Genomic DNA, 67,132 nt, shown 5'->3' with positions numbered 1-67,132 from the left:
CGGCCTCTGATCTCCTTCCAGTGCAGCACTCCTTGGCCTGATCTACCCGAATGCCACGGTCCATAAATCCCCTCTTTGAGGTCCGGATCGTCCTTAGGGGTGCCAAATGCTTCCCGCAGCCTCCATCTCTGCCTCACGCCCTTATTCCTCAAAAGCAGCAGCACTGAGGGAGAGAAGAGAAAAGAGAGAGAGAGAGAGAGAGAGAAAGAGAGAGGAAGGAAGGAAGGAAGGAAGAGACGCCCCCTCCCCTTCTCGGGGCCAATGCTGCTGCCCCTGATCCGCAGCCAGAGCCCCCAGCAGCTCCATTCAGCAACGGAGACCGCCTCATTCACAACCAGAGAGGAGACCGGGAAGCGGTCGAGGGAGAGGAATCTGGCCAAGGCTGGGAGACAGAGAGGAATCCGGGAGAGGAAAACGCAGGGAAGCAAGGAAAGGAAGAAGGAGGGGGGCCGGGGGAAAGAGGGGATGCCAGGGACAAAGCTCCCGAGGGATGATGAAGCCAAGGAGTTGGGTAGAAGGGAGGAAGGGATAGGCAGTATTCCCAAGGGGTTCAGATCCCAGGTGGGAGAGCCTCCCTATGGGAGAGGAGGTGATGCATTTCCCCTTCAAGGTAGCTTCCCCCCCCACCCCCTTGTTTGTAGCGTTGGCAATGCCCAAGCCTTTGGCACCGCTCACCCCGGTTTCAATCTGAATAAGACAAGGCCGCCATAGACGGCAAGGACGCCGAGGTCCAAGGATGCAGCCCGTTTGATCATCGCCCCGCTTGGTGGCTAGCTGCATCCTGTAATCCATCACTCGACCTGCCTATTTTTAGTTCTGAGAAAAGAAAACATCCTACTCTGAAACTCATTCGGGAATCTCTCGGCCTTTCGGGCCCTTTGGATGTCAAGGGCCTCACAGCACCCCCAAACCGGGGGGAGCGTCTTGGATTGGACGGAGCTGGGGGGCCAACAATTCAGGATGAGTGAACCCCTGGGCTACCTCTCCCTTGGAGGGGAAGAGCGGGCTGTGCTGAGCTGGGCAATCAAACAAACAGGCTGGCCACTCCCTGAAAGACACCCCAGCCAAGACATTTGCTGCAGCCTCCCTCGCCTGTCCTCCAGACTGCAGTGACCGGCAGGAATTAAACCAGGACTGCAGTCTCAGGTCTTGGAAGCCCAGAGGATCGCAGAGGTGGGCCCTGCAGGAAGGGAGTCAGCAACACATGCGACGGATTCCATTGTAAAAAAACAATTTTTTTTTAATGATAGCATAAAAATTTTGAGTTCTGTCCCCGACTGTTGCTCCGTCTCTTGCTGTGTAATCTTGGAGAAATCACTTAGCCTCATCTCAGCACCTTAGTTTTCCATGAAACAGGGGCACCGGTAGTGGGGAAAAGGAAACCCTCCTTTCTGGGCTGAAGAGCCTCTGGAAAACATCTGTTTTTTTAGGAATATTGCGATCCATCAGGAGCATTTTAGAGGACCTAGGTTTTTTAAAAAATACTAATTATTATCATTATTATTATTGTATTTGTTCAGTGCTTACTATGCAGCAGGGATTGTACTAAGCGCTGGGCACTGTACTAAGGTTTGGGATTTAAGCACTTACTACGTGCCAGGCACTGGGGTAGATCCAAACTAATCAGGTTGAACGCTGACGATTTCCCACATAGGGCTCACAGTCTTAATTTTCATTTTCTAGTTGAAGAAACTGAGGCAGGGAGGAGTTAAGTGACTTAACCTAGATCACACAGCAGACAAGCTACAGAGCCAGAATTAGAACCCGGGACCTCTGACTCACAGTAGTATGTGCAGAGCACCGTACTGAGTCTTTAGGAGAATACAACAGCATCAGATGACATGATCCTCAACCTCAAGGATTTTACAATCTAGCCGGGGGAGCTAGTCACTTAAATAAATTACAGATATGAGGAAGTAATAGAGATAATAAAATCTGTCTATAAGTGCTCTGGGAAGGTTGTGAGCACTTAAGTGCTTAGGTGGCACAGAAGGGCTGACTGGGCAGTTGGTGGGCATATAAAATGGGGAGATTAGAGATTACTTAGGAAAGGCCTCCCGAAGGAGCTGTGATTTCGATCGATGATGTGTATTGGGCACTTACTCTACACAGGTCACTGCACTAAGCGTTTGGAAGTGTACAGTAATGTCAGTAGACCTGATCCCTGCCTCCAAGAAGCTTGCGATCTAGTAGGCTTTGGAGGTGGGGTGGGGGTTCCAGGCCAGGGTGAAGCCATGAGCAAGAAGTTGGTAATGGGAAGAAGGCACAGTGAATAGCTAAACTTGAGAGGAACGAAGAGGGTAAGCTGGAATTTAATGGGAGGGGAGAGTGATCTGAAGTTACCTCAAATCCAATGGTCAGCAACAGTCAGTGGCAGCCATTGGAGGTTTCAGAGCAGTGTACAGAATAGCAGTTTAGAAAAATGACCTTTAAATTGTTTATTTTCATTTTATGGTATGTGTTAGGCATTTACTATATGTCCAGCCCGGTTCCATGTGCTGGGGCACATACAGGTTAAATAGGCTGGATACAGTCCCTGACCCATAGAGTCTAAGTAGGAGGGAGAATGGGTAGTGAATCCCCATTTTGCAGCTGAGGAAACTGAGGTACAGAGAAGTAACTTGCCCCAAAATCATACAACAGCAGGGGGTGGAGCCGGATTCAGGACCCAAGTCTTCCAGTTCCTAGGCCCTGGCTCTTTCCCATGCTGTTTCTTGCCTTTGTTCTTGCTTAATCCAGTTTGCGACCACAGCTAACATGGGTACACTTAAATATGATGAAAATGGTATTTGTTAAGTATTTATTATGTGCCTAGTGCTGGGTTTGGTTCAAGATAACCAGATCAGACCCTGTCCTTATCCTTCCTCTGGCCTGGAACGCCCTCCCTCCTCAAATCTGACAGTTACTCTCCCCTCCCTTCAAAGCCTTATTGAAGGCCCATCTCCTCCATGAGGCCTTCCCAGACTACGCCCCACTTTTCCTCATCTCCCACTCCCTTCTGCGTCACCTTGACTTGCTCCCTTTGCTCTTCCCTCCCAACAGCACTTATGTATACACCTGTAATTCTATTTATTTGTATTGATGTTTGTCTCCCCACCTCTAGACTGCGAGCTCGTTGTGGGCAGGGAATGTATCTGTTTATTGTTGTATCATACTTTCCCAAACGCTTAGTACAGTGCTCAGCACACAGTAAACACTGAAGAAATATGTTTGAATGAATGAATGAATGAATGAAGCTAGGCCTCCTGATTCCCAGGCCTGTGCCCTTTCCACTATTCATTCATTCATTCATTCCATTGTATTTATTGAGCGCTTACTGTGTGCAGAGCACTGTACTAAGTGCTTGGGAAGTACAAGTTGGCAACATATAGAGATGGTCCCTACCCAACAGCAGGCTCACAGACTAGAAGGGGGAGACAGACAACAAAACAAAACATCTTAACAAAATAAAATAAATAGGCCATGCTGTCTAGGTAACTTGATGGCCTCCAGGCAAAACTCTTCCTGAGGATGACCTATCAATCAATCAATCAATGGTATTTATTGAACACTTGCTAGGAGAAGAACAGTTAATCCTATTTATTGAGTGCTTAAGGTATGCAGAGCACTGTTCTAAGCGCTCGGTAGCGTACGATATAACGGAAGACTGTGAACCTGTTGTTGGGTGGGGATTGTCTCTGTTGCTGAATTGTACTTTCCAAGCGCTTAGTATTCATTCATTCAAACGTATTTATTGAGCGCTTACTGTGTGCAGAGCACCGTACTAAGCGCTTGGGAATCAATCAATCAATCAGTCAATCGTATTTATTGAGCGCTTACTGTGTGCAGAGCACCATACTAAGTGCTTGGGAAGTACAAGTTGGCAACATATAGAGACGGTCCCTACCCAACAACGGGCTTGCAGTCTAGTACAGTGCTCTGCACACAGTAAGCGCTAGATAAATACCATTGAATGAATTAGTGGACATGCTCCCTGCCCATGACGAGCTTACCATCTAGATGGAGAAGTATTATTTAACAATTACCTTCTGCTGAGCATCTACAGTGTACCCCAACTGCATTCAAGGTTCAAAATCCAAATGGGACAATTCCCGGCAAACCTGAAGTGAGGTGGTTAAATCTCTGGTTTGTGAAAACGCTGCGGCTTTCCTTTTGAAAGTATAGGGAACTGAGGCTTCGTGGAAGGAGCCAGTATTCAAGAGGTATTTAAAGGAGGCCGAAGAGACCGTCCGAGTTGGCTGGGAGACAAGAGAGAGGCTGTTCGGAGATGGGGGCCCCCGCATGGAAAAATAGGCTCAGAGCCAAATGGAAGGAGGAAATAAAAGACAGTTTGCAACAGACTCAGACAGAGGATAATAATAACAACAGCTCGGATTTGTTTAGAGGCTTACTGCTAAAGAGCTCAAGGGACTACCACTATGAATAGGTGAAGATAAGCAATGAACTGTAGTTGAGAATGGAGGGAAGAGAATTGGTAAAGAACGGACCGTGAGGAAGTTTAATTTGCTGTAGCTAGTCAAAGAGGATACAGAGGAGGGAGGGAGGTATCCGAGGAAGGCAAAGGGGAAGGAAGGAAGGAAAGACATTCGGCATGTTTTTAGCGGGCCCAGCTGGGCTTGTGGAGGCGAAGGCGTGTAAAAGTTAACTGTCGGAGTTCTGGGTGGATGCTTTGGAACGTAAATTTGGTTCATTCCGGAGGAGGTTCTCCAAATCTGGCTCGCATGCCCTCATTCCGAGTGGAAGATGAGTCGGAAAAGCAAAAAGGCTCGACGAAATCTGCTTTTCCAAGATTTTTCTGTGGTCCTGTTCCCATCTGGACCAGAGAAGCAGCGTGGCTTAGCGGAAAGAGCCCGGGCTTGGGAGTCAGAGGTCCTGGCTCTGCCACTTATCAGCTGTGTGACCTTAACTTCTCTGGGCCTCAGTTACCGCATCTGTAAAATGGGGATTAAGCCCGTGAGCCCCACGTGGGACAGCCTGATTACCTTGTATCTATCCCAGCGCTTAGAACAGTGCTTGGCACATACCAAATGCTTAAAAAATAGTATTATTATTATTATCTTGCTGGAATAGCAGTTAACCTTTGCATTTAAAGAGTGGCACCCTCCTCCTGGAGGAACAATGGCTACAGCCCAAGGGCAGTGAGTGCACAACTGTTTCATCACCACTTTCCTGCCGTGTGACCTTGATCACGTCATTTAACTTCTCTGGGTCTCAGTTCCCTCATCTGTAAGACGGGGGTTTCAAAGCCTGTTCTCCCTCCTAATTAGAATGGGAGCCCCAGGTGGGACCTGATGACCTTTAGAAGCAGTTATCTGGTATCTATCCCAGTGCTTAGTACAGTGCTTGGTACCTGGTGAGCGCTTAAATTCCACAATTATTATTACTATTGTTATTATTATTGTTGTCATTATAATAATAAAAATGGCATTTGTTAAGCGCTTACTATGTGTGAAGCATTGTGTTACAGGGTTATCAAGTTGTCCCACGTGGGGCTCACAGTCTTAATCCCCATTTTACAGGTGAGGTAACTGAGGCCCAGAGAAGTGAAGTGACTTGCCCAAAGTCACACAGCTGACAAGTGGCAGACTGGGATTAGAACCCACAACCTCTGGCTCCCAAAGCCCGTGCTCTTTCCACTGAGCCACGCTGCTTCTCTATTAATCATCGTCATCTCCCAAATCACCCAGTTTGGTCTAACAGGCCCCAAAGGGGAATCTGTCTTGGGCACCAAAACCCAAAAGCCGCAATAAAGGGCTGTTCCAAAGGCAACAAATCTCAGCATAAGGTGCTCCTGGCTGTGGCGAACGCATAGGCGGCCTGCAGTTTGGGATTTAAGAGTCTCTGAGGATTGATTTTCCCCCTATTGAAATGAAAAAGGCAGACCCAGGCCAAACTACCTCAGCAAATCACACAGTGGGAGACATTCAGGTCGGTGGCATCAGATGAAAACCCACTAGCTCTCTGAGACGCCTGATGCATGCTAATGTCTCCGTTCATACCACTTGGATCCCCGTAGTTAGCGGCGTCCGGCCTGCTGTCACCTCTCCGACATCACAGCAGGGTCCTGTATATGTTCGTGGATGGACAGGATGAACAAATGAGGAGGTCGTCGGCACCGCGCACCAAAAGCGTCTTTCCCTATCCGCCAAGCACGCTGTCCTCTGCCCCATTAAATTCCTTTCCAGAATTCTTCTTCTTCTGGGAATACTATTCTGGACCGCTGAAATCTTTTAAATCTACACCTCCTCGTCTTCTTTCACATTTTCTCCCCCGCTGAAATCTTTTAAGGGAACCCTCTACACCTCCTTGTCTTCTTTCACACTTTTTCCCATTCTTTTCTATAAATAATAATGTAATAATAATTTGGGTATTTATTAAGCGCTTACTATGTGCAAAGCACTGATCTAAGCGCTGGGGAGGATACAAGGTGATCAGGTTGTCCCATGTGGGGCTCACAATCTTAATCCCCATTTTACAGATGAGGCAACTGAGGCCCAGAAGAGTGAAGTGACTGGCCCTAAGTCACACAGCTGACAAGCAGCGGAGCAGGGATTTGAACCCATGACCTCTGACTCCCAAGCCCGGGCACTTTCCGCTGAGCTATGCTGCTTCTCCTAATCTCAATCATCGGAGAATCAGGGTTTAATGCAGTGTAATAATTTATAACTATAGCTTTAATAATAATAATAATAAAGCAGCGTGGCTTGGTGGAAAGAGCCCGGGCTTTGGAGTCAGAGGTCACGGGTTCAAATCCCAGCTCCGCCAATTGCCTGCTGTGTGACCTTGGGCAAGTCACTTAACTTCTCTGTGCCTCAGCTGCTTCATCTGTAAAATGGGGGTTGACTGTGAGCCCCCCGTGGGATAACCTGATCACCTTGTAACCTCCCCAGTGCTTAGAACAGTGCTTTGCACATAGTAAGTGCTTTATATGTGCCATAATAATAATAATATAATTATAATTATATAATAACAATAATTATTATTATTATTAATGTTGGTATTTGTTAAGCGCTTACTATGTGCAAAGTACTGTTCTAAGCGCTGGGGTAGATTGTCCCACGTGGAGCTCACAGTCTTCATCCCCATTTTACAGATGAGGGAACTGAGGCCCAAGGAAGTCAGTCAAGTGTATTTATTGAGCGCTCCCTGTTTGCGGAGAACTGTACTAAGTACTTGGGGTAGTACAATATAACAGACACATTCCCTGCCCACTATGAGTTTACAGTGTAGAGGGACTGTAAGCAGATTTAATTAATCAGAGCTTTAATTCATTATGCTGATGGTCGGCATTAAGCGCTTCTTCTGGGCTAAACCCTGGAGTACGTCCAGGGTAATCTTATCGTTCCCCCTGTGGGACTCCCCATCCAACAAGGATGACAGCTGTAAAATTCCCATCCCACAGATGAGGAAACTGAGGCCCAGAGAGGTCAGCAGTGACACGCTCAAGGGTGCCCGGCGGGTCAACGGTGGAGCCGGGGATTGGGCCTGGACCTCCAGACTCCCAATGCTTTTTTCACTTTTCAAATCTGTCTAAACACACTTTCACATCGTGCTTTGGAGCTCTGTAGGTACGCAGAGAGCCAACATGGCGAGCGTGGCCACAGTATTCAAAAGTTCAGTGGGATTTTGCAAAGGAAGAGCAAGATGCAGCCCTTGCTCTTGAGAAGCTCACAGCCAAATGTCGTAAACTACCTGAGAACAGAAGGAGAAGCAGCACGGCCCAGTTGAAAAAGCACAAGCCTGGAAGTCAGAGGACCTGGGTTCTAATTCCGCTGCCATTTATCCACTGGATGACCTTGGGCAAGTCACTTCACAGGGCCCCAGTTCCCTCATCCGAAAAATGGAGATTAAATCCTCTTCTCTCCAATTTAGACTGGGAGCCCATGGGGGACAGAGGCTGTGCCCAACCTGATTATCTTGTATCTACCCCAGTGCTTAGGATCCTGTTAGACAATTAGCAAGTGCTTCACAAATGCCATTAAAAAAAAAAAAAGCAGGACACAGAAAGGTTGATGGATTGGCGGAGTCTTCCCATTGAGAATTATGGACCAGCCTCTAGAAGTTTCAGGGCCAAGAAGCTGCAGGAAAGAATTAATTAGAGCAAAAACTGCAGTAGTTACCAAGGCGACCGCCTCTGCAGTTACAGCATTATGGCACAACATTGGCCCTGGGCCCTGGTCGCTTTGGCCGTAAATGGGTCCTGGGCATAAGGGTGGCTCCTACTCACTGGTAGCACTGGCAGGGACCGATCAATCAATGGTATTTACTGAACGCTTACTGTGTGCAGAGCCCTGGACGATATGACCAAAGTATGCCAGTGGTACCGGGCAAACCATCCACACAGAAGGGGGGAATGCAATGTCTCAGGTCAGATAAGTCACAAGAAGCCAGGAAGATGACACTTTTTGACTCTTGGGACACTGTTGAAATTAATCACCTATTCGAGGTACACTGTGGAGAAAGACGGGAATCTGCAACTCTGTAGATACCGAAGAAAAGACACGATTCCCCTGTCATTTATTCTAGCATCTGTCTCTCCCTCTAGACTGTAAACTCCTTGCGGGCAGGGATCGAGACTACCAAGTATGCTCCCAAGAGCTTACTACGGTGCTCTGCACACAACGCTCAATAAATACTATTAATTAATCGATGGTTCCAGGCTTGTTCATCACCACAGGGCACTGAGAGGGCCATGAAGATTTCTCCAACCCCCCGAGGGGAGATCAGGTGGAGGCTTCTATCTCTGGGTGTGAATCATTCCATTATTTTTCCTGGGCCTTTTCCCAGGACAGTTCACAACCCACCCACCCCCGGCCTACCACTTTCGTCAATCCGTTCCACTGTTGCCAAGAGGTTCATGGTTTTTCAGTCAATTTTCTTGTTTATTAGTTTAACTTGGCCTGCATGCTTTGCTCCTCTAAAGCCTACTTACTCACCGTACCTCAATCTCATCACCTGTTGCCCCCCCCCTGGCCTGGAACTTTCTCCTCCTTAATATCCAACAGTCCAATCCCCCTTCCTGTTTTCAAAGCCCTAATAAAATCACATCTCCTCCAAAAAGCAGAGTGGCCTAATGGAACCAGCACAGACGGGTCTAAGGAGCTAGAGGACCTGGGTTCTAATTTCAGCTCTGCCACGGGTTTATGGTGTGACCCTGGGGAAGTCACTTACCTTCTCTATGCCTCGGTTATTTCATCTGTGGGGATTAAAGCTGTGAGCCCCATGAGGGACATGAACTGCGTCCAACTGATTATCTTGTATCTCCTCCAGTGTATCTACTATGTGCAGTGTCTGGCACATAGTAAGTGCTTTATCAATCAGTGGAATTGATTGAGCGCTTACTAGGTACAAAGTGCTGCTTAACAAATACCATAAAGATAAAGAATGAAGAATAACCCTCAGTTCTCCCTATTCTCCCTCCTTTCTGCATCACCTATTCATTCATTCAATCAATCGTATTAATTGAGCGCTTACTGTGTGCAGAGCACTGTACTAAGTGCTTGGGAAGTACAAGTGGGCAACATATAGAGACGGTCCCTACCCAACAATGGGCTCATTCATTCATTCAATTGTATTTATTGAGCACTTACTGTGTGCAGAGCACTGTACTAAGCGCTTGGGAAGTACAAGTTGGCAACATATAGAGACGGTCCCTACCCAACAACGGGCTCACAGTCTAGAAGGGGAGATAAAGCACTTACTATGTGCCAAGCACTGTTCGAAACGCTGGAGGGGGATACAAGGTGATCAAGGTTGTCCCACAGGGTGCTCACAGTCTTAATCCCCATTTTACAGATGAGGGAACTGAGGCCCAGAGAAGTTAAATGACTTGCCCAAGGTCACACAGCTAAGTGGCAGAGCCGGGATTCGAACCCATGACCTCTGACTCCCAAGCCGGGGCTCTTTCCACCGAGCCACGCTGCTTCTCTATGTACCTATGTACTTGGGTGCGGATTCTTAAGCACTCTGACAATCACCCCCCACCCCGCCCCACAGCACTTATGTCCACATCCTTAGGGTCTGCCGCTTCCCCTGTAACAATTGTGGAATTTGTGAAGTGCTTACTCTGTGCCACGCACTGTACAGCATTTTGTACAAAGTGCTGTGGTAGATACAAGATAATCGGGTTGGACAGAGTCCCCGTCCCACCTCACCTCGCTACAACCCGGCCGGCACAATTGACTCCTCTAACGCTAACCTTCTCCATCTCATCCCAGCACTTAGAAAAGTGTTTTGCACATAGTAAGCGCTTAATAAATGCCATTATTATTATTATTATCTCGTCGCCAACCTCTCGCCCATGCCCTGCCACTGGCTTGAAACGTCCTCCCTCCTCAAATCTGACAGACAATATTCCTCCCCTCCCTTCAAAGCCTTATTGAAGGCACATCTCCTCCAAGAAGCCTTCCCTTTCTAAGCTCTCCTTTCCTCTTCTCCCTTCTGCATCACCCTGACTTGCCCCCTTTATTCACCGCCACCCCCAGCCCCACAGCACTTATATACATATCTGTAATTTATTTGTTTATATTAATGTCCGTCTTCCCTGCTCTAGACTATAGCTTCGCTGGAGGCAAGGAATGTGTCTGTTTATTGTTATAGTGTACTCCCAAGAGCTTAGTACAGTGCTCTGCACACAGTAAGCACTCAATTAAAGGCTGACTCACCGTCTTAATCCCCATTTTACAGATGAGGAAACTGAGGCAAAGTAACGTTAAGTGACTTGCTCAAGTTCACCCAGCAGAAAATTGCTTGCTGATTACCCGACCTAATTCATCTGTACCTACCCCAGCATTTAGAACGGTGTCTGACACATAGTAAGTGCTAACAAATACCATAAAAAAATGGCAGTCAGGATTAGAACCCAGGTCCTCTGAGGTCTCTGTACTTTATTTTGTTGTCTGTCTCCCTTGATGGACTGTAGCGCCTTGTGGACAGGGATCATGTCTACCAGAAGCTCTGCACATAGCAAGCGCTCAATAAATACTATCAATCGATGGAGAGTGATTTGCACAGCCTCACCGGCACTCTCTATCTCCTGACATTCAGAATCCCTGCAAGGCCTACAACTTTATTAACCAAATCCAACAAGTGATCTTGTATGCAGGGCGCTGTACTAAGCGCTTGGGAGAGTATAACACAACAATATAACTATCTTCCCTGCTAGCTCCTTGAGGGAAGGCATCGTGTCTCCCAATCAATCAGTTGTATTTATTGAGCGCTATATGCAGGGCGCTTTACTAAGCGCTTGGGAGAGTATAACACAACACAATATAACAGTATCTTCCCTGCTAGCTCCTTGAGGGAAGGCATTGTGTCTCCCAATCAATCCATTGTATTGATTGAGCACCATATGCAGGGCGCTGTACTAAGCGCTTGGGAGCGTATAACACAATATAACAGTATCTTCCCGGCTAGCTCCTTGAGGGAAGGCATCGTGTCTCCCAGTCAATCCATTGTATTGATTGAGCGCCGTATGCAGGGTGCTGTACTAAGCGCTTGGGAGCGTATAACACAATATAACAGTATCTTCCCTGCTAGCTCCTTGAGGGAAGGCATCGTGTCTCCCAATCAATCAATTGTATTTATTGAGTCCCGTATGCAGGGTGCTGTACTAAGCGCTCAGGAGAGTATAACACAACAATATAACAGTATCTTCCCGGCTAGCTCCTTGAGGGAAGGCATCGTGTCTCCCAATCAATCCATTGTATTGATTGAGCGCCGTATGCAGGGCGCTGTACTAAGCGCTTGGGAGTGTAAAACACAATATAACAGACACATTCCCTGCCCACAATGAACTTAGAGTCTAGAGAGGGAGACAGACATTCAGTCAGTCATATCTGCCGAGCACTTACTGTGGGCAGACCACTGTATTAAATGCTTGGGAGAGTATAATACGACAAACACATTCCCTGCCCACAGTGAGGTTACAGTCTAAGGGGGAGACAGACATTAATATGACTAAATGAATGACAGATATGGACATAAGTGCTGCGGGGGGTGGGGATGGTGAATAAAGGGAGCAAAGTCAGGGAGACGCAGAAGAGTGGGAAAAGAGGAAATGAGAATTTTGTCAGGGAAGGCCTCTTGGAGATGTGCTTTCAATAAGGCTCTGAAGCTTGGGAGGGTAACTGCGTCGGATGTGGGAAGGGAGGGCGTTCCAAGCCAGCGGCAGGACGTGGGTGGGAGGCCAGCGGCGAGACAGACGAGATCGAGGTACGGTGCCAAGGTTGGCATTAGTGGAGCGAAGTATCTGAGCCGGATTGTCGTAGGAGAGTAGCGAGTGCGTGTCCCATTGTACTCTCCCCAGGGCTCAGACCAGTGCTCTGCACATAGTAAATGTTCACTAAAATACATTTTCTACAGTTTCAGGGCCACTCTTGGTACCTGGTTTTTAAAGCTATAAACTCCTTTCATCTCCTTTAGTTCTTAGAAGACGAAAGGACGAGCGTCTAACCGGTCTTCATTTGGGTTGAAATCTTAATGCTCTGGTCTGCTTCTCCCGTCCTACATAGAGAAGGAAATGAAAGCCAAGAACACGGTCTTTCAAATGGCTGGGTTTGGATGGTTTCCTTTTTACTGTTGAAGCTCGCCGCTTCTGTAAACCCCCTCCCGCCTTACGGTACTTATTTTTTCCTCTCCGCGGTGTTCTTGGGGGTAAAGAGAAAAGTATTTTTAGGCTTTTATCTTGCTTTCGTAATGCTAAAAATAAACCGGAGTTCCTAGAAATCTGCAGCGCAACGATCGCGTGCTTCGTTCACACCTCTGGGGCCACCCCACCAGGCCGCACTGCCATAGAAGCGGCCTGGCCCAGTGGAGAGAGCCCAGGCCTTGGAGTCGGTGGCCCTGGATTCTAATCCCAGCTCTGCCTGATGTGTGACCTTGGACAAGTCATTTCCCTTCCCTGGGCCTCAGTTTCCTCTCCTGCACAACAAGGGTTCAATACCTCTCCCTTAAGACTGTGGATTCCATGCAGGACGGGGACTGCATCTGACCTGATTATCTTGTACCTACCCCAGCGCTTAATACGGCGCTTGGCATGTAGTAAGCGCTTAACAGGTACCTCGGTGATGATTATTATTATTATTTATCTGGTGTGGGGGAGGAGAGGAGCTAACCTTTCCAAGATCCCTACCACAAATGCTATCCTCAGTCCAACTATTGCAGGGTTTTAAGCTCTAGCTCTAGCATCATGCTCTGCTCTTACCACAGCTTGTCAGGACCCGGTACTTTCTGAGAAGATGGGGTTATTTTCCTGTCAAGATCATTCCTGGGATGAAGGTATCTATGCCCACATGGCTTTTTCCAGGTCAAACATGGAACACAGCCAAGGAAAACCAGGTCGTGAAAGCTACAGCTGTATTTATGCTCAGCAGGGTCATTAACACTCTCAACTCATGAGAGCTGTTTGGCATTCCCAACTTAATCTGTTAGTCTTTTATTTTCGGCCTCTTGGTTACAGGAGAAATTTGGAGATGAATGTCATGGCCCAGAGTATGGTAAATGACTACAGACAGACACACACACACACTCTCCCCTCCCTTCCCCTCCTTTCTTTCTCTCTCATCTTACAAGATTTTGGTACCCAGGGGGGACCCAATGCAGACAATCCTTTCAAAATTTGAAAAGTAATAACACAAGAGCGATTGCTCATCAGTCAGGAGTCTTTGTGTTGCAGTCAGTGGCACAGTTGAAAAACAATTTCCTTCTCAGGTCTTACAGATTCATTTTCAGGATACTGTCTCTCTGTGTGCCAGAAACCCATCCTGCTTACCCTGGACACAAGGAATCTGGGCAGCCTTATTCCGCCTTCTCCCACTCCTTCACTCTCTTACATTCCCAGAGCTATTGTTTGGCTCAGAAGGAGTTTCATATTTTAAAAATCTTAAATTGTAAAAATCGGGCCCGATTCCCCCTTCAGCGATTCAGGTGTTATTCTGAACAGATAGAAGAGAATACAATCTGATGGGCCAGAGAGGGTCATAACAGAGTTCTGTTGGCTTTGCAGCAGAAAGCGGGGGTCAGCCCTCTGGGGAAGCTTCCGAAGAAGGCGAGGCAGATGGTCCCCAGCGCTCGCCGGCACGAAGAAGCCATTTGGTCAGAGTAGCTCACGTGTGAGTCAGCTCACCAGGCATCCTCCCTTCAACGACGTCGTCCCTGGAGAAGATTCTGCTCGCCTTCTCAAAAGAGGGAAATCAATTCAGATCCTGGAAACGGCAGCGATTCTAACGGGATGCTCCCCAACCTGGCCGGAAATCCATTTTCTGTCGCTCAGCTCGGTCTGTCTAAAGCGACCCGGAGAGCACTTCGGACCAGAGGTTCTGAAAACCAATTTCGAGGGCTGGTGGGGCGGGGAGGTACCTGGCCATCTAGAGCTTTGAGAATCACATACAGCCGCTATCTTAAGAATTGCATATATTTTTCCAGTCGGGCTGAGATCCCCCCTTACCGGTAACAGTTGTTCAATCCACCCTGAACCCCATCCAAACTGGGAACGTTCCAGGGGCGGATCTCAAACGGGGAAGACCCAGAGCGCCCTGCTTGGATCCTCCCCTGGAGTGGAGCTGCCGGGAAGCCTCCGGGGAGGAGCGGCTTAGGAGACAGAGCAGCCACACGTGGTGATTATTATGTCTTTCCTCCTGGCGAAAGACCATAACAATCCCCTGGAAGTGCCGAGGCTGGAGCAGGAGGATTGGCGGGTGGTGGTTTGGGAGGGATGTGGGGGGGATGACTTCTCCTGTCCCAGACAGCAGCTCTTCCCAAATGCCTTCAACAGCCCTCCATCTGGCCCCCGGCCTCGTCCTGGCCGACCGGAGGATCCGCCGGCCTGGGGGTGGACAGGTACTCCAGCTCGTAGCGTCCGTTCTCGGCGGCGGAAGCCGTCTTGCCGCTTGCCTCCTTCTTCCCTCTCTTGTGCTCGATGATCTGCTGGAGCTGCTGCCGGGCGTACTCGGGTTTGGCGGTCAGGGGGCCGGCCGGCACGGCCACGCCGAGCACGTCGGACACCATGTAGGGCCGGAGCCAGCCCACCAGCGGTGTGCTGCCGGGGCTGTAATGGGCTTGCTTGTGGTAGAAGAGAAGCCCGTCCACCTAGTCAGGGAAGACCCGGGAAGCGGAGGAGTCAGGGGGGCTACTGGATCGGGTCTCCCAGCCCAGAAGCTTTCCCAAAGTCGACGGGCATGGGGACAGGTCAAGGGTCACTAATAATAACAGTAATAATGATGACATTTATTAAGCGCTTACTACATGCAAAGCACTGTTGTAAGCGCTGGGGAGGTTACAAGGTGATCGGGTGGTCCCTCATGGGGCCCACAGTCTTCATCCCCGCTACACAGATGAGGTACCTGAGACTCAGAGAAGTTAAGTGACTTGCCCAAAGTCACACAGCTGACAACTGGCGGAGCCGGGATTTGAACCCACGACCTCTGACTCCCAAGCCCGTGCTCTTTCCACTGAGCCACGCTGCTTCCCGCTGGTACCGCTACTACCAATAGTATACGTTAAAGCACTTACTCTGAGCCCTAGGATAGATACCCAATAATCAGGTCAGACACAGTCCCTAAGGGGAAGAGAGAATGGGTATCAAATCCCCAGCGTAACAGATGAGGAAACTGAGGCCCAGAGGAGGGAAGGGAGTCGTCCACAGTCCCACAGCCGGGAAGCGGCCGAGCCGGCGCCAGCCCCCGGGTCGCCCGAGCTCCTTCCCCGAGGTTTTCCGCAAGGCCCTCAATGCCGAGAAGAGATTTGGACTCTTTCCCTCCTCACGTACCGCTCCGCTCTCTCCAGTTTCTCAAAAGAAAACATTGGCTTTGGCCGTTTCGAGTCCAGAGTAAACATCGGCTGCGCAGAGGAGGAGGTGAGGTGGGCTCCCCGACAAGTGCCAGGCTGCAGGTGGGAAGAGGAAAAGGGTGCCCGTCTGGGTGGCCAGCTGGCCAGGGCAGCCCCGGCATCCCACAGGGGCCAAACCATGCCTGTCGCTTCTCCGGGCCTCGGCTTTCTCATCTGTAAAATGGGGATGGGAAACCTGTTCTCCTTCCCCTTAGACCGTAAGCGTCAGGTGGGACGGGGACTGTGTCCGATCGGATTACTCTGTATCTACCCCAGCGCTTAGCACAGTGCTGGGAACTGTGAGAACTGTGGGAACGTCTCCCCCTTTTAGACTGTGAGCCCACTGTTGGGTAAGGACTGTCTCTGTATGTTGCCAACTTGGACTTCCCAAGCGCTTAGTACAGTGCTCTGCACACAGTAAGCGCTCAATAAATACGATTGATTGATTGGGAACATAAAAGCCATGTGGACTACTCTGTTGTGTGACCTTGGGCAAGTCACTTCACTTCTCTGTGTCTCAGTTCCCTCATCTGCAAAATGGAGGCTCAATACCTGTCTTCCCTTCTACTTAGACTGTGAGCCCCATATAATAATAATAATGATGATGGCATTTATTAAGCGCTTACTATGTGCAAAGCACTGTTCTAAGCGCTGGGGAGGTTACAAGGTGATCGGGTTGTCCCACAGGGGCTCACGGTTTTCACCCCCATTTTACAGATGAGGTCACTGGCACAGAGAAGTGAAGTGACTTGCGGACCTCATTTATCTTGTATCTACCCCAGGGCTTAGTACAGTGCTTGGCACATAGTAAGAGCTTAACAAATACCCCAGTAGTAAGAATAATAATGACGATGATAGAGAAGCAGTACGGCCTAGGGACGAGCACAGGGGTCAGAGGACCTGATTTCCAATCCCGACTGCCGCTTGCCTGCTCCGCGATCTGGAGTAAAACGCTTCGCTTCTCTGTGCCTCGGTTTCCTCATTTGTAAAACAGGGATTGTAAGCACCCATTCTCTCTCCTGCTTACATAGTGAGCCCGGTAAGGGACAGGGACTGTGTCTAACTTGATGACCTTGTATCTACGCCAGTGCTTGGCACATAGTCAGCATTTAATGGATCCCATTATGATGATGATGATGGTATTTGTCAAGTGCTTACTATGTGCAAAGCACTGTTCTTATGAATTATTAATGTATCGTGGGACCCCCTAGTGCCTTACTGTGGCCATCCTCTAGACCGTAAGCTCACTGTGGGAGGGGAACATGTCTGCAAATTTGGTTGTATCGTACTCTCCCAAGCGCTTAGTACAGTGCTCTGCCTATAGCAAGCGCTCAATAATTACCATCGATCGACTGATCCCCTGCACCATGGCAGGGTCTCAGCTGCTTGCTACGACCTACAGTCGGGTTTCTCCCAGCCCCACGTGACATTGCATTTCAGGGACAGAAGCAGTGTGGCCCAGTGGAAAGAGCTTGGGCCTGGGAATCAGAAGACCCGGGTTTTAATCGCGACTCCGCCACTTGTCCGTTGCCCGGCCTTGGGCGAAACGGGGATTCAATCCCTGTTCTCCCTCCTGGCCGGACTGTCACCCCCATGTGGGATCTGATGATCTTGTATGTACCCCAATGCTTAGTACAGCGTTTGCCACGTAGCAAACCACATGATTATTATTACTTATCTTTGCAAGACATTCACCGGCAGGGAAGGCACAGACTCTTTGGGAGAGCCGTGGCCTTCTCTAACTAAAGGACCGCTTTTCCCAACTTTCCAAGGGGCCTGGAGACCGTTCACTTTGGAAGCTGGCGTTCGGTCAGTAGGATTCTATCTTCTTCCGATTCACCCAGTACTGCTGTCCGACCCACTGGGGTAGAAGGCAAACCGGGACTGGGAATGGGAAAGGGTCTGCTTTGACTAAGCCCCCTCTTCTCCCACTCCTTTCTGCGTCGCCCTGACTTTCTCCCTTTGTTCTTCCCCCTCCCAGTCCCACAGAACTTGGTGATATCTGTAATTTATTTATTTCTATTAATGTCTGTCTCCCCCCCACCAGACTGTAAGCTCGTTGGGGGCTGGGGATGTGGTGTTTCGTACTCTCCCAGGTACTTAGAATGGTGCTCTGCACCCGGTAAGCGCTCAATAAATACGACTGAGTGACTGAACGGGGGATCTTTGCTGGCGAAGGCTGGAGTGAGAGCATACGGGGGGCCACTGGAGCAGCGCTGAAGGGAATAAGAATGGTGTCTGGGCAAGGAAAGGAAGTTGGGGGGCCCGGCTCCCCCAGCGTCTGGGCTAATGTTCCACCCACGTGGAGGGGCTCCGGGATTTCGGCCCCAGCACGGCTCCGCTGCGGGGGTAGAGGGGAGAGAAGGGCAGGGGCTACCTCCAGAGCAGCAGCTTTGGGATGCCACTTACTTTGCTGCTTTCCTTGCTTTGCTGCTCCTGCTTCGGCCTCCACTGATCTCTGGCCCCACCATGGTGCCCCTGCCCACCCCCTACTGAGAGGCGTGGGCACGGAAGAGGGGTGGCAGGAAGAAAAAGCGGCAATCTGAGGCACCAGTATCAGTAGCCCGCATGCCTGGCTAAATCCATCAATGGTACTTATTAATAATAATAATGGCATTTATGAAGCGCTTACTATGTGCAAGGCACTGTTCTAAGCGCTGGGGAGGTTACAAGGTGATCAGGTTGTCCCACGGGGGGCTCACAGTCTGAACCCCCAATTTTACAGATGAGGTCACTGAGGCACAGAGAAGTTAAGTGACTTGCCCAAAGTCACACGGCTGACAAGTGGTGGAGTCGGGATTTATTGAGCACTTACTATTGGTGGAGCACTGTGCTAAGCACTTGGGTGAGTAATAATAATAATAATAATAATAATAATGATAATGGCATTTGTTAACCGGTTACTACGTACCAGGCACTGTTCTAAACAGTGGGGTTGATACAAGATAATCAGGTCGGATACAGTCCCTGTCCCACATAGGGCTCACTGTCTTAACCCCCGTTTTACAGATGAGGGGACTGAGGCACAGAAAAGTGAAGTGACTTGCCCAAGGTCACGCAGCAGACAAAGGGCGGGGCTGGGATTGGAACCCAGGACCTTCTGACTCCTAGGCCTGTGCTCTATCCACTAGGCCACCCTGCCTAATAAGTACTATAGAACAGAATTAAAAATGGCCTGGAATGCCATTCTCTGACCAGGGGATAGAAGATGCGAACGCCTCTGTTAGTATTTTATCTGCAAGGTACTAAATGACTCTACAGTATCTCATCTACAACCTGGGAGTATGGCAGTAAACCAAGGAGAATTTCTATGATGCATGGAGGTGTAAAGATCATACCACTCTCCCAACCCAGAAGGCAGCTTTTCCTTTCAAGGGGCAGGGATCCTCCCTGACTCAGTTGTCTGAGCCCCCCGTTCAGCTCCCTATTTGGGTTTCCCGCCGGCTTCAAATGAGGAGAAACAGCTGTTTTGCCTCACCTCGAAAGGGAAATCCGTGGACAGCAACTGGCAGAGGCTCTCAGGAGTACTTGGAAAAGTCTTCAGACCCACAAATTTAAACTAGGAGAGAAATACAAGTTGGGTTTCCAGAGCGGCAGCTGATGTACATAAAGCTCTTCTATTATGACATTTCAAAAATTTCAGGTTTAGTCACTATTGCTTAAGGTCCCCACCATAATAGCTTTCTAGCTGCATCTTCCACCCTCCACCCGTCTGCTCTCTGCGGTTCCTCTCCCCACTCCCTGCTCAGAGCTGGAGGTGCTCCTCTGCATCCCCTCGGGGCTTTTCAAAGCTGCCACTTCTGGTCCCCAAGAAGCCCCTAGGCGCCGGAATAACAATTTTGGTATTTGTTACACACCTACTATGTGCCCGGCACTTTTCTAAGCGCTGGGGGACACACACAAGATAATCAAGTCCCTGTGCCACCTGAAGCTCACGGTCTGAGCCTCACAATAAATACCACTGATTGGCTGATTAATTGATTGGGTCACCAGGCATTCAGGCCGGCAGCATCGTAGCCCTTCGCCAGAGCATTAAACTGAGTAAAGAAAGGCCCCGGCTGAAGCACTCTGATGCCTCCACCTTAGATCGGGGATAGTGCGATCTAACGGAAAGAGCGCAGACCCTGGGAATCGGAGGACCTGGGTTCTAATCCCAACCCTGCCGCTTTCCTGTCGTGGGACCTTGGACAAGTCACTTTTCTTCCCTAGGCCTCAGTCTCCTCATCTGTAAAATGGGGATTCAATGCCTGTTGGGTTTTTTTTTTAAATGGTATTTGTTAAGCTCTTACTCTGTGCCAGGTACTGTACTAAGCAGTGGGATAGAAGCGAGATCATCAGGCTAGACACAGTCCCTGTCCCACATGAAGCTCACAGTCTAAACCCCCCCACTGAGGGTAACTGATACACTGAGAAGTGAAGTGACTTGCCCGAAGTCACACGGCAGACAAGTGGTGGATTCCCAGGCCCATGCTCTATTCAGTCGGCTGCTTCATGCTGCCTTTTCTCCCTCCTACTTAAACTGTGAACCCCATGTGGAACTTGATTATCTTGTATCTACCCAAGAACTTGGTACAGAAAGCACTTAAATATCTCAATTATTATTATTCTAACTCATGGGCACTGGGGAAGATGGAGGGGCAAGAGCCTCCCGCCCCAGTTGCGCTCTCTCACAATTTCCCAGGCCTCTGAGGTTCCCAAGGTAGCCCTCTTGGGCTTGGCTCTTTTTAGGGAAGGGCAGGACCGGTCAGCTTTCATCCTGGGCAGGCATGACCAGTTCGCTTGGGCCTGTGGCTAGCTTTTCCCCTTCATTCCTTAGAGGAGGCTGATTTTGGCGGTGTTGATTCATTTTGTCGTTTCATCCCTCTTTACAGGATTCAGATCCAGGACCCCAACCCCAGCAGCCCCGACTGACGAAGAAAACGTTCTAGGCCCCGCAGAGATCTGGAAATTTGGACGGCTGAAGTCACGGCTGACTGCAGAGCATCGTGGAGACTGCCGTGTTCGCGCTGGGTGCTAACTGGGCCGTCTGAAAAGGTCAGACTGTGCCACTTCCTCCAATATCCAGGAAACATCATTACTGGTATTTATTGAGTGCTTACTGTGTGCAGAGCACTGTACTAAGCACTTGGGAGAGCACCATACAACCCAATTAGTGGTTATGTTCCCTGCCGGGAGGCGGTGTAAAAAAAGAATGGGACCTGGATTCTAATCCTCGCTCTGCCACTTGTCTTCTGTGTGACCTTGGGCAGGTCACATCATTTCTCTGTGCCTCAGTTACCTCAGCTGTAAAATGGGGATTAAGACTGTGAGCCCCATGTGGGACATGGACTATGTCCAACCTGATTAGCTCGTATCTACCCCACTGCTTAGAACAGTGCCTGGAACATAGCACGTGTGCATACTGCACACAGTAAGCGCTCAATAAATATGATTGATTGATATACAGGTATATATATATACATATATATATATATATATATATATATATATATATATATATATATATGGTACGGCTTTGGAGTCAGAGGTCGTGGGTTCAAATCCCGGCCATGCCACTTGTCAGCTGTGTGACTTTGGGCAAGTCGCTTCACTTCTCTGGGCCTCAGTTACCTCATCTGTAAAATGGGGATGAAGACTGTGAGCCCCCCGGGGGACAACCTGATCACCTTGTATCCTCCCAGCGCTTAGAACAGTGCTTTGCACATAGTAAGCGCTTAATAAATGCCATCATCATCATCATCACGTAGCAAATACCATTACAAAGAAAAACCCACAAAAAAACCCTTCAAAACAAATGAAATCTGTCAAACCTCCTCCAGCTCTACATATAAACTTACTGGATTGAGCCTGGTTTTTTCTCCCAGGCCCTCCTCTTCGGACAGCTTTGAATGCACCCAATAGAATCGGAAATCTGTCTGGAGATGAGGAAGAAAGAAAAGATTAGACTCTCATCCATCCACAATCTCTGCGTCTCCCAAACTGAGGCAACCCCCAGCCTGCCCCAGACGCACGCACCCGGAGGATCCGGGCCACTTTGCAGGCTGACCCTAACAGTGCTCGGTGCTTAGAACAGTGCTTGGCACACAGTAAGCGCTTAACAAATGCCATCATTATTATTCATAAGGGGCTGATCCAGTCAGCGCTCCTGCATTTTGTGCTGGGTGCGGCCCGGCCCCCGAGACTGGCTGGGAGATTCCCAGAATGTCTTTCACTTGCGCTCCTCCCTGCCGAAACATGTCCGCCTGAGGAAGGGCGGCGAGGATTTGGGATCCCAGCAACCTGATGGGACTTAGTGAGCGTCAAGGGCCGGGTCTGTCTGGGATGGTTGTTCTGGAGGATTAGACGATTCCTTTTGGACTGAAAGGGGAGAACCTCCGGCCTGGTGGAAGGAGGCCACAGAGCCACTATGGAGGCACTTCCCACTTGCCTTCCTCCAGAAACTACTCGGGGCGAGGGGGTAGGGCACCCATATATCGGGAAGGCTACTTGACAGACAGACATGTGATCGGGAAAGCTGAAATGCCATCACCCCCCCCGCTGGCACCATGGAGCCTCCAGCCAGCCCCCAGAGTTCAGGCAGGTTGTCCACAGGGAACAACGGGCAGACCACCAACCGGGCCTCCTGAAAAGAGCACAGGACAGAGTCAGGAAACCCAGGTGACGATCCCGGTTCTGCTGCTTGCCTGTTGCGTTACTTTGGGCAAGTCTTTTCACTTCACTGTGACTCCGTTTACTCATTTGTGAAATGGGGCTGAAATACCTGTTCCCTCTCCTCCTTCGACTCTGAGCCCCTTGTGGGTCAGGGACTGTGTTCGATCTGAGGGTATCCACCTTAGCACTTAGCACATGCTTGACACATAATAACAATAACTATAATTATCATAATTGTGGTATTTGTTAAGCACTTATGTGCCAAGCACTGTTTTAAGCTCCGGGGTAGGTACAAGGTAATCAGGTTGGACACAGTCCCTGACCTACATGAGGCTCACAGTCTTAATCCCCATTTTACAGATAATAATAATAATAATGATAGCATTTATTAAGCACTTACTATGTGCAAAGCACTGTTTTGCACATCCCTCCTCCCCCTTCCCTTTCCTTCCCCTCCTTTGAAGCCCACATTATTCGCCTCTACCACCCCCTCCAGATTCTTGTAGCCGTCATCTACCGCCCTCCGGGCCCCACTTCCAACTTCTTTAACGACTTTGACCCCTTCCTCACATTCCTTCTCTCCTTCTCCATGCCCACTCTGATCCTTGGAGACTTCAATATCCACATGGATATCCCTAACGACTCCTCTGCCGCCCGCCTTCTATCTCTCCTTGACGCTGCCAACCTCTTCCTCCACCCCACCTCACCCACTCACCAACTTGGTCATACCCTCGACCTCATCATCTCCTACCGCTGCACTGTGTCCACCCTCACCAACTCTGTGATCCCTCTCTCTGATCATAATCTTCTCACCTGCCTCCTCACTCACACTCCTTTCCCCTGTAAATCCGTATTACTCCCTCACAGAGATCTCCGCTCTCTGGACCCCACCCATCTTTCGGAACGCCTCACACCCCACCTCGCCGCCCTCTCCTCTCTACCCAGTCTTGATGATCAGATTACTGCTCTCAACTCTACCCTTTCTACTCAGCTAGACTCGCTCGCTCCCCTTTCCCTTCGCCGCTCTCGCACCACTAACCCACAGCCCTGGATCACTGCCACTGTCCGCCTCCTTCGCTCTTATGCTCGAGCTGCCGAACGCTGCTGGCGAAAGTCTAAACACCATGCCAACCTCGTTCACTTCAAGTTTATCCTTTCCTGCCTTAACTCAGCCCTCTCTTCTGCCAGACAAAACTATTTCTCCTCCCTTATTGACACCCATGCCCATCACCCCCGCCAGCTCTTCCGTACATTCAACTCCCTTCTCAGGCCCCCGGTTCCTCCCCCTCCTCCTTCCCTCACCCCCAACGATCTGGCCTCCTACTTCATTAACAAAATTAAATCCATCAGGTCCGACCTCCCCAAAGTCTCTTCCCCCCTTTCTCCAACCCCCCGGCTCTCAACATTCTCTGCTACTCTCCCATCCTTCCCAGTGGTATCCTCAGAGGAACTCTCCTCCCTCCTCTCAAGTGCTACTCCGGCCACCTGTGCTTCTGACCCCATTCCCTCTCATCTTATGAAATCTCTCGCTCCATCCCTTCTCCCCTCCTTAACTTCCATCTTCAACCGCTCACTCTCCACTGGTTCCTTCCCCTCTGCCTTCAAACATGCCCATGTCTCTCCCATCCTAAAAAAACCCTCTCTTGACCCCACCTCACCTTCTAGTTATCGTCCCATATCCCTCCTACCATTCCTTTCCAAACTCCTTGAACGAGTTGTCTACACGCGCTGCCTAGAATTCCTCAACAACAACTCTCCCCTCGACCCCCTCCAGTCTGGCTTCCGTCCCCTTCATTCCACGGAAACTGCGCTCTCAAAGGTCACCAATGACCTCCTGCTTGCCAAATCCAACGGCTCATACTCTGTCCTAATCCTCCTCGACCTCTCAGCTGCCTTTGACACTGTGGACCACCCCCTTCTCCTCAACACGTTATCTGACCTTGGCTTCACAGACTCCGTCCTCTCCTGGTTCTCCTCTTATCTCTCCGGTCGTTCTTTCTCAGTCTCTTTTGCAGGCTCCTCCTCCCCCTCCCATCCTCTTACTGTGGGAGTTCCCCAAGGTTCAGTGCTTGGTCCCCTTCTGTTCTCAATCTACACTCACTCCCTTGGTGACCTCATTCGCTCCCACGGCTTCAACTATCACCTCTACGCTGATGACACCCAGATCTACATCTCTGCCCCTGCTCTCTCCCCCTCCCTCCAGGCTCGCATCTCCTCCTGCCTTCAGGACATCTCCATCTGGATGTCCGCCCGCCACCTAAAGCTCAACATGTCGAAGACTGAGCTCCTTGTCTTCCCTCCCAAACCTTGTCCTCTCCCTGACTTTCCCATCTCTGTTGACGGCACTACCATCCTTCCCGTCTCACAAGCCCGCAACCTTGGTGTCATCCTCGACTCCGCTCTCTCATTCACCCCTCACATCCAAGCCGTCACCAAAACCTGCCGGTCTCAGCTCCGCAACATTGCCAAGATCCGCCCTTTCCTCTCCATCCAAACCGCTACCCTGCTCATTCAAGCTCTCATCCTATCCCGTCTGGACTACTGCACTAGCCTTCTCTCTGATCTCCCATCCTCGTGTCTCTCTCCACTTCAATCCATACTTCATGCTGCTGCCCGGATTATCTTTGTCCAGAAACGCTCTGGACATATCACTCCCCTCCTCAAAAACCTCCAATGGCTACCGATCAATCTGCGCATCAGGCAGAAACTCCTCACCCTGGGCTTCAAGGCTGTCCATCACCTCGCCCCCTCCTACCTCACCTCCCTTCTCTCCTTCTACTGCCCAGCCCGCACCCTCCGCTCCTCCGCCGCTAATCTCCTCACTGTACCTCGCTCTCGCCTGTCCCGCCGTCGACCCCCGGCCCACGTCATCCCCCGGGCCTGGAATGCCCTCCCTCTGCCCATCCGCCAAGCTAGCTCTCTTCCTCCCTTCAAGGCCCTGCTGAGAGCTCACCTCCTCCAGGAGGCCTTCCCAGATTGAGCCCCTTCTTTCCTCTCCCCCTCGTCCCCCTCTCCATCCCCCCGCCTTGCCGCCTTCCCCTCCCCACAGCACCTGTATATATGTATATATGGTTGTACATATTTATTACTCTGTTTATTTATTTATTTATTTATTTTACTTGTACATTTCTATCCTACTTATTTTATTTTGTTGGTATGTTTGGTTCTGTTCTCTGTCTCCCCCTTTTAGACTGTGAGCCCACTATCGGGTAGGGACTGTCTCTATGTGATGCCAATTTGTACTTCCCAAGCGCTTAGTACAGTGCTCTGCACATAGTAAGCGCTCAATAAATACGATTGATTGATTGATTGTTTTAAGTGCTGGGGAGGTTACAAGGTGATCAGATTGTCCCACGCGGGGCTCACAGTCTTAATCACCACGATACAAGGTGATCAGGTTGTCCCACGTGGGGCTCATAGTTTTAATCCCCATTTTACAGATGAGGTAACTGAGGCTCAGAGAGGTTAAGTGACTTGCCCAGGGTCACACAGCAGACGTGTGGCAGAGCTGGGTTAGTAGCTGCTTCTGGAGTATAAAAGAAAACACAATTTAAAAGCCAAACTCCCCCTCTATGGAGGCTCAGAAAGTTTCAGTTGACCCTTTAAATTACAACCAAGGAAGTAGTGGCAAATGCCTCTCCAGTTGGAATGAACATGAAGATGACAAACTTGCACCATTAAGAAAAGTAATTTGTGTTTTCACTCCTCAAATGTCAATTCGTGTAACTCTTACCGGCCCAACCATTTGATTCCTTTCACTTGTGCTTCGATAGGAACAGAGTGGGAGTAGCTGCCCGCCCCCTTTCTCAACCAATCCATCGGTGGTATTTACTGAGCGCTTACTGTGAGCAGAGCACTGTACTATGCACTTTGGAAGTACAACATAATATAACGAGATATAACATATAGTAATATATATTATAACATATAACATATAATAATATAACATAATATAACGAGATTACTAAGTGCTTAGGGGACTAAAATACAACTGAGTTGGTAGACATGATTCTTTGCCTACCACAAACTCATAGTATTGAGGGAGAGACAGACTAACTTAATTTATATCAATTTATAGATTACGAATGTAGACATGCACTCCTCCCAAACTCAGGAATAATTTCCTTACCATTTAGGATCATGCCTTGAGCGAGGAGACTGTGAGCTCCTTGTGGTTCAGGGATCGTGTCTACCACCTCTTCTGCACTGTACTTTCCCAAGCGCTTAGTACAGTGCCCTGCATACAGTAAGTGCTCAATAAACACCATCGAACGATTGACTAAGAGAACCCAGGGTGGTTGGCCATTCATCACCCTGTTTCATTTCTCACCCTCATCACCTCAGGATTCCCGCGCTCCTTTCTGATCCACCCGCTTGCCTTTTCTTTTGGCCTAAAGTTACTTTATGGGCACTCAAAGACCGCCAAGGAAGAAACACCGATGATTTCGATTCTCCGCGTCCCGTACAAACTCGGGAGCTGGTCACGTAGATGGAACAGGGAAGCCCTCCAATGACATTACAATAATAAGGTAAACAATATTTTCATGGAATTTGTTAAGCGCTTACTAAGATAGGCAGTGTACTAAGCTCTGGGGTAGGGACAAGAGTCATTCATTCATTCATTCAATCGTATTTATTGAGCGCTTACTGTGGGCAGAGCACTGTACTAAGTGCTTGGGAAGTACAAGTTGGCAACATATAGAGACGGTCCCCACCCAACAGCGGGCTCACAGTCTAGAAGGGGGAGACAGACAGAAAAACAAAACATATTAACAAAATAAAATAAATAGAATAAATATGTACAAATAAAATAGAGTAATAAGATAATTGGGTTGGACACAGACCCTGTCAATCAGTCAATCAATCAATCGTATTTGTTCAGCGCTTACTGTGTGCAGAGCACTGTACTAAGCGCTTGGGAAGTACAAGATGGCAAGATATAGAGACAGTCCCTACCCAACAATGGGCTCACAGTCTAAAAGGGGGAGACAGAGAACAAAACCAAACATACTAACAAAATAAAATAAATAGAATAGATATGTCCCATATGGGGGCGCAGTCTTAATCTTCATTTTATAGATGAGGTAACAAAACAGTAAAGTGACTTGTTCGAGGTCACACAGCAGACAAGAGGCAGAGCTGGAATTAGAACCCAGGCCCTCTGAACCCCAGGCCTGCGCTTAATCACTTAGTATGTGCCATGCACTGTACTAAGCGCTGGGATAGATGCAAGATCATCAGGCCACATGGGGCTCCCAGTCTAAGCAGGAGGGAGAACAGGGATTGAATCCCCATTCTGCAGATGAGGGAACTGAGTCACAGAGAAGTTACATGATTTGACCAAGGTCACACGCAGGCAAGTGGCAGTGCTGGGATTAGAACCCAGGTCCTCAGACTCTCAGACCCAGGCTGTATCCACAGGCCAGGCTGCTTCCCAGGAAGGAACCCCTCAGACGAGAAGGGGGCCGGGGCAGAAGAGGTATTCTACATATCTATTCTATTTATTTTATTTTGTTAGTATGTTTGGTTTTGTGCTCTGTCTCCCCCCTTTCAGACTGTGAGCCCACTGTTGGGTAGGGACTGTCACTACAGGTTGCCAATTTGTACTTCCCAAGCGCTTAGTACAGTGCTCTGCACATAGTAAGCGCTCAATAAATACGATTGATGATGATGATGATGATCCCTACCTGGCAATCATAGACGGGGTGTCCCCTCCAGCACATCACATCCAGAACGTAGTAGGTTTGGTTCACTTCACTGTAGATGCAATCCAGGATGGTAAAGTCTAGGGAGAGAAACACAACAGACTCAGCAAAACACACTCGGAAATGCAGGGTTCAAGTTCAGGGTTGCTGTTTTTTTTAGTATTACTACTGCTACCACCACCATTATTATTAGACCCGAAGGAAAACTGCCGCTCCACCGTTACTTTGCGCTACAGGAAATTTCCCAACTCTGATCCCACTGACTAAGCAGAAGAGTCCTGGAAAAGCTCCAGGCTGAAATCCCAACCCTGTGGGGGCCACTCTTGATTCGGACCTCCACTAGCAACTTCCTCTACAACAGTGCAAGAGGCTGCCCTTTCCGCTCCTCAAGCAGCCAGCACACCGGGCCAGGCAGGCTGGACCTATGAGAAGCAGCGTGGCTCAGTGGAAAGAGCCCGGGCTTGGGAGTCAGAGGTCAATCAATCAATCAATCAATCAATCATATTTACTGAGTGCTTACTGTGTGCAGAGCACTGTCCTAAGCACTTGGGAAGTACAAGTTGGCAACATATACAGACGATCCCTACCCAACAGTGGGCTCACAGTCTAGAAGGGGGAGACAGAGAACAAAACATATTAACAAAATAAAATAAATAGAATAGATATGTACAAGTAAAATAAATAGAGTAATAGTAAAATAAATAGAGTAATAAATAAATAGAGTAATAGGTTGTGGTTCCAATCCCGGCTCCGCCACTTATCAGCTGTGTGACTTTGGGCAAGTCACTTAGCTACTCTGTGCCTCAGTTCCCTCATCTGTCAAATGGGGATGAAGACTGTGAGCCCCACGTGGGACAACCTGCTTACCTTATATCTACCCCAGCGCTTAGAACAGTGCTTGGCACATAGTAAGCGCTTTAACAAATACGGTAATTACTACCCAGACTTCTGAAGCAGCCTCCGCGCTGACCTCCCTACCTCCAGCCTCCCCCTCTCCAGTCCGTATTTCACTCTGCCACCCCAATCAATGTTCTCCGCACACCTCAAAAACCTAAAATCGTTTCCCCTTCCTCTCCCCATCAAGCAGAAACTCCTGACCATCGGCTTTAAGTCACTCAACCAGGTCTAGCCCCTCCACCTAACCACGCTCCTCTCCCACGCTTCATTCCCTCATTCTCATCTCTGCCCAAAATGGGCTTACAGTCTAGAGGGGGAGACAGACGTGAATATAAATCGAGAAACTGTGGCTTTTCGTACCCAAAGTGGTGGTGAAAATCCAAATGCAAGGGAGATACAGAAAGGAGCCGGAGAAGAGGAAATGAGGGTTTGGTCAGGGAGGGCCTCTTTCAGGAGATTTGCTTTTATTAAGGCTACGCGGGCTGTGCGAAGCAGCCTGGAAAGAGCACGGGCTTGGGTATCAGAAGGATCTGAGTTCTAATCTTAGCTTGGCCATTTCATCCATTCATTCATTCAGTCAGTCATATTGACTGAGGACAGGGCACTATACGAAGCGCATGGGAAAGTACAGTACAACAATAAACAGACACGTTCCCTGCCCACAGTGAGTTTACAGTCCACGGGTGAGGGGGAGACAGACATTAATATGTGTGACCTTGGGCAAGTCACTTCACTTCTCTGTGCCTGAGTTCCCTCATCTGCAAAGTGGGGATTAAGATGGTGAGCCCCATATGGGACAAAGAATGAGTCCAATCTGATTAGCTGACTACCTCAGCACTCAGTACAGTGCCTGGCACATAGTAAGCGCTTAACAAACACCTATTAAAAAATACTCTCCCAAGTGCTTAGAACAGTTTTCTGCATGCAGAAAATGCTCAATAAATACATCAACCACCAATCAGTGAATCAATAGCTGACTGATGTAGAGAACGGGTCGGGCAGGGCTCCATTTGGAGATGAGGAGAAGAGGATTTGGATTATTACCTTTTCCTGTCATTGAGTTATGCCTGTTGCCTCCCGGGAGCAGGGAAGGGAATCTGTTGACACAAAAGCCACTCTTGGTATACGCTGCAGTAGAGCCCTGTGAAGAAAGCAAGGCCGAATCTTGACTCACCTGGACACCGGGGAGACAGAAGAGCAGCCCCCATCTCCGGCCCAGTGGATGGGGTCGGCACCCACCCCAACCGCTTACCCGAGAAGCCACAATAAGGGCTCGTTTCCCAACAGGGCACACCACCACAATCCACTCCTGGGCCAGGTCCGAAGGTACGTCGATCAGCCACTCGGAAAGCATCAGCTAGGGAACAGAGAGACGGGAGGTGAGGCTTACCGTTTCCTTTTTTTATTAAAAAAAAAAAAAAGAACGTATTTGTTAAGCACTTACTATGTGTCAGGCACTGTTCTAAGCACTGGGGTAGATACAACCTAATCAGGTTGGACACAGTCCCTGTCCTATATGGGGCTCACAGTCAATCACCATTTTCCTGAGGCACAGAGAGGTTAAATGATTTGGCCAAGGTCACACAGCAGGCAAGTGGCAGAGCTGGGATCAGGACCCGTGACCTTCGGGCCTGGGATCTATCCACTAGGTCATGCTGCTTTTCGGTTTTCTATAGGAAACAGAAAAATCCTTGTGGGGAACTAATAAGGAAGAGAAGCAGCGCGACTTTGTGGAAAGAGCCTGGGCTTGGGAGCCAGAGGTCGTGGGTTCTAATCCCGGCTCCGCCACTTACCAGCTGTGTGACTTGGGGCAAGTCACTTCACTTCTCTGTGCCTCAGTTACCTCATCTGGAAAATGGGGATTAAGACTGTGAGCCCCACATGGGCAATCTGATTACCTTCTATCTATCCCAGTGCTTAGAAGTGCTTGGTACATAGTAAGCGCTTAACAGATACCATCATCATCAGTTCCCACACCTGTAAAATGAGGATTAAGACTGTGAGCTTTGGGACAGGGACTGTGTCCAACCCAATTATCCTGTATCTACCCCAGTGCTTAGAACAGCGCCTGGTAATATGTCCAAAACAGAACTCCTCATCTTCCCATCTAAACCGTACCTTCCCTCTGACTTTCCCATCACCCTACAACGGCACCACCAATCCTTCCTGTCTCACAAGCCCATAACTTGGTGTTATCCTTGACTCCTCTCTCTCATCACTATATCCTGGAGGCCCCACCTTCACAACATCATGCTGTGATACTTCTTGTGAAAAAAGCCTGCAATGGCTAGCATTAATGGTTTAGTGGGGGTGACCATCAATATTTTTTTCACTACAGATTTAGTTTCCAAAAAATCCCAGAAAAAAAACACAGAAAAGCACCCCGCCATCCCCCGCCCCCTTCACCTTCATTTTCATTTGCTCCCAAGACCATTCCAATCCCTAGGTTCTTAATCAGTCATTCCATCAATGGCTTTAGAGCATAGTATAGGGACTATACTAAGTACTTGGGAAAGTACGTAAATAAGATACACATGCCCCGTTTTCAAAGGCCTTACAGGTGAATAGGGGAGAGAGGCAGAGTCAATTAAATAATCCACATTTTTTTTATTGAGCCCTTACTCTCTAATGAGTCCTGTATTAAGTACTTGGGGCATAATCCCTGTCCTCAAGGAGTTTAGACTTTAGTGGGGGAGACAGACGCTAAAATAAATTACAAGTAGGGGGATGTAATAGAGTAGAAAGACGTGGACATACTGATAATGAAAGCAAGAGGAAGCCCAAGAATAGAGCACGAAGCAGTAAGAATACATCGGGATAAAACAGCTGAACAAATAACTGAGTGTACAGATTCATATATAAATGCAAAATAAACACATATACCCGAGGGATGAGTACAGGAATAAAATGTACAAGTCCTAAGGGTGGGTGTGCATTTGATGAGACTGAGCTGTTGGGAATGCATGGGGAGAAGCCTTCTTGGAGGAGGTGGGATTTTCACCGGGCTATGAAGATGGAGAGAGCCGGGTCTGGCGGATTTGGGCAGGATAGACATCACGTAGGAAGTGAGAGAGTCCAGAGTGGGGTACAATGAGAAGGCGAACGTTGGAAGGTGTGAGGAGTTTGGCACTGCGGTAAGGAAAAGTGATAAGCACTGTGGAGAAAGCTGTTGGACAGCCTGGAAACCAACACTGAGAAATTTCTCTCTGATATGGGGAGAGACGGCTACACCACTCAATCACTCAGTCAGTGGTATTTATTGAGCACTTACTGGGCGCACAGCACTGTACTAAGAGCTTGGGAGTATAATTGAGTGTGTAGGTATGATTCCTGCCCTCAAAGAGCATATGGTCTAGTTGGGGAGATAGAAGTTAAAATAAATTACAGGTAGGGAAAGCAGCGGAGAATCATCAATCCATTCTTCGTATTTGTTGAGTGCTTACTGGATATTGAACATTTGCACATAGTAAGTGCTTAATAAATGCCATCATCATTATTATTATTATTACTAAGTACTTGGGAGAGTACAATGTAACAGAGTTGGCAGACGTTTCCTGCCCACAATGAGTAAAAGGATATAGGAACGTGTCTACCAATTCTGTTGTACTGTACTCTCCCAAGTGCTTAGTACAGTGCTCTGCACACAGTAAGTGTTCAATAAATACCACTGACTGATTGATAGATAGGGACAAAAGGGCTGAGGTTAGGGGAAGTGCGTGTGTGAATTCAAATGCACAGATGATGCAGAAGGAAGGGGGAATAGGGTGGGGAAGAGACAGCACAGACGAGAAAGCTTCCTGGAAGAGGTGTGATTTCGAAAGAGCTTCAAAGAGGGGAAGAGTGCTGATCTGTCAGATATAATAATAATGGCATTTATTAAGCGCTTACTATGTGCAAAGCACTGTTCTAAGCGCTGGGGAAGTTACAAAGTGATCAGGTTGTCCCACGGGGGGCTCACAGTCTTAATCCCCATTTTACAGATGAGGTAACTGAGGCCCAGAGAAGTTAAGTGACTTGCCCAAAGTCACACAGCTGATAATTGGCAGAGCTGGGATTTGAACCCATGACCTCTGACTCCAAAGCCCATGCTCTTTCCAACTGAGCCACGCTCCTCTTCTTCTTCTTCTTCTAACATTGATATGAAGTGGGAGGGAGGTCCAGGCAGGAAGGAAGGTGGGAGCAAGGAGTAGATGGCACAGAAAGGCAACGCGAGGGAAAGTCAGGAGGTTGGAATTAGAGGAATGAAGTGTGAGGGCTGTGTTTTAGTAGGAAAGGAGCGAGGTTAGCTGGGGGTGGTGGGGGAGAGCTGAATGAGTGCCTTAAAGCCAACGGACAGGAGTTCTGCTTGATGTCGAAGTGGATGGGCCCCCATTGGAGGTTTTTGAGGAGTGGGGTGATGTTCGCAGAACCGTGTTTTAAAAAAGTGATCCAGGCAGCAGAGTGAAGTGTGGACAGGAGAAGGGAGAGGATGGAACCGGGGAGGTGAGCAAGGAGGCTGCAGCCGCAGAAATCCGGCCACCGAAGCCCCCTTGGGAAGAGCCCTCCCTCTAATACCTTCCCTACCTCGGAGTAGGGTCAGACACAGTGTGGCTCAAAGTGCAGGCACCCTCTTCCACGGCTAAGCTAGGCTAGCCTAGGCGGAGTCCTCCAGATGCTGGCAAAACTTTTTCTCTCGCTCCTGGTGATGCCCAGAATTTTGTTGCGAGCGGGTGGAACCAGCCTTTTTAGGGAATGCTCCGGTCAAGGGGAGGAGCAAGAAAGCCTATGGACCACATGGAGAAGGGGGTGAGAAAGCTCTCTGAGGGAATACAAAGGTTCTCAAAAGAGAGCATTTGGAGCAGCTGAAGGGGCGGGAAAGCCCTTAAGGGAAGTGTTCCTGGAAGGAGGGGAACAGAGGAAGCTACAACTATACATACATACGTATTTTTCCTTTCTCTTTCTCTCTCTCTCTGAGATTTCACGAGGTCAAAATGGAAAAAAATCCAGCAATTTTCAAATACTATATCATTCCCAAAACAACCCTTAACCTGTTCTGGGCCCCCGAAAAGTTTTAGGGTCATAAAATCCATGAAAAATGTGCCCAGACTGAAGACAGCACCGCCTAAGCTTTTCTGCCACAAACTCCGTTTGCCAGAATGTAAACCAATGGTCTGTCCAGCCCCAAATTTGACTTCTGTCGAAGGCGCCAGTGACCGTTCCGAGGCCCAGGGTGCAGGTGGCCTCGCTGGAGAGCCAAACTCAGGGCTAGGGATGGACCTTCTAACATCCTCACCTTTCTTTCTAATAGCCCACATGGACCTTCCACCCAGAAATGTATTCAGACTCCTGAAACCCACCGTGAGCTTCCGTCTATACAATTTCCTGCGGAAGTGAAACCCACATGCTCACCTCAGTGTAGAGAAGTGCTTCCTTTTGCTTGTCATGAACTTAATCACCTGCAAGGATTAATTGCCCCTCTCCACCCCCACCCCATCCCTGGGGCCTGGAGCTGGGGGATTTGCTGAATAGCAGTTCCACGTGTACCCTATCCACTCCCTTTCTGATTTCATGGGCTTCAATCATGTCCCCAGCCTGCCTTCGTCTTTCCAGATTTAAAGATGCTAATCTCTTCAGGCTCTTCTTGAGCATAAGCTATTCCATTCCAAATCCCGGCTCTGCCAACTGCCTGCTGTGGGACCCCGGGCAAGCCACCGAATTTTTCTGTGCCTCAGTTTCCTCATGTGTAAAATGAGGATGAAATACCTGTTCTCCCTCCCACTTGGTCTGTGAGCCCAAGTGTGGGACAGGGACTGTGTCCAACATTATTATCATCATTTTATGTTTGTTAAGCACTGTTCTATGCGCTAGGGTAGATACAAGGTAATCAGGTCAGGCACAGACCCTGTCCCACTTGGGACTCACATTCTTGGTAATCTTCTCTACCCCAGCACTTAGAGCACTGTTTCGCACAAAGGAAGCACTCCCCAAATATTATTATTACTATTATTATTCCATGACCGTTTTGGTTGCTTTTCTCGGCATCTTTCCTGCCTTAACTCTGGTTTTCCTACCACGCAGCAACCAGAACTGCCTGCAAAACTCCAGGTGTGGCTAGACTGTGGTTGGACAACACGGGATGATAAGGATCTGGGTGCCCGGGTGTTTTCGGCATTGCTACGGCTCCGTGCTTAACGTTAAATTTTCATTTTCCTCTTGTCATTCATGCAAGATTGGGCATTTCCATTTCAAAGAGGATGAATCTGTGGCATGGCCAGATGAAAAACTTTGCTTTAGATCCAACAGACAATTATTCTCCCCCGCTTCAAAGTCTTTTTAAGTCTCCTCCAAGAGGCCATCCCTGACTAAACCCTCCTTTCCTCTTCTTCTACTCCCTTCTGCATCACCCTGACTTGCTCTCTTTATTCATCCCTCCTCCCAGTCCCACAGCACTTATGTACATATCTGCAATTTATTTATTTATATTAATGTCTGTCTTCCCCTCAAGACTCTTGCTTGTTGTGGGCAAGGGAACATGTCTGTTATATTGCTATACCGAACTCTCCTAAGCGCTTAATACAGTGTTCTACACAAAGTAAGCGCTCAATAAATACCATTGATTGACTGATTGAGATCATTCATTCATTCATTCAATCGTATTTATTAAGAGCTTACTGTGCGCAGAGCACTGTACTGTGTTGCGTCTGCAACTTAGCTAATGAAATTTCATTCAATCGCATTTATTGAGCGCTTACTGTGTGCAGAGCACTGGACTAAAGCATCTGAATTTGAATTCTTGCTCGTGATTTATCCACTTCTCAGAGGAGTTCTGAGGAGTAAGTAGTGACTGCAAAGGTTCTGCCAAACCGCAGCCCCCTACAAATGTTAATCAGTGGTATTTATTGAGCGCTTCCTATGTGCAGAGCACTGTATTAAGCACTTGGGAGAGTAAAATACAAGAATTACCAGACACGTTTCCTGGCCTAACAAGAAATAATTGTTCCTGGCCCTCGAGGAGCTTACACGCCAACGGACTGTCAAACAAAAATGAATACAACTTGGGTCAAAAATGAATATATTTTTTTTAAAAGGTAGTTGTACAGTGCCAGGCACCGTACTAAGTGCCGGGGTAGATACAAGCTAATCAGGTTGGACACAGTCCATGTCCCACAGGGGGCTTAAAGTCTTAATTCCCATTTTACCGAAGAGGGAATGAGGCACAGAGAAGTGAAGTGACTTGACCAAATTCACACCTCAGACCAGTGGCGGAGCCGGGATGAGAACCCAGATTCTTTGATTCCCAGGGCTGTGCTCCTTCCAGTAGGTCAAGCTGCCTCTCTAAATTTTGGCAATAAATCATACAGACATAAAAACGTAAAATGTGGAGGTGGGCATAAATAGGGTTCATAAGTGCTAGAGAAGACTTAGGGAGCACTAAGGCTCATGGTGCTGGGGAATTAATCCGCCAAAGTCTCTTCGAGGGCATGAATTGTGCCTACCAACTCTGCTATACTGTACTCTCCCAGGTGCTTAGTACAGTGTGCTGCACACCGTCAGCACTCAGTAAATACCACTGATTGACTAACCCGGGAAGGCTTGTTGGAGGAGGTGGGTTTTTAAGAGGGCTTTGGCTAAGTCTATGAAAATGCCACTGTACGGGTGATCCTGAACCAATAGGAAAATCTATGATTTTGATTCTCATCTCTTTACGCCAGGCCCTGGTGAGTGGAAGCCAGGAGGCATCCAGGCCAGATTCCACACCGGCTCGGCAAGTCCAGGAGCCTGCCCACGCTCTCCTTCCCCAGAGGTAATAATAATAATGATAATTCTGGTATTTGTTAAGCGCTTAAAATGTGCCAGGCACCGTACTAAGCGCTGGGGTAGGTACAAGCAAATCCGTCTGGACACAGTCCATCTCCCGTGGGGCTCACGGTCTCAATCCCTGTTTTACAGATGAGGTAACTGAGGCCCAGAGAAGTGAAGCGACTTGCCTGAGGTCACCCGGCAGACAAGTGGCGGAGCCGGGATTAGAACCCATGACCTCCGGACTCCCGGGCCCGAGCTACTGCGGGCTACTTTCGGCTGGGTCTGGGGGCCGGAGGGGAGACCGGACTGTGGGCCCCCTTGTTGGCCAACGGGTCCCGTCCGGATAATTAACCGGGAGACTACTCGTGATAAATGTCTGCGTCTTTAAGTGAGGAAAAGGGTTCTGGAGGTGAACGTTGAGGTGAGTAAGCTTTATAACGATGGCATCTTCAGGGCAAAATGTGTACTACTGCTGCAAGGAAATTTTTCATTCCACCCTACTCAGGAAAGCATTTTGATCCCGACTTTTCCTTGAGACACACCCCAGGAGAAACCCATCCGGTACGAGGGTTGGCTAAGAGATCTCCGGCGGCTTTCCTCCTGGCCCTCTCCGCTCAACTGTTTCCGCAGGTCCGAATATCCTGCTTTCCTAAGCTTCCACTTCCTCCCGTGTCGTACAGTTCCAGCCCAGGGATGCGTGTCCTGTTTCCCTCCGCTCCGGAAAAAGCTGGAGCTACAGTGGGAAAGACAGTCTGTGTGTACGCAGGTGACCCGTCTCCCACCCTGCCCACGTCTGGTTTTCGGCCCTCCTTTTCAGCAGCGGAAGAGTTGGGGCAGGGCAGGTAATCGGGCCACCCTGCAGCCACGCAGCAAGGAACCCCCCCCCTCTCCGCCGCAGCTCCGGGATCCTCTGGGAGGTAACTGAGAAGCGGGGCAGCCTCTCTCCGGACAGCGTGGCCAAGTGAAAGGAGTGTGGGTCTGGGACTCAGAAGACCTGGGTTCTAATCCCCGCTCTGCCCTTGCCTGTTGTGTGACCTCAGACTAGTCACTTCTCTGGGACTCAGTTTCCTCATCTGTAAAATGAGGACTCAATCCCTGTTCTTTCTCCCCCACCTAAAACTGGTTTCCTTGACGGCGTTTGGCACAAAGTAAGCACTTAAACGCCACAATTATTAATTAATACCATGAGGCTCATCATCTAAATAGGAGGGGGAACAGGTATTGAATCCCTATTTTACAGATGGGGCACAGAAGTAAAGTGACTTGCCCAAGGTAAGAGAGCAGGCGAGTGGCAGAGCCGGGATTAAGGCCCGTGCTCTTTCCACGAGGCTTTGCTACAGTGCCCCGCAAAGAACTAAACACCAGCAATACTACTATTAAAAGCAGCGTGGCTCAGTGGAAAGAGCCCAGGCTTGGGAGTCAGAGGTCATGGGTTCAAATCCCGGCTCCACCACTAGTCAGCTGTGTGACTTTGGGCAAGTCACTTCACTTCTCTGGGCCTCAGTTACCTCATCTGTAAAATGGGGGTGAAGACTGTGAGCCCCCCGTGGGCCAACCTGATCACCTTGTAACCTCCCTAGCGCTTAGAACAGTGCTTTGCACATAGTAAGCGCTTAATAAATGCTATCATTATTATTATAATGCTGCTATATGCGTTTGTCGCAACATCACCAGACATCAGAACACTCCAGGGGCTCACTCACCTGGTTGGCATAGCGCTTCGGCAACTTCTTGCCAACGTCAATGTCCATTTCCTCATCTCCCTTTTTGTCTCCCTCCTCCTCCTCTTCCTCCTCCTCGCTGTCCATTCCTGTCCAGTCGTCTTCGGCCAGCCTCCTGGCATGGTTCACGTAATCCAGACGCTTGCTTAAAAAGGCACAGAAAGGGTCTTATCCTCTCGCCCGCAGACACCCGGCAAGCAGCGACTCGAGGCTCCGTTTCTGGAGGAACAAACCCCACCTCTCCCCAACCCCAGGACCCTCAAGGGAAGCTCCGGCCATACGAATTAACCTTCTGGGAGACTAAAACTGCAGTTTCCTCAATAGGAACCGAAGATGAAAGGGGATCTCCCAAGCAGTTTTCAGAAATGCCTTCGAGTTCACACAAGCATCAGATGGAAAGAAAAAGCCAGGACTGACCTCCCTTAGTTGGGGTCTCAAACAGGCTTTACTGAGGCCTGAGAGGAGCAGATGGTTCAGAGAGCTCTGGGAAAGAGAAAAATGCTCCAAACCCAACTTTGTGGCTCTCTGGTTTCCCAAGCTTTCTGGGGAACAAATCAATCCTTTCAACAGTTCATTCATAATCGATCAATCAGTGGTATTTATCGTGTGCTTACTTACCTCCTTCCCTTCCCCACAGCACCTGTATATATGTTTGTACATATTTATTACTCTATTTATTTATTTTACTTGTACATAGCTATTCTATTTATTTTATTTTGTTAGTATGTTTGGTTTTGTTCTCTGTCTCCCCCTTTTAGACTGTGAGCCCGCTGTTGGGTAGGGACTGTCTCTATATGTTGCCAACTTGTACTGCCCAAGCGCTTAGTACAGTGCTTTGCACACAGTAAGCGCTCAATAAATACGATTGATTGATTGATTGTGTGCAGTTCTAAACTGCACACAGTTGGAGAAGCAGTGTGGCTCAGTGGAAAGAGCCCGGGTTTTGGAGTCGGAGGTCATGGGTTCAAATCCCGGCTCCACCACTTGTCAGCTGTGTGATTTTGGGCAAGTCACTTCACTTCTCTGGACCTCAGTTCCCTCATCTGTAAAATGGGGATGAAGACTGTGAGCCCCCCACCATGGGACAACCTGATCACCTTGTAACCTCCCCAGCGCTTAGAACAGTGCTTTGCACATAGTAAGCGCTTAATAAATGCTATCATTATTATTATTAAACACTTGGGAGAGTACAATACAGAAAGAGTTGGTAGACATGTTCCCTGCCCACAGAGGGCTTACAATCTAGAGGGAGAGAATATAAAAAACATAGTAACAATATAATTCATTATTGATAATAATAAAACACAAGGAGCATGGGCCTGGGATTCTGGAGGATTTGGGTACTAATTCCCACTCCATCACTTATCAGCTGTGTGACTTTGGGCAAGTCACTTGACTTCTCTGTGCCTGCTACCTCATCTGTAAAATGGGGATTAAGACTGTAGGCCCACTATGGGCCAGGGACTGGGTCCAACCCAATTATCTTGTATCTGCCCCAGCTTTTAGTAGTGTGCCTGGAACATAGAAAGCATTTAACAAAAACCACTAAACCCCCCCCACAAAATGAAGTCACCTGAGCAGTTTAAGGCTAAATTAAATGTCTCTTAGGCTGTTCTAATGTAATTTTAAGAGCACCCCAAGTGAATGAACCACCCAGTGACAACAGCACTACAGTCCAGTATTTCAGAAAACACCACAAGCTCAAGGCTCTTAGTACAGTGGTCTGCACAAAGTGCTCAATAAATACGATTGAATGAATGAACTTAGACACACTCACTGTGCATTGTCCTTTTAGCACTTGATAGTCACCCCACCCTCACCCCCACGGCACTTTTGTACCGATCCATAACTTATTTCAGTGGCTGTCTCCCCCTCTAGACTGTAAGTTCCTGGTGGGCAGAGAAAATGTCTACGAACCCTTTCGTATTATTCACTCCCGAGGACATAGCACAGTGTTCTGCAGACAGTCAGCGCTCAATAAATACCACCGATTGATTTACTCCATGAATAAGAACAAACTGGAATGAACCCAAGGCAATGAAGAAACGGCTTTTCTAAACAGTGAGGTGACAACGGGTATTGATGCTAGACTAACAACCCTCCATGGAATTCTTAATATTTCTAGTAAGCAGTGGTTCACTGTGGCTTGGACTGCCATAGTGCCCTCAGAACCGGAATTAGACTCCCTATCTTAGACACAACTCATCAAATAATCCTACAGGCTGCTATTTTCATCTTGGCATTTAGGACAATGTAAATGGCAAATTTTTGTCCCAACACGGCCTCTCACTTGGACAAGACAGCCACCTTCAGTTCATTCATTCATTCAATCGTATTTATTGAGCACTTACTGTGTGCAGGGCACTGTACTAAGTGCTTGGGAAGTACAAGTTGGCAACATATTCATTCATTCATTCAATCGTATTTATTGAGGGCTGTGTGCAGAGCACTGTACTAAGCGATTGGGAAGTACAAGTTGGCAACATATAGAGACGATCCCTACCCAACAGTGGGCTTACAGTCTAGAAGAGGGAGATAGAGAACAAAACAAAACACACTAACAAATAAGTAGAATAAATATGTACAGGTAAAATAAATAGAGTAATAAATACGTACAAACATATATACAGGTGCTGTGGGGAAGGGAAGGAGGTAAGGCGGGGGGGGGATGGAGAGGAGGAGGAGGGGGAGAGGAAGGAGGGGGTCAAGTTGGCAACATCTAGAGACGGTCCCTACCCAACAACGGGCTCACAGTCTAGGAGGGGGAGACAGACAACAAAACAAAAGAAGAAACATCACCCGCTTCCTTTCCAAGCGAGGGACCCCCTCTGCAGATGAAATTTCCCATCTGCCAAGAAGAAAAGCTGTACTGAGGCCTGGCCATACAGAGAAGCAGCGTGGCCTAGGGGAAAGACCTCAGACCTGGAGTCAGAAGATCTGGGTTTTAATCCCGGCTCCATCCCTTGTCTGCTGTGTGACCTTGGGCAAATCACCTCACTTTTCTGCATCTCGGTTACCTCCTCTGCAAAATGGGGGTTAGGACTGTGGGACATGAACTGTGCCTAACCGGAGCACCCAAATGCTTAGTACAGTGCCTGGTGCTTAACAAAAACCTTTAAAGAAAAAAGAAAAAGAGGTGTCTCTTGTCATGATTTCTACCTTTAAACTGCTCTGCCAGTGGGAAAAGGGACAGCAGGATGGCACACCGTGCTCTGAGCAGAGTCAGTGCTCAATAAATCCTATCGATTGGGATTAACTGATTAATAGATAACCCCGGTGCCTTCTGAGTTGCTCCGGGGACCGGTTTTAGGGGCCGCTTACGATTTCTGGAGTTCGAGCAGTCGGCGTCTCCTCTCTCCCTGCTCCAGGGAACTGTACTTGGATTTATACTGGGCCAGGCGAGGGTGCGGGGCCGCCGTGCTGTTCAACTCCCGGGACACCGAGAAGCTGCAGGCCAGGGCCTGACTGAGCTCATCCATCTTGACGCCTGCAGAGGAGAAACGTGAAAGGGAGGCCACGGAGAAAATGAGGACAGCAAGAGGAGGCTGGTGGAGGCATCATTCACCGGCAAAGGGGCTCAGTGGGAGGGGAATACCACCCCAGGGTTCGAGGGGAGCCGGGAGGATGTTCATTCAATCATTCATTCAATCTTATTTATCATCATCATCATCAATCGTATTTATTGAGCGCTTCCTGTGTGCAGAGCACTGTACTAAGCGCTTGGGAAGTACAAATTGGCAACATATAGAGACGGTCCCTGCCCAACAGTGGGCTCACAGTCTAAAAGTGGGAGACAGAGAACAAAACCAAACATACTAACAAAATAAAATAAATAGAATAGATATGTACAAGTAAAATAAATAGAGTAATAAATATGTACAAACACATATACATATATACAGGTGCTGTGGGGAAGGGAAGGAGGTAAGATGGGGGGATGGAGAGGGGGACGAGGGGGAGAGGAGGGAAGGGGCTCAGTCTGGGAAGGCCTCCTGGAGGAGGTGAGCTCTCAGTAGGGCCTTATTTACTGAGTGCTTACTGTGTGCAGAGCACTGTACTAAGTGCTTGGGAGAGTTCAATGTAACAATAGACTCTAGACTGTGAGCTCCTGGTGGGCAGGGAATGTCCCTGTTTACTGTTGTATTGCACTTTCCCAAGTGCTTAGTACAGTGCTCTGCCTACAGTAAGCACTCGGTAATTGTGATTAAATGGATGAATAAGCAATAAACAAACGCAGGACCCATTGTCAGGCGGTGGTCTCAGGCCCAGGACTGGCTTGGGGGCCGGGTGTCCCAGGACAAGGGGGGGCGACCCAGGTCAGGGCTGGGGGTTGGGGGTCCGGTGTCAGTGGGGTCCTGGGGGAAGCTCCAGGGTGGGGATGTCCTAATTCAGGACGTGAGTGGATAGAGGGAAGGCCCAGGGGTCAGGGGGTGACCGGGTCAAGGGAGAGCCCGGGCTAGGGATGACTGCTATGGGGAGCCCCGGGCCTGGGGATGTCCTAGGTTAGGGGGTGACTGGATAGAGGGGAGGCCCAGGGGTGGGGGTGAACGGGTCGGGGGGGGGGCCCGGGTCCTCGGGGGGGGGGGGGCTGGGTCAGGGGGTGAGTGGATAGAGGGCAGGGCATGGGGTGGAGGGGTCCTGGGTCAGGGGGTGACTGGGTCAGGGGAGAGCCCGGGCTGAGGATGACTGTCATGGGGAGCCCCGGGTCTGGGGTCCGGGGGGAAGCTCCGGGCTGGGGATGTCCTAGGTCAGGGGGTGAGGAGATAGAGGGGAGGCCCGGGGATGGGAGTGAACGGGTCAGGGGGAGCCCCGGGTCCTGGGGTGGACGGGTCCTGGGTCAGGGGGTGAGTGGATAGAGGGCAGGGCATGGGGTGGAGGGGTCCTGGGTCAGGGGAGAGTCCGGGCTGGGGATGACTGTCATGGGGAGCCCCGGGCCTGGGGGTATCCTAGGTCAGGGGGTGAGTGGATAGAGGGGAGGCCCAGGGGTGGGCTTGAACGGGTCAGGGGGGAGCCCGGGCTGGAGACGGCTGTCATGGGGAGCCCCGGGCCTGGGGTAGGCACCAACTTGTACTTCCCAAGCGCTTAGTACAGTGCCCAGCACGCGGCAGGCGCTTATTAAATACGATTGAATGGATGAATGGATGAATGGGGGTCCCGGGGGAAGGTCCGGGCTGGGGATGTCCTAGGTCACGGGGGGAGGGGATGGGGATGGGGGGGGGGAGGCCCTAGGGTTGGGGGGCAGGAGGGCGCAATCACACCGACACTCACCGAGCACACCACCCGCCGGGGCCCGAGCAGAGCCGAAGCTGAGCCGAGGAGTCCAAGCCGAGCCCGAGCCGAAGCCGAACCGGAGCCGAGTCCGAGCCGAGCCGAAGCCGAACCGGAGCCGAGTCCGAGCCGAGCCGAACAGGAACGGAAGTCGAGCCAAAGCCGAGCCGGAGCCGGAGCCGAGCCCGAGCCGAGCGGGAGCCGGAGCCGAAGCCGAGCCGAAGCGGAGCCGAACGGAGCCGAGCCCGAGCCGAGCCGGAGCCGAAGCCGGAGCCGAAGCGGAGCCGAAGCCGAAGCCGAGCCCGAGCCGAGCCGGAGCCGAAGCGGAGCCGAAGCCGAAGCCGAAGCCGAGCCCGAGCCGAGCCGGAGCCGAAGCCGAAGAGGAGCCGAAGCGAGCCACGTGGCCCCGCCCCCTCCCTCGCGGCGCCGCGCGCCCGGCCGACCGTCCCCGCGCCCGGAGTGACGGGACGGGACGGGCCCCGCCCCCGCCCCCGCCCGGCCAACCGTCCCCGCGCCCGGAGTGACGGGACGGGCCCCGCCCCCCCCCCCCGCCGTCCTCGGCCCAGGGAAGCCGCGAGGCTTCGTCATCATCATCATCATCATCACATCATCACAATGACGATGGCATTTGTGAAGCGCTTCCTTTGTGCGAAGCACTGTTCTAAGCGCTGGGGGGGGGGGGGGAAACAAGGTGATCAGGTTGTCCCACAGGGGGCTTACAGTCTTCACCCCCATTTTACAGACGAGGGAACTGAGGCCCAGACCGTCTTACCTCCTTCCCTTCCCCACAGCACCTGTATATATGTATATATGGTTGTACATATTTACTACTCTATTTATTTATTTATTTATTTATTTTACTTGTACATTTCTATCCTACTTATTTTATTTTGTTGGTATGTTTGGTTCTGTTCTCTGTCTCCCCCTTTTAGACTGTGAGCCCACTGTTGGGTGGGGACTGTCTCTATGTGATGCCAATTTGTACTTCCCAAGCGCTTAGTCCAGTGCTCTGCACATAGTAAGCGCTCAATAAATACGATTGATTGATTGATTGATTGATTGATTGGGTGGGGGATACAAGGTGATCAGGTTGTCCCACGGGGGGCTCACAGTCTTCACCCCCATTTTACAGTTGAGGGAACTGAGGCCCAGAGAATAATAATGATGATGGCGTTTGTTAAGCGCTTACTATGTGCAAAGCATTGTTCTAAGCGCTGGGGGGGGGATACAAGGTGAGTAGGTTGTCCCACGTGGGGCTCATAGTCTTCACCCCCATTTTACAGATGAGGGAACTGAGGCCCAGAGAATAATGATATAATGGCATTTGTTAAGCGCTTACTATGTGCGAAGCACTGCTCTAAGCGCTGGGGGGGATACAAGGTGAGTAGGTTGTCCCACGTGGGGCTCAGTCTTCACCCCCATTTTACAGACGAGGGAACTGAGGCCCAGAGAATAATAATGATGATGGCATTTGTTAAGCGCTTACTATGTGCGAAGCACTGCTCTAAGCGCTGGTGGGGGAAACAAGGTGATCAGGTTGTCCCACGGGGGGCTCACAGTCTTCACCCCCATTTTACAGACGAGGGAACTGAGGCCCAGAGAATAATAATGATGATGGCATTTGTTAAGCGCTTACTATGTGCGAAGCACTGTTCTAAGTGCTGGGGGGGATACAAGGTGATCAGGTTGTCCCACGGGGGGGCTCACACTCTTCACCCCCATTTTACAGGTGAGGGAACTGAGGCCCAGAGAATAATGATGATAATATAATGACGGCATTTGTTAAGCGCTTACTATGTGCGAAGCACTGTTCTAAGCGCTGGAGGGGGATACAAGGTGAGTAGGTTGTCCCACGGGGGGCTCGCAATCTTAATCCCCATTTTACAGATGAGGGAACTGAGGCCCAGGGAATAATAATGATAATAATAACATAATGATGGCATTTGTTAAGCACTTACTACGTGCAAAGCACTGTTCTAAGCGCTGGAGGGGGATACAAGGTGAGTGAGCCCACTGTTGGGTAGGGACTGTCTCTATGTGTTGCCAATTTGTACTTCCCAAGCGCTTAGTACAGTGCTCTGCACATAGTAAGCGCTCAATAAATACCATGGATGATGATGATGATGAGTAGGTTGTCCCACAGGGGGCTCGCAATCTTAATCCCCATTTTACAGATGAGGGAACTGAGGCCCAGGGAATAATAATGATAATAATAACATAATGATGGCATTTGTTAAGCACTTACTATGTGCAAAGCACTGTTCTAAGCGCTGGAGGGGGATACAAGGTGATCAGGTTGTCCCACGGGGGGCTCACAGTCTTCATCCCCATTTTACAGGTGAGGTCACTGAGGCCCAGGGAATAATAATGATAATAACATAATGATGGCATTTGTTAAGCACTTACTACATGCAAAGCACTGTTCTAAGCGCTGGGGGGGACACAAGGTGACCAGGTTGTCCCACGGGGGGCTCGCAGTCTTCATCCCCATTTTACAGATGAGGTCACTGAGGCCCAGGGAATAATAATGATAATAATAACATAATGATGGCATTTGTTAAGCACTTACTACGTGCAAAGCACTGTTTTAAGCGCTGGGGGGGGGGACACAAGGTGATCAGGTTGTCCCACGGGGGGCTCGCAGTCTTCATCCTATATGTATATATATTTGTTATATGTATATATGTTTGTACATATTTATTACTCTATTTATTTACTAATTTATTTTACTTGTACATATCTATTCTATTTATTTAATTTTGTTAGTATGTTTGGTTTTGTTCTCCCCCCCACCCCTTCTAGACTGTGAGCCCGTTGTGGGCGGGGATCGTCTCTCTTTGTTGCTGAATTGTACTTTCCAAGCGCTTAGTACAGTGCTCTGCGCACAGTAAGCGCTCAGTAAATACGACCGAATGAATGAATGAACTGACAGGTTCTGTTTGGGTCAGTTGCTGACCTCCAGCGGCCTTGTGGTTCCAGCCCAAGGGAGGAGGAGTTTCCTGACATTCAACCCTAATGCCACTTTAACGTTCAAGTTCTGCCAGTCTAAAATAAACCCTGCTACCTGGGTATGCCAAATCTGAATGTGGGGGTTCTTATATTTGTAAATCACCGCCATAGTAGCCAGCCTAGAAGGTAGGCTTGGTCTCTTCTGATGACTCCGCAAGGAACTTGAGCATTTCCTGTCACCATCACTTCACAGGAAGTCTCAAAATATACACTGCTCCTATTTTTAGCAAGTCAACTTTATCCATCTCTTACCAGCATGAAAGAAAAGTGCTAAAAAAAAAAAAAAAAGGAATTGGAGATCAACCGGTACAGACTCTTTCCTGACGTAAAGACAGAGGATGCCGTTTCACCTTTAAAAGATCGGAGCGAATCAGTAACGGAATTTACATTTTTTTTTCTAAGAACAGTCCTACTTTACTAAGTCAAAAAAACTCAAAGCTAACTGTCCTTCTACAATCCCAGCTGAAACGCGTTCTGAAAACGTCTGACAGACCAGCTGGAGTCGTCGCCTTCTTCTCGACTCAAATTTACGCTCCTGTCTCGTCTACTCAATTCGATTGTAGACTTCTTGAGGGCAAAGAGCAAGGCTTATACGACCACGGGGGTTAGGTGTGAACCCCGTCCCCCGGACGCTCTCCGTAAAGACCGGCTGGCTGCTGAACTGGAAACCCGGGAGTGGCCCATCACCAGGGGTTCTCCGGTTATTAGCCTACGCCCACATCTGGAATGAAGACCCGAGTCCGCAGTGGAAATTTAGGAACTCAGGTTGAAACCGTCCTGCCCCATTTTGTAGTTCATTCCGTGGCCAGGAATCTCCAGCGACGGAGCCCTTCGCTCTGCGGGTGATGAGCTCGGCAGGGTCCCTGGCAACGGAAGGCCTCTCCGGGACGGAGGTCCCCCCGACCCCAGAGATGACGGCTGCCTTCGGGCGGTCCCGTCTTGGGCGGCAGCGGGAAGCAGGAGCTCCGGCTGCTCCGGCGGCTTGGGACGGGGCCCATTCCCGTGACGGATCCCGCCGGGGCGGATCCGGGAAGCGAGCAGGGGAGTCCGTCCCCACGAGGCCCGGCTCAACTGGCTCAATTCCAGCGCGGGGCCCAGGAGCTGGGGCGAGTTGTGGTCAGGGGCTGGCTTCTGGAGCTCCTACCGAGGGAACTAGAGCGTCCAATGGCTCTAGCACCAACGGCCTATGGACACCGCGATGCCCAGCACATCCGAAACCATGTTGGGGCGCAGCCAACCTACCAGGGGGGTGCACCCGGGGCTATAGTGTTTGGCCCTGTGGTAGAAAAGGAGTCCATCCACCTAGAGAGAGAGAGAGAGAGAGAGAAATGAAGAGGAATCGGCCGTATATGAGCAGTACAGGAGGCTAAAAGTTTCAAGAAACCCAGTCACCATAAAGGGACAGCTAACTGCCCAACCGGTCACCTGTAGGGATCAAAATGCATCCTCACCGAGGCTTCCTCAGTGAGAGGAAACATTTGAATTATGCCCCCTCACACACCTTCCCCACTGATTATTACCCAAGGTAGTCACCCTAAAAAACACACTGCACCATTAGCAATGAACCATGTGGAACACTATGAAGCCAAGAACGATGGGCGGGCAACCATCCAGGAAGCAAAACCGCAGGACAGCCCGGAAAAGCCGTGTCTCGTTAACATAAGGCGGAAAGGACAGCTCTGATCTACAAGAAATGCTGGTTGGGCTTGTCACGGGCCTGGGCTGAGTGCTTCTTGGCAGGGATGATGATAATCATCATCATCAATCGTATTTATTGAGCGCTTACTATGTGCAGAGCACCGTACTAAGCGCTTGGGAAGTACAAATTGGCAACGTATAGAGACAGTCCCTACCCAACAGTGGGCTCACAGTCTAAAAATAATTGTGATATTCGTTAAGCGCTTACTATGGACCAGGCACTGTACGAAGCCCTGGAGTGGTTACAAGCAAATCAGGTTGGACGTAGTCCCTTGTCCCACGTGGGGTTCCCAGTCTCAGTTTCAAGCAGCGTGGCTCAGTGGAAAGAGCCCGGGCTTTGGAGTCAGAGGTCATGCGTTCAAATCCCGGCTCCGCCACTTGTCAGCTGTGTGACTCTGGGCAAGTCACTTCTCTGAGCCTCAGTTACCTCATCTGTAAAACGGGATTAAGACTGTGAGCCCCCCCATGGGACAACCTGATCATCTTGTAACCTCCCCAGCGCTCAAGTAAGCGCTTAATAAATGCCACCATTATTAAGATCATTATTTCACAGATGAAATAACAGACACAGAGAAGGGAAGTGACTTACCCAAGGTCACAGAGCGGACGCGTGGCAGGGCCAGGATTAGAACCCATGTCCTTCTGACTCCAGACCCCAGTGATCGAAGCCCATCCTGCTTCCCCGAGCTCTCTGCCGGCGCCGGGACTGTTGGGACTCCTCCCTCTTGGTCCTCCCTCCGGCATGTGCCTCTCCCCGGGGACCCACCTACCTGCATGCCCGCTAACTGGGCAAGGAAGCATGAGAGTGGCATCAAATCCGGAAGCAGGAGCCTCAGGGGTGGGGCAGCGGGAGGGGAAACAGCAGACACGCTACTGAAACCACGGGGGAAGAAGCGGCACCCAGGCAGAACTCAAAACCGGTGCTCTGGATGCAGCCCGTGCGTGGCTCAGTGGAAAAGAGCCCGGGCTCTGGAGTCAGAGGTCTTGGGTTCAAATCCCGGCTCTGCCAACTGTCAGCTGTGTGACTGTGGGCAAGTCACTTCTCTGGGCCTCAGCTACCTCATCTGTAAAACGGGGATTAAGACTGTGAGCCCCCCCCCGTGGGACAACCTGATCACCCTGTAACCTCCCCAGCGCTCAGAACAATGCTTTGCACGTAGTAAGCGCTTAATAAATGTCATTATTATTATTATTATTATTGTCCCTTTCCTCTGAGGTCACCCTTTTTTTGCACGCCCCGGGGCCATTAACAGCTCTATATCCTGGGCCAGGCACAGCAGTCTGTCTGTGTGGCCACTTACTGAAGGGAGGCCTCCTGTTTGTGGGATATTATTATATTTTTTAATGTTCTAGGGACTCATCTTAAAATTCCTAAGTGTCCCATGGAGCTTGGAGAGGGCTCAAGTGTTCCCTAAATCCAAATGGGGCCACGCCATAGTCTTCACTGGCTCCCCGAGGGGCCGTCGGAGCGGCACTTGGCCACGCTGCATTTGGGAAGCTCTGAGGAGCGGTGGGGGCTAGTGGGAAGAGCACGGACCTGAGAGACAGGAATCTTGGGTTCTAGTGCCGCTTCCGCCACATGCCTGTTAAGTGACCCTGGGTAAGTCATTTAACCACTTGTAAAATTGAGATTAAATACCCATTCTCCCTACCGCTTAGATTGGGAGCCCTGTTTGGGATAGGGACTGTGTCTGATCTGACAGTAATGTATCTCCCTCAGCACCTAGGACAGGGCTTGGCACACGGTAAGGGCTTAACTATTATTATAGAAGTAGCAGCACGGCACAGTAGACAGAGTCAGAAAGTCATGGGTTCTAATCCCGGCTCCACCACCTGTCTCCTGTGTGACCTTGGTCAAGTCACTTTTCTTCTCTGTGCCTCCGTTCCCTCATCTGTAAAATGGGGATTGAGAGCGTGAGACCCACAAAGGACAGGGACTGTGTCCAGTCCGATTTGCTTGTATCCACTCCAGCTCTTACTACAGTGCTTGGCACACAGTAAACGCTTAACAAATACCATCATTATTATTATTATTATTATCGAGTTCTTTTAACTAAATTATCGTGTTTCAACCAACACTGGTCGGCGACGACTGAAGGGGGAAAATGGGATTAGCGAAGGAAAGGATTTGCTGTGTAAATCTGGGGTGAGATGAGACCCACTGACACCTGGGCTGGGTGAGCAAAGAATGGAGCTTCTCTCGAAACGCCAACTGGGGCCCCCAACTTTTGTCCCGACCGCCTTTCCGGCCCCCGTTCGCCAATTCGGTTCTCCCGATGCTTCGGCTCACCGACGCCGGGCGGTCCTTACCTGAAAAGGGAAGTCCGTGGACAGGACTTTGCATAAGCTTTCAGGGGTGCATGGGAAATTCTTCAGCCCCACGAAGCTGAACTGGAAGAGAAAGGGCAGGGTAACTGAAGCGACGCACGGTGTAATTCCTCTTTTGTTCCGGCCTTTCACGAGCGCCACAAAAGGGACCCAGCCTGACCTAGCAACCGCAGAACAGGAATGGGCGGTATGACACCGGGCTTTCTTTCCTCTTCCTCAGCTCCGTGGATCTGCTTGCTAAGGCCCTCTCTCATGAAAAATCTCACTGAAAAACTGGGTACTCTCTTTAGCCCAACTGCAACTGCTGCTGACTCTCTTCTCTCTCCTTTCAGTCTGGAGGGACCCTTCCGCCCACCCTCCCCTACCCCTCAGGCTTTTCAGAGCTGCTGGTTCCCCTGTTCTCTCTCCCGAGCCACAGAAGCAGCCAACGATCCCGATTTTTCCCGACCACCTCCCCCAGTGGATCAACTGCCTTTTCAGCTGGGGAAATCTCTCTAGGCATCTAAGCCATTTTCGTTTCCAAGGCTTAATTAGTGATTGCAAAACAATCTGAAAATTTCAAAGAGCTAATGCACGTATTAAGTATTGTTAAGCAGCAACACGGAGAAGAGGAGTGCACGCCTCGCTAAACTAGATTAGGTTTCAAAAAAATTGAGCTCTAGATACAAACAACTTACCGGATTGAGCTTGCTTTTTTCTCCCAGTCCCTCTTCTAGCAACTTGGTGTGCATCCAATAAAATCGGACATCTGTCTGGAAAGGGGGAAAAAAGAGAATAAAATGAAAGGGCAGCCCACAACCCAACTGATCTGAGTTTCCCTTCAGGATGCCAATCTTCTGAATGGGAGACTTTGATTCTGCCAAGTTTGTCATTTTATACACCTAGCTGACACGCGTAACACGTGTATGGTTTTTGACCAGTTTTTTTTCTTTTTTCCTAAATGTCCTGTAGATGGTCAGCCCCTCGTGGGTCAGGGACAGTGCTGGAATCAATGTGCACGTATCCTGTTCGTGGCACAGCACAGTGCAAGAACTTAATGCGTGTTTCTCGTGACTTTTAAAATGAAGGTACTGTCTACTTACCCAACCTTTCTGCCTCCTGCTTTTTACCCACCCAACAAGACACACACCGCTACCAAACCACGTAGTGTCTCAAATCCCTTTCGTGCTCTGTGTTTTCCTGTTTGGGTCTCCCGGCCTTCCTTCGTTTCCCTATCTGTGTTACAACGGCCGTCTATGCCTCAGTCCTTCTCTGAATCTGCCTGTTTTTGTCTGTTCCTGTCTATATCTCTTACCCATTGCTCCCCTTCCTCGATTGCCATCTAAGCATTTCAATACTCTCAAAGCCCCCCAACTCCCGATGTACATCTCTTTATACCTTATCACTTCCTCCTATCTATAAAGTTAGCGTCTGTCTTTCCTGGTAGTCTGCAATCTACCAGAGAAGCAGCGTGGTGCAGACAGACAAAATATTTGTTATATTAATATTTGTCTCCCCTTCTAGGCTATATGTAAGCTCCTTGTGGGCAGGAAACATTTCTATCAATTCTGTTATACTGTACTCTCCCAAGTACTTAGTACAGTGCTCTGCAGACAGTATGTGCTCAAAAAATACAATTGTTCTGTCCCAGAGACAGAGTCATTCACTCATTCATTCAATCGTATTTACTGAGCGCTTCCTGTGTGCACAGCACTGTACTAAGCGCTCGGGAAGTACAAGTTGGCAACATATAGAGACAGTCCGTACCTAACAACAGGCTCACAGTCTAGAAGGGGGAGACAGACAACAAAACAAAACATGTGGACAGGTGTCAAGTCATCAGAATAAATAGAAATAAAGCTAGATGCACATCATTAACAAAATAAATACAATAGTAAATATATACAAGTAAAATAAATAGAGTAATAAATCTGTACAAACATATATACAGGTGCAGTGGGGAGGGGAAGGAAGTAGGGAAGGGGGAAAGGGGAGGAGGAGAGGAAAAAGGTCCCGAGAAGTGAACACATCTTAAGGCACGATGATCAGTAAATTAGGCTTAGGTTCTTCTTTCCTCTTGGTGCTCGGGACAACTTTATTAATGGTCCCAGATGGATGATAATAATTAATAGTAATAATAATAATAGTACTAGTGATGGTATTTGTTAAGCGCTTTCTATGTGCCAGCCACTATACTAAGCGCTGGGGTGGATATAAGCAAATAAGTTTGGACACAGTCCCTGCCCAACGTGGGGCTCACAGTTTCAATCCCCATTTACCAGATGAGGTAACTGAGGCACCGAAGTGAAGCGACTTGGCCAAGGTCACACAGCATACTAGTAGCGGAGCCGGAATTAGAACGCACGGCCTTCTGTCTCCCAGGCCCGTGCTCTATCCATTACACCATGCTGCCTCCTCCTTCGCCGGGAATTCCCCCCTCCCTGCTGGACTCTGCCTACCTGGAGAGAAGAATACCGGAGCTGCTCTCGGAAAGCTCCACTTTGACCCTCGTCTCCTGATTCCCACGTTTCCTCTCATACTTCATTTTTTTCCCCCACAAAGTTATGTTAGACCCAGGTGTCGAAACAGAGACCGAGGTGGAAGACGCATTGGATCGTGGTTGCGATAAGCCGCGTCCCGTAGCTGGTTGCGTAGACGGTAACAGGGACTCTCTCTCCAGGAAGGAACCCCGTAAGACGAGAAGGGGGCCGGGGCAGATGATCCCTACCTGGCAGTCATAGATGGGGTGTCCCCTCCAGCACATCACATCCAGAACGTAGTAGGTTTGGTTCACTTCACTGTAGATGCAATCCAGGATGGTAAAGTCTAGGGAGAAAAATGCAATGGATTCACCTAAACAGCTTCCGAAACTCAAAGTACCATTTTGCAGCTCTCTATTGCCACAGCAGCCAAATGTTTCGTGAGAACGTCGCCTTTAAGCGGCTTTTGGCCCAGGATGGAGTTTACGCAACAGGTCCTCCTGCCTTGGCGACTAAAACTCTTCATGACTGTTTAGGCTCTGAAACAGGTGGGGAAGAGCACCCCCTGCTCATTTCCACTAAGGATATAGCCACTTTAAGAAATGTTGCCACTGGAAAATGCTAAATGGTCATTTCCCCCAGGGGAAGTATTCAAACTGTGGCCACTGTGGTTAAGAAGGGCAGGACCAAATAGTTTACGGATGGAAGACCCCTAAGAAAAATCTTTGAAGGGCAGGGATCCAGCATTTAGTACAGTGCCTGGCACATAGTAAGTGCTTAACAAATACCATAATGATAATTATTATTATTATTATTTCTAGTAACTCTGTTGTACTGTCCCATTGCTTACTACAGTGCTCTGTACTGAGTGAGTGCTCAATAAATACTACTGATTGATAGACTCAATCAATCAATCAATCAATCGTATTTATTGATTGACTCATTCATTCATTCCTCTCAAGTTAACCTCCCACCTCCGACCTCCTGCTTAGTTCCTCTCCCCTGCCTGGAATTCCCTCCTAATTCATCATCAATCGTATTTATTGAGCGCTTACTGTGTGCAGAGCACTGTACTAAGCGCTTGGGAAGTACAAATTGGCAACATATAGAGACAGTCCCTACCCAACAGTGGGCTCACAGTCTGAAAGGGGGAGACAGAGAACAAAACCAAACATGCTAACAAAATAAAATAAATAGAATAGATATGTACAAGTAAAATAAATAAATAAATAGAGCAATAAATATGTACAAACATATATACATATATACAGGTGCTGTGGGGAAGGGAAGGAGGTAAGATGGGGGGGATGGAGAGGGGGACGATTCATACCTGACAAACCACAGCTGCTTCCCACCTTTAAAACCCCACCTGCCCTGTACTTAACTGAATATCCTACATATTTTATTATTTCCTCCTTCCTGTAATTTGCCTTAGTGCAGGTTTTCCCTGCCTATTAATCCTGCTGTACTCTCCCAAGTGCTTAGGACAGTGCTCTGCACAAAATGTTTGTTCAATAAACCCCATTTGTTAGATTCTTCATATCAATCAAGCATTTACTGGATGCTTACTGTGTGCAGAGCACCGTACCACGCACTTGGGAGAGTACAACAGAGTTGATAGACATGACCTCTGTCCATCAGGAGCTTACAGTCTAGAGAGGGAGACAAACTTTAAAATAAATTCCAGCTATATACATAAGCGCTGTGGGTCTGAGGATGGGGTGAATAGCAAGTGCTTAAAGGGTTCCAGATCCAAGTGAATAAGCAACAAAGAACGGAGAACAAATGGGGGAAATGAGGAATTAGTGAGGGAAGGCCTCTGGAGGAGATGCAACTTTAATAGGACTTTGAAGGGTTTTGCTATTATTATTATATTCATGTTAAGGTTTATTACATTATTACCTTTGTCTGTCCCTGAGCTATCTTTGCTGCCTCCTGGCAGAAGGGAAGCAAATTTTTTGAAGCAATATCCACTCTTGGTGTAAGCTGCAGTAGAGCCCTATAATGAAAGAAGCCAAAATTCTTGGTTATTTTCTTCATTCAATCGTATTTATTGAGCGCTTACTGTGTGCAGAGCACTGGACTAAGCGCTTGGGAAGTACAAGTTGGCAACATATAGAGACGGTCCCTACCCAACAACGGGCTCACAGTCTAGAAGACTCTATTTTCTTGTGGTTATCCTTTTCCGCCTTTCCCCTACACAGTGGGGGTGTCTATTCCAAAGAGCAGTCAACAAAATGGTCAGAAACTGAGATAATAACGATGGCATTTGTTAAGCGCTTACTATGTGCAAAGCACTGTTCCAAGCACTGGGAAGGTGATCAGGTTGCCCCACATGGGGCTCACAGTCTTAATCCCCATTATACAGATGAGGTACCTGAGGCACAGAGAAGTTAAGTGACTTGCTCAAAGTCACACAGCTGATAATTGGCGGAGTTGGGATTTGAACCCATGACCTCTGACTCCCAAGCCTGTGCTCTTTCCACCGAGCCACGCTGATGCAGCATGGCCTAGTGGAAAGAACGCAGACCCAGGAGTCAGAAGGACCTGGCTTCGCCACTTGTCTCCTGTGTGACCTTGAGCGAGTCACTTAATTTCTCTGTGCCTCAGTTAACTCGTCTGTAAAATGGGGATTAAGACTGTGAGCCCCATGTGGGACGTGAACTGTGTGCTTAGAACAGTGCTTGGCACATAGTAAGTGCTTAAAAAATACCATCATTACTATTAGCTAGTATCTACCCCAGTGCTTACAACAGTGCCTGGCATATAATAAGTACTTTAAAACCATAAAAAGACCCCACAAAACAAAACAAAAAATCAAACCCAAAGGCCTATCCTGAGACACTGTTATAACACTCAGGCCTCCATAACAAAAAGCACCACAGCAGATATTGCGCCAATCGAGAAACCAACAGAAAGTGCTCAGTGAGTGGGGAGATGGGGGCTTTTCAATGGGCCCACAGCTCTATGAGAGATATAATGTCCCCTGCTGAGTGAGGCTGATTCTTACCCGAGAAGCCACAACAAGGACTCGTTTTCCGACAGGACACACGACCATGATCCATTTCTCCACCAGATCTGCGGGGACGTCGATCAGCCACTCGGAGAGCATCAGCTAGGGAAGAGATCCAGGTAATCAATCAATCAATCAATCGTATTTATTGAGCGCTTACTGTGTGCAGAGCACTGGACTTAGCGCTTGGGAAGTACAAGTTGGCAACATATAGAGACAGTCCCTACCCAACAGTGGGCTCACAGTCTAAAAGGTAATGGAAAGGCAGAGGTTGGGGGAAGACCACATTTGCTGACAGCAAAATGATTTTTGATTTAAAAAAATGAGAAAGTAGTAGTAGTAGTAGTAGTAGTAGTAGTAGTAGTAGTAGTAGTAGTAGTACTAATAGATTTAATGGAATTTATTCAATGCAATGTCCTATACACTATTCTACCAGTACTTTTTATGTTGCTGGGAATCGATTTTGCAAAGAGTTTTCTTCTGATCCCTTTTGCAGCAATCTGTCCACTACATAAATCAATCAATGGTATCGATTGAGCACTTGTGTGAGAGCACTGTACTAAGCACTTGGGAGAATGCAATGCAACAGAGTTGGTAGACACGTTCCCTGCCCACAATGAGCTTACATCACATGACCTTGCCAGTCAAGAAGCAGCGCGGCTCAGTGGAAAGAGCCCGGGCTTTGGAGTCAGAGGTCACGGGTTCAAATCCCGGCTCCGCCAATTGTCAGCTGTGTGACTTTGGGCAAGTCACTTCACTTCTCTGTGCCTCAGTTCCCTCATCTTTAAAATGGGGATGAAGACTGTGAGCTCCCCGTGGGACAACCTGATCACCTTGTAACCTCCCCAGCACTTAGAGCAGTGCTTTGCACATAATAAGTGCTTAATAAATGCCATTATTATTATTATATTAATACCTTTCTTCCCTTCGAGACTACAAACTCGTTGTGGGCAGGGAACATATCTACCGCCTATGTTATAGCGTACTCTCCCAAGCGTTTATCCGCACATATTAAGTACTCAATAAATACAACTGATCAATTCATTGGCCACGCTGCTTCTGGCCAAGTGAACTGTCCCTTGCGTGATTTATCTAAGATACGGAGCCCAGAAGGAACCAAGTTCACATGCATTTTCTCGCAACGGTCACCAGACATCAGGACACTCCAGGAGCCAGAGGTGGCCGCTCACTCACCTGGTTGGCATAGCGCTTTGGTAATTTCTTGCCAACGTCAATGTCCATTTCCTCATCTTCCCTTTTGTCTCCCTCCTCCTCTTCTTCCTCCTCCTCGCTGTCCATTCCTGACCAGTCGTCCTCGGCCAGCCTCCTGGCATGGTTCACGTAATCCAGACGCTTGCTTAAAAAGGCAAAGAAAGGGTCTTATCCTCTCGCCCGCAGACACCCGAGAAGCAGCGGCTTGGACTCTGCTTCTGGAGTTTCGGCTGCTGAGGCAGCTTCGAGGGTTTCAGTGAGAGCAAGGGGCAGCCAACTGAGCCCCGGCTGTGATGGAGCCTTACAGAGGAACAAACCCCACCTTCTCCCCACCCCAGGACCCTCAAGGGAAGCTCTGGCGATATGAGTTAACTTTCTGGGAGATTAAAACTGCAGTTTCCTAAATAGGAACAGAGAATGAAAGGGAATCTCCCAAGCGGTTTTCAGAAATGTCTTTGAGTTCCCTCAAGCATCAGATGGAAAGAAAAAGCTGGGACCTACCTCCCTCTGTGGGGGTCTCCCATGATAACCTGGCTTTACTGAGGCCTGAGAGGAGCAGAAGGCTCAGGGAGCTCTGGGAAAGAGAAAAATGCTCCAAACCCAACTTTGCGGCTCATTTCCCAAGGCAGGGAACGCAATTCTTTCACCAGTCTATAAATATCAAACTAAAGAAGGCAACTTGGTTTCCTACCTGACATCTACATGCTCTTTAAAGCTACCCTTCCCTACAATCTTTGTCCGCTATGTGACCTTGGACAAGTCCCTTCACTTCTCTGTGCCTCAGTTATCTCAACTGAAAAATGGGGATTAAGACTGTGAGCCCCATGTGGGACATGGACCATGTCCAACTTGATTGTCCTGAATCTAGCTCAGCATTTACTACCTTGTCTTGCACACAGTAATTGCTTACCAAATGTCATTTAAAGTTACCCTGAATCTTATTCTTAACAGCATCTCCTTTACATGAATTTTCCAACCCCAAAAGTACTTTAACCAGATTTTTGTGAACTATTTCAAGCTAAACACACACACACACACACACACACACACACACAGACCTTTTATTCCAAGAATAAGTACATCTGAAGTCTTTTTATTTGGCGGGGAGGGGGTAATCCTGAAGGGAATGAAGAAAAGTTAAGGAATGTTTTTAAACAGTCATGCTTTAATGAAATGTCTTCCTCTGAGATAATGATGAATATCATCAAATCTGTTTTAAGTCAAAGATTCGTGGTAATTTTGATAGTTTTTGTATGTTCCTTGAGGGCAAGAATCAGACCTGCTTACTCCACCATACTCTCCCAAGCTCTCAGTACAGTGCTGGGCACACAGCAAGTATTCAATAAATGTCACTGTTTGATTTGCTTTATCTTTTCCGGAAATATGAGAAGCAGCGTGGCTTCGTGGAAAGAGCCCGGCTTGGGAGTCAGAGGTCATGGGTTCTAGTCCCTGCTCCGCCACTTGTCTGCTGTGTGACCTTGGGCAAGTCACTTAACTTCTCTGTGCCTCGGTTCCCTCATCTGTAAAATGGGGATTAAGACCGTGAGCCCCACGCGGGACAACCTGATTACCTTATATCCACCCCAGCGTTTACAACAGTGCTTGGCACATACCAAGCGCTTGACTAATACCAACATTCTTCATCTTCTTTTTCTTCTTCTTATTATTGTTAATAAAAACTTCACACTGGTTCTGCCTTTCACTGCATCAGTCCCCAAGGGTTGGAAGAGTCACGACATATCCCTTACCTGTTCGTAGCTAAAATTTATTCATTTATACTAATGTCTGTCTTTCCCTCTAGACTGTACGCTCCTTACGGGCAGGGAACGTGTCTACCAACTCTGTTGTATTGTAACAAGCTCTGACTAGAGCTTTTTAGACTGTGAGCCCGCTGTTGGGTAGGGACTGTATATGTTGCCAATTTGTACTTCCCAAGCGCTTAGTACAGTGCTGTGCACATAGTAAGCGCTCAATAAATATGATTGATGATGATGATGATGACTACGGTGCTGTGCACGCAGTGAGAGCTCAATACCATTGATTGATTGACATCAGTGAACTGGGAAGATGACGCTCAGAGTGGGCCATTCCGAGTGTCTTCGGAGTCGCTCCCCAATTAAGAAGTTTAATTAGTCCCGTTTAGGGGTCACTTACGATTTCTGGAGTTCCAGCAAGCGGCGTCGCCTCTCTCCCTGCTCCAGAGAACTGTACTTGGACTTATACTGGGCCAGGCGAGGGTGCGGGGCCGCCGTGCTGTTCAACTCCTGGGACACCGAGAAGCTGCTGGCCAGGGCCTGAGTCAGTTCATCCATTTTGAGATCTGCGGCGGGAAAACGGGAAAAGAGGATGAAGAGGGAAGCCAAGCGCACCTACTGTCTCTGAGGCGAAAGATGGCTTTGCAGATGGCCGGACAAGGAGAAGGCAACGGGGAGGGCTGAGGAGGGGCAGCGATGCTCCAAGGATGAAGGAGGAGGCACACGACTCCGGACAGCTGGGCCTCGCGCCGGTGGGGGGAATGGAACGGCGTTGGAAACCCCAGTGGAAAATCCATGGGGTGACGGGAAACGAGGCCTGTGGAAGAAGTGGACAGGAGCGATGGAGCGATGGAGGGAGCGGGAGAGTTGGCTGGATGGCGGGGGAGGCCGGCAGGGAGCGGGGAAGACAATGGTCTGGGGGAGATCTGGCCCCGTTCTGGTCACCTTCCTCTAGCGCCGGCCGGACGTGGGAGGGCCACACACGATGGCGGTGGCGGGAAGCTGAGGAGAGCCCCACGGGAGGCAGAGAGGATGCGGGGGGATGATGGATGGGGATCTGAGGGGAGGCAGAAAGGATGGGGGGCGGGAAGCTGAGGGGAGGCGGGCGGGATGGGAGGAACCCGAGTTGGGGGGGGGCCTGAAGGGAGCCAGAGATGGTGGTGGGGATCTGAGGAGAGCCTGAGGGGAGGCGGAGAGGATGGAGGGTGATGGGGAGCTGAGGGGGGGGGCAGAAGGGGATGGGCGGCCTGAAGGGAGCCACACACGATGGCGGTGGCGGGAAGCCGAGGGGAGGCAGAGAGGATGCGGGGGATGAGGAGGAGCTGAGGGGAGCCACAGGCAGGGCCGAGGGCGGGAGGCCGAGGGGAGCCCAAGGGAGGCGGAGAGGAAGGGGGTGACGGAGAGCTGAGGGGAGGCAGGGAGGCTGGGGGGTGGCGGGGAGATGAGGAGAAGATGGGGGTGATGGGGAGCTGAGGGGAAGATGGGGGTGATGGGGAGCTGAGGGGAAGATGGGGGTGACGGGCAGCTGAGGGGAAGGTGGGGGTGACGGGGAGCTGAGGGGAAGGTGGGGGTGACGGGGAGCTGAGGGGAGGGTGGGGTGACGGGGAGCTGAGGGAAAGCTGAGGGGAGGATGGGGGTGGCGGGAAGCTGAGGAAAAGATGGGGGTGTCGGGCAGCAGAGGGGAGGATGGGGTGACGGGGAGCTGAGGGGAAGATGGGGTGACGGGCAGCTGAGGAGAAGACGGGGGTGACGGGAAACTGAGGAAAAAAGATGGGGGTGACGGGCAGCTGAAGGAAAGCTGAGGGGGGGTTGGGGTGACAGGAAGCTGAGGGGAGGATGGGGGCGTCGGGCAGCTGAGGAGAAGATGGGGAGGTGACGGGAAACTGAGGAAAAAAGATGGGGGGTGACGGGCAGCTGAAGGAAAGCTGAGGGGAGGATGGGGTGACAGGAAGCTGAGGGGAGGATGGGGGCGTCGGGCGGCTGAGGAGAAGATGGGGGGACGGGAAACTGAGGAAAAAAGATGGGGGGTGACGGGCAGCTGAAGGAAAGCTGAGGGGAGGATGGGGTGACAGGAAGCTGAGGGGAGGATGGGGGCGTCGGGCGGCTGAGGAGAAGATGGGGGGACGGGAAACTGAGGAAAAAAGATGGGGGGGTGACGGGCAGCTGAAGGAAAGCTGAGGGGAGGATGGGGTGACAGGAAGCTGAGGGGAGGATGGGGGCGTCGGGCGGCTGAGGAGAAGATGGGGGGGGTGGCGGGAAGCTGAAGGAAGGCTGAGGGGAGGCAGCGCCTTCGTGGGAGGGTGGGGGTGGGCCTGCGCGGCCGGGGGAGGAGGGGGCGGGGCGTGTGTGTGTGTGTGGGTGACAGCACTAGGGAATGACGTCAGGGCGGGGGGGGGGGGACGCCGGCCCCAGGGGCACGAACCACGCATGCGCCGAGCTCCGGGCGGAAGGCTCGAGGGCCGACCATCCCGCCGCCCGGGGGTCGGCGCGCTCGAAGCCCCGCCCCCCCCACGGCGCGGCCGACCGTCCGCGGGCCCAGGGTCCCGGCCTCCATTCATTCATTCATTCATGCATTCATTCATTCAGGCCTACTGCTGGAGCGCCTACTGTGGGCAGAGCACTGGACTAAGCGCTTGAAAAGGGCAAATGGGCAACAGACAGAGACAGGCCCGACCCGACGACGGGCTCACGGCCTAGAGGGGGGAGACAGGCTTAAAACAAGTAGGCAGGCGTCAATATAATAGTAATAATAATAATAATAATAATAATAATAATGATGGCATTGATTAAGCGCTTACTACGTGCAAAGCACTGTTCTAAGCGCTGGGGTGGTTACAAGGTGATCAGGTTGTCCCACGGGGGGCTCACAGTCTTAATCCCCATTTTCCAGATGAGGGAACTGAGGCCTAGAGAAGTGAAGTGACTTGCCCAAAGTCACCCAGCTGACAATTGGCGGAGCTGGAATTTGAACCCATGACCTCTGACTCCAAAGCCCGGTCTCTTTCCACTGAGCCACGCTGCTCTCTCTATATCATCAAAATTGATAGATTTATAGCTATATCATCAATCGTATTTATTGAGCGCTTACTATGTGCAGAGCACTGTACTAAGCGCTTGGGAAGTACAAATTGGCAACAGATAGAGACAGTCCCTACCCAACAGTGGGCTCACAGTCTAAAAGCTATATACATATCATTAATAATAACAATAATGATGGTATTTGTTAAGCACTTACTATGTGCAAAGCACTGTTCTAAGCGCTGGGGGGGCATACAAGGTGATATGTATATATATACACCTGTATATATGTATATATGTTTGTACATATTTATTACTATTTATTTATTTTACTCGTACATGTCTATTCTATTTATTTTATTTTGTTAGTATGTTTGGTTTTGTTCTCCGTCTCCCCCTTTTAGACTGTGAGCCCACTGTTGGGTGGGGACTGTCTCTAGATGTTGCCAATTTGTACTTCCCAAGCGCTTAGTACAGTGCTCTGCCCACAGTAAGCACTCAATAAATACAATTGATGATGATGAAGGTGATCAGGTTGTCCCACATGGGGCGCACAGTCTTCATCCCCATTTTACAGATGAGGGAACTGAGGCCTGGAGAAGTTAAGTGACTTGACCCAAGTCACATAGCAGGCAAGTGTGACAAGAAGCAGCGTGGCTTAGCGGAAAGAGCCCGGGCTTGGGAGTCAGAGGTGGTGGGTTCTAATTGCGGCTCTGTCACTGGTCTGCTGTGTGACTTTGGGCAAGTCACTTAAATTCTCTGGGTCTCAGTTACCTCGTCTATAAAATGGGGGCGAAACATTGGAGCCCCAAGTGGGTCAGCCTGATTACCTTGTATCCACCCCAGTGCTTAAAACAGTGCTTGGCACGTAGTAAGCACTTAACAAATACCATCATTATTATTCTCTGTTTATTCTGTTTATTTTATTAATGTTTTGTTTTGTTGTCTGTCTCCCCCCTTCTAGACTGTGAGCCCATTGTTGGGTAGGGAGCGTCTCTATACGTTGCCGACTTGTACTTCCCAAGCGCTTAGTACAGTGCTCTGCACACAGTAAGTGCTCAATAAATACAATTGAATGAATGAATGAACAAATGACATCATTATTATTTATTATGATTAAGAGCTCGGGTCTACAATACACAGTCCAAGAGGGAGGGAGAACAGATATCTGATACTCATTTAACAGATGAAGAAACTGAGGCACAGAGCAGTTAAGGGATCTGATCAAGGTCACAGAGTAGGCAAGCGGTGGAACCAGGATTAAAACCCACGTCCCCGGCCTGGCCTCTTTCCATTAGGTGCTTTCCCTGATTTAAAGACACTCAATCAGCTCTCTTCCCATATTTTTCCTTGCTCCTCTCCCACTCCACCTCAGCTCACACAGTTCATTTTTCTGCGATCTGCTCTCTTCACACCCCCTCTTTTGCCTGAAATTCCCTCCCCTTCCCCAGCAGCGTGGCTTAATGGAAAGAGCCCGAGCTCAGGAGTTAAGAGGTCATGGGTTCTAATCCTGCCTCCGCCACTTATCAGCTGTGTGACTTTGGGCAAGTCACTTCACTTTTCTGGGCCTCAGTTCCCTCAACTGTAAAATGGGGATGAAGACTGTGAGCCCCAAGTGGGACAACCTTGTATCCCCTCCAGTGCTTAGAACAGTGCTTGGCACATAGTAAGCGCTTAACAAATGCCATTATTATTATTATTATTAGAGAAGCAGCGTAGCAGCTCAGTGGAAAAGAGCCCGGGCTTTGGAGTCAGAGGTCATGAGTTCAAATCCCAGCTCTGCCAATTGTCAGCTGTGTGACTTTGGGCAAGTCATTTAACTACTCCAGGCCTCGGTTACCTCATCTGTAAAATGGGGATTAAGACTGTGAGCCCTCCGTGGGACAACCTGATCATCATCATCATCAATTGTATTTATTGAGCGCTTACTGTGCACTGTACTAAGCACTTGGGAAGTACAAATTGGCAACATATATCATCATCATCATCATCAATCGTATTTATTGAGCGCTTACTGTGTGCAGAGCACTGGACTAAGCGCTTGGGAAGTACAAATTGGCAACATATAGAGACAGTCCCTACCCAAAAGTGGGCTCACAGTCTAAAAGGGGGAGACAAAACCAAAACCAAACATACTATCACCTTGATCACCTTGTAACCTCCCCAGCGCTTAGAACTGCGCTTTGCACATAGTAAGCACTTAATAAATGCCGTAAATAAATAATATTATTCTGCTATTGATGCCTGTCTACTTGGTTTTGGTTTGGTTTTGTTGTCTGTCTTCCCCTTCTAGATTGTGAGCCCGTTGTTGGGTAGGGATTGTCTCTGTTGCCGAATTTTACTTTCCAAGCGCTTAGTACAGTGTTCTACACATAGTAAGCGCTCAATAAATACAATTGAATGGATGAATCCAGCAGCTCACTACTCTCCTCATCTTTAAAGCCCTTCTGATGCCATATGTCATCCAGGGGCTTTCCCTTGTTAATCTCTCATCCCCCCGCACCACCTAACCGCCTCCCCAACTGCCAGTTCTGCGCATGCACACCACCCACTTGGGTGCCAACATAAGCGCTTAGTACAGTGCTCTGCCCACAGTAAGCGCTCAATAAATGACTGAATGAATGAATGGTCCAGCCAGGTGGCTGAGATTGCTGACCTTGAGTCGTGAGGCGCCCCAAACTCTGTTCCCCGAACCACGGGATCCAACGGCTTTACTTCATTTTGTTATTTAACCTAGTCTTTATTTAATGTCGATTCCCTCAACCTCAAAGCACTTAGAAAAGCAACATGGCCTAGTGGAGAGAGCACAGGCTTGGGAGTCGGAAAGACCTGGGTTCTAATCCTCCGCCTCCGCCGCTCGCCTGCTTTGCGACCTTGGGCAAATCATTTCACTTCTCTGGGCCTCAGTTCCCTCATCTGTCAAATGGGGATTAAGACTGTGAGCCCCATGTGGGACAGGGACTGTGTCCAACCCCATTTGCTTGTATCCATCCCAGTGATTAATAGTGTTTAAGTGCTTAAATACCATTATTATTTTTATGTACATAACTGTACATAAAACTGCACATTCCTCTCCTCCTCCCCATCCCCCTGCCTTACCTCCTTCCCCTCCCCACAGCACCTGTATATATATTTGTACGTATTTATTACTGTATTTTATTTGTACATATTTATTCTATTTATTTTATTTTGTTAATATGTTTGGTTTTGTTCTCTGTATCCCCCTTCTATACTGTGAGTTGGGTAGGGACCACCTCTATATGTTGCCAACTTGTACTTCCCAAGCGCTTAGTACAGTGCTCTGCACACAGTAAGCGCTCACTACAATTGAATGAATAAATGAATTGTAATTTATTTATATTCCTGTGTTTCCCCGCAGGCTATAAACTCCTTGTGAACAAGAAATGCGTCTACCAACACTGTTATAAAGTACTCTCCCAAACGCTTAGTTACAGTGCTCGGCCCACCATAAATGCTCAAAAAATGATTTATTGATTTTGCTGCTTTTAGTATTTTCTCAGTGCCTGTCACAAGCCCCCTCCCTCTTTATAAATTAGGAGCCTCTTTGGGGGACAAGAACCCTGGCTGATTCTCCCCCTCATATTCTTTCCCAGTGGTAATCATTTTAGTATTAAGCTCTTACTATGTGCCAAGCACTGGGGTGGATACGAGATAATCAGAACAAGGAAGCCCCTGTCCCATATGGGGTTCATAGTTTAAGGGGGAGAACAGTTATCAAATTCCCTTTCAACAGATAAGGAAACAGGTACAGAGGAGTTAAGCGATTTGCCTAAGGTCACACAGCAGACAAGTGTGTAGAGAAGCAGTGCCATTTGGTAGAAAAAGCTGAGGACCTGGGCTTTATTCATTCATTCGTATTTATTGAGCGTTTACTGTGTGCAGAGCACTGTACTAAGCGCTTGGAAAGTACAAATAGAGACAGTCCCTACCCAACAGTCTAGAAGAGGGGAGACAGACAACAAAACAAGTAGACAGGCATCAATAGGAGCAATATAAATAGAATTATAGATATATACACATTTATATATACATTAATAAAATAGAATAATGGAGGAGAGAAAGGAGGTGAGGTAGGAGGGGGCGAGGCGATGGACAGCCTTGAAGCCGAGTGAGTTTTTGCTTTATGGGAAGGTTGGCAGGTAATCACCGGAGATTTTTGAGAAGGGGAGTGACATGCCCAGAGCGTTTCTGTACAAAGATAATCCAGGCAGCAGAGTGAAGTATAGACTGAAGCGAGGAGAGATAGGAGGATGGGAGATCAGAAAGGAGGCCGATGCAGTAATCCAGTCGTGATAGGATGAGAGATTGTACCAGCAAGGTAGCGGCTTGAATGGAGAGGAAAGGGTGGATCTTGGCGATGTTGTGAAGGTGAGACCGGCCGGTTTTGGTGACGGATTGGATGTGAGGGGTGATTGAGAGAGCGGAGTCGAGGATGACACCAAGGTTGCGGGCTCGTGAGACAGGAAGGACGATAGTGCCGTCTACAGTGATGGGAAAGTCAGGGAGAGGACGGGGTTTGGGAGGGAAGACAAGGAGTTCAGTCTTGGACATGTTGAGTTTTAGGAGGCGGGCAGACATCCAGATGGAGATGTCCTGAAGGCAAGAGGAGATTTTCTGAGCCCACTGTTGGGTAGGGACCGTCTCTATATGTTGCCAACTTGTACTTCCCAAGCGCTTAGTACAGTGCTCTGCACACAGTAAGCGCTCAATACGATTGAATGAATACGAGCCTGGAGGGAAGGCGAGAGAACAGGGGAGAAGATGTAGATTG

At 49.3% G+C, this 67,132-nt stretch overlaps 2 protein-coding genes across 3 annotated transcripts; both read right to left on the bottom strand.

Annotated features, from left to right (window-relative positions):
* Positions 1-13,404: 13,404 nt before the first annotated feature.
* On the bottom strand, positions 13,405-43,929 carry LOC119946125 (snurportin-1-like). 2 transcript variants are annotated; one of them, XM_038767545.1, is made up of 9 exons: positions 43,850-43,929; positions 41,903-42,068; positions 38,564-38,726; positions 30,331-30,435; positions 30,123-30,219; positions 28,164-28,261; positions 21,663-21,740; positions 19,304-19,384; positions 13,405-15,087 (listed from the first exon to the last, which is right to left on the bottom strand). In XM_038767545.1, exons 2-9 carry the CDS (start codon positions 42,058-42,060, stop codon positions 14,767-14,769), a joined length of 1,101 nt encoding a protein of 366 aa, XP_038623473.1. In that variant the 5' UTR covers positions 42,061-42,068; positions 43,850-43,929; the 3' UTR covers positions 13,405-14,766. The 2 variants fall into 2 exon arrangements, with proteins under 2 accessions (XP_038623473.1, XP_038623474.1); XM_038767546.1 differs by lacking the exon at positions 19,304-19,384.
* Positions 43,930-47,076: 3,147 nt separating this feature from the next.
* LOC119945882 (snurportin-1-like) lies at positions 47,077-60,661 on the bottom strand. Its single transcript, XM_038767125.1, has 9 exons — positions 60,268-60,661; positions 59,723-59,888; positions 57,551-57,713; positions 56,354-56,458; positions 55,246-55,342; positions 53,592-53,689; positions 51,562-51,636; positions 50,867-50,947; positions 47,077-48,160 (listed from the first exon to the last, which is right to left on the bottom strand). The coding sequence occupies exons 2-9, from the start codon at positions 59,878-59,880 to the stop codon at positions 48,029-48,031; spliced, it is 909 nt and encodes a 302-aa protein (XP_038623053.1). The 5' UTR covers positions 59,881-59,888; positions 60,268-60,661; the 3' UTR covers positions 47,077-48,028.
* Positions 60,662-67,132: the final 6,471 nt, after the last annotated feature.

This window comes from Tachyglossus aculeatus, chromosome 26, assembly GCF_015852505.1.
Source record: "Tachyglossus aculeatus isolate mTacAcu1 chromosome 26, mTacAcu1.pri, whole genome shotgun sequence".
Taxonomy (NCBI): domain Eukaryota; kingdom Metazoa; phylum Chordata; class Mammalia; order Monotremata; family Tachyglossidae; genus Tachyglossus; species Tachyglossus aculeatus.
The sequence above is the reverse complement of the archived record's forward strand: the minus strand, read 5'-3'. Positions and strand labels throughout refer to the sequence as shown.

Bases quoted from the DNA above. Each gene is read 5' to 3' on its own strand.
- LOC119946125 (XM_038767545.1), bottom strand. From the start codon at position 42,060: ATGGATGAGCTCAGTCAGGCCCTGGCCTGCAGCTTCTCGGTGTCCCGG. The intron at 30,220-30,330 runs GTAAGCGGTTGG...CTTTCTTCACAG, and splicing joins CCCTTATTGTGGCTTCTCGG to GGCTCTACTGCAGCGTATAC. The intron at 19,385-21,662 runs GTAAGTTTATAT...TTTCTCTCCTAG, and splicing joins AAAAAACCAGGCTCAATCCA to TTTAAATTTGTGGGTCTGAA.
- LOC119945882 (XM_038767125.1), bottom strand. From the start codon at position 59,880: ATGGATGAACTGACTCAGGCCCTGGCCAGCAGCTTCTCGGTGTCCCAG. The intron at 55,343-56,353 runs GTAAGAATCAGC...CTTTCATTATAG, and splicing joins TCCTTGTTGTGGCTTCTCGG to GGCTCTACTGCAGCTTACAC. The intron at 48,161-50,866 runs GTAAGGACCGCC...CTCTCTCTCTAG, and splicing joins CCACGGACTTCCCTTTTCAG to GTGGATGGACTCCTTTTCTA.